At 41.2% G+C, this 65234-nt stretch overlaps 1 protein-coding gene across 1 annotated transcript; it reads right to left on the bottom strand.

Moving 5' to 3' along the window:
• Nucleotides 1-10166: 10166 nt before the first annotated feature.
• Nucleotides 10167-55025, bottom strand: CSE1L (chromosome segregation 1 like). The gene is made up of 25 exons (XM_003411758.4): nucleotides 54894-55025; nucleotides 39917-40012; nucleotides 37897-38039; nucleotides 36301-36402; nucleotides 36080-36225; nucleotides 35546-35636; nucleotides 33805-33912; nucleotides 32292-32384; nucleotides 30881-31048; nucleotides 30637-30766; nucleotides 29500-29565; nucleotides 28872-29074; nucleotides 28327-28411; nucleotides 26940-27001; nucleotides 21383-21519; nucleotides 19942-20045; nucleotides 17892-17989; nucleotides 16367-16517; nucleotides 16019-16227; nucleotides 15501-15598; nucleotides 15313-15398; nucleotides 13932-14013; nucleotides 12565-12711; nucleotides 11395-11626; nucleotides 10167-10610 (listed from the first exon to the last, which is right to left on the bottom strand). Exons 2-25 carry the CDS (start codon nucleotides 39999-40001, stop codon nucleotides 10521-10523), a joined length of 2916 nt encoding a protein of 971 aa, XP_003411806.2. The 5' UTR covers nucleotides 40002-40012; nucleotides 54894-55025; the 3' UTR covers nucleotides 10167-10520.
• Nucleotides 55026-65234: the final 10209 nt, after the last annotated feature.

Below are 65234 nucleotides of genomic sequence, written 5' to 3'. Positions count from 1 at the left end.
AATTCGGACTTCTAGCCTCCTGCAGTGTGAGAATTCAATTTTTGTTCTTTAAGGCCACCCACTTGTGGTATCTTTTTTAACGGTAGCATTAGGTCATTAGGACAGAATTTGGCACCACAGTGGGCGTGCTGCTCTAAAACTGGGAACTGGTTTTGGAACTGGCTAACAGGTAGTGGCTGGAGGAATTCTGGTGCACTTGATAGTAAGAGCCTAGATTGCCTTGAAGAGGCTTGCTAGGAATGTGGACGTTAAATGAGGCTTTAAACGGAAATGAACATGTTCTTGGACACTGGAGGAAAGGTGATCTTGTTACGATAAGTGGCAAAGACATTGTATGAATTATGTTTAAAGGTTTTGTGGAAGGTACAGCTTGTAAGTGATGAACTTGGATATTTGGCTGAGGAAATTTCTAAGCAAAATCTCGAAGATGCAGTGGGGCTTCTCCTTGCTCCTTATCGTAAAATGCAGGAGGAAGCAAGTGGATTGAGAAATGAGCTGTGGAAAACCACCAAAAACCGTGAACTTAGACTTGGCAACTTCTATTGCCCCTGGAAAGGGCAACCATTTGCTAAACAGATTAGGCCTGTGAGCTATGAATCGAATCAACCCATCTCAGCAGAAACCCTGTCAGCTTAGACTGAAAAGGACAGAGATAGGATAAAATGAAGGGAAGCTGTTTGCCTTCTGGAATTCTAGAGGCAGGAAATGGGCCAGTGGAGCTACTTGGTTGCAAACATTTGTTGTCGTCCAAAAAAATGAAAGGACCATCTGTGAACAGTTCAGAGATGAGCAGAATTGTTGGAAGAAACAGGGGGCAGGGCTGTAGCTTCCTTGGCTTCAAAGGGTAGAAACGCCACCTAGATCTCAAAGGGTGGGGCTACCACCTGGGTTTCAAAGAGTGAGGTCGCTGCTACCTTGGTTCTGGAGGATGGGGCTGCTGTTCCGGTGGGCCAGGAGAATGGGGCTGCTGCCCAAAGTTGAGAGGACAGGAAAACAAGGTAGCACAGGGCAGAGGGGCTGGGGTCACTGCTCTGGTGAACCAGGAGAATTGGACCACCCAAAACCGAGGGGGTGGGGCCACCATACCAGTAGGTAGGCCTGGAAGGTGGGGCTGACATCCAGCATCCAGACTGTAGCCAATGCCCAGAGCCTCAAGGGTGGGGCCGCTGCCCGGATGTTCCTAAAAAACGGGACTATTTTCAAAGCTTGAGGGCTAATGAGTTGCCCTGCTGGGTTTTCAGCTTGCTTGGTAACTGTGACCCCCTTTCCCTCCAATTCCTTCCATTTGGGATTGGAATGTTCACTTTATGCCTAGTTCACTGTTGTACTTTGGAAGCAGATAACTAGTATTCTGGGCTTCACGATCCACAGATGGGGGGAAAAAAATTGCCCTGGATGGAACACATCTGAAGTATTGAGATTTTAGACTTGACACTGGAATGGGTTAGGTCTCTTGGGGATGATACAATAGGGTGATTATATTTTACACATGGGAAAAATGAATTTTGGGGGGCCAAAGGGTGGCACATTATGGATCGAATTGTGTCTTTCCAAAGTATGTACTGAAGTCCTGGCCCCTTTTACCCCCAGGTCTTCACATGATCCCGTCTGTAGTGCACAGGCAACTGTGACACTGGCTGTAAAGCCACTTGTGAGGTTGGTGGGACAGAATCAGGTTGTGACTCACCTCTTCCTGCTCTGGTTGTGCGAGTTAGCCAGCAGCTTTGACTGGATGTCCCTACGTCCTTACACTGCAGTGTCCGCAGCACTGGGTGGGGGGTGACTCTGACCTCTTTGGCATTGCTGAACTTGGTGTGCAGTTGGTGCCATTTTGGAATGGGGTCTGTAAGAATCCCGAGTTTCATGTCTGCAAGCTGTTTTTCTGTATTATCTTTTAAATTGTGTATTAGCTATATAAAAAAAAAAAAACCCGCTGCTGTTGATTCCAACTCATAGCAACCCCATAGGACAGAGTACAACTGCCCTATAAGGCTTCCAAAGCTGTGATCTTTATGGAAGCAGAGTGCTACAACTTTCACGGAGCACCTGGTGGGTTTGAACCACAGACCTACTGGTTAGCTGCCAAGTACTTAACCATTGCACCACCAGGGCTCCTTGTGTATCAGCTACAGCTGCTAAAAGGCCTCCCAAGGTAATGGCCTGCAATTCTCGGGTTTAGAAGTTGCTTGGGCCTTGATTTTTTCATGCAGCTGCTCCCTAGGGGTCTGTGTGGTGTCTCTGGGAGATGGTGAGAAATGTGTTGCCGGTTAGCAAACAGCATGCCCGAAAGGCCCCTCTGGGCCCTACTAAGTTATTTTCCTGAGTGGCTCCTTGGATTTATGGTCAAGAACCTGTGAAAATGTGGTTGAAGGCTGAATCAGACTTAAGCTAAAAAAAAAAAACAAACACTGGGCATGCTCAGACCTTCACTAGCCCAGGGACCACACTGCCTTTTCAGTTAGCCAAATGGCTGAGACTGGGGAGTTGGGGCCTTGAGCGTGTGTGGCAACTAGCTTATCCCCTGAAAGCTCCAGAGTCTGCGTGGTCCTAGACCTGGCACACTCTGAGGTGCCTGGACAACTGTGTGGACAAGGGAGCGTGATGGCAGATGGTGGATTCTATGTAATGAGGCTTCTGGGCTTTGAACAGCACTTTGCACCGTGTCACTCATGGCCCTGATACTGTGGTGTAGCGCGCAAATATTCGCCTTTGGCAGAGGCCTCGAGCAGCAGCATGAGCTGAGCTGCCGTCCCTGAGTGGCAGGCAAGACCCTGGACAAGCTATGTCACCTCTCTGTGCCTCAGTTTCCTCATCTATAAACTCGGGAGAATAAACTAGCTCATAAGGTTGTTACGATAGTGCACGTAAATAGCTTACCCAGTGTCTGGAAGGCTCTGTTCTTATTACTGTTGTCCTTTTGCTCACAGCTGGAAGCTGGCTGCCCCTCATTTTCCTAGCCCCACACTTGGGCCGATTCCCTGCAGGAGTCATTACGCCTTCCTCCCCCCAAGGCATGTCTTTCATTCCTGCTGAAACTAACTGCTGCCAGGGCCCTCCTCACAGGTGTGCAGACCAAGTTCCAAACCCCGCCCCCCCCCCCCCCCGGCCAAAAAAGCGTGGAGACAGGTTCCCAGAGAGCCAAGATCTGCACCCATCTCGGGTGCCGCTGGAAGGAGTGGATGAGTTTTGGAAGAGGTTGGCTCCCAGGCTGAATGATGAGGGCCCCAGCCCCGTTTTCCTCGAGGTGTCACTGTAGCAGAGGTGGCAAGAGGAACTGCACTTCTGGGGTGTGAGGCCTGGGTGGGGAACCTGGAGGGGAGCAGCCAGAGCTGGTCTTCTTCACAGGGCAGACTGTTTTCCCCTGGAGTAAGTGGACTTGGAGGGGCAGCTAGTCCCAGCTGCATTTCTGCCGAGCCTGGGCTGAGGGGTTTGAGCCGGTTATCACCTGTCTACATGCCTGTTTCTCTTCAAAATACACCCTGAGCCTGTCATCTTTCCATCTTCACTGCTGTACCCCGAACTATGTCTTACCTGGACAACTGCAACCGCCTCCCTAACGCTCTCTCTCCGCATCCTCCCGCTCCATTCTTCAGCAGAGGAAACTCAGCACATGCAAACCAGACTGGCGGCACCCAGCCTAAAGCCTGCCCCTGGTCTCCCTGGGCTCCAAAAGTAAGACGCACGCTGGCCCAGCTTACCAGGCCCCGAGTGAGCTGCTGCTTCCTGCCCACCCCGTAATCACTGTGCTCACTGTGCTCTGGCCACACTAGCTTTCTGTGTGTCCTTGAACTGCCAAATCCCATCTCGCCTCAGGCTTATGCACTGTTCTTTCAAGGTTCTCACATGGTTGGCACTCCATGCTTCACATCTCAAATGTCACCTCTTCAGTGAGGTCTTCCTGTGACTGTCCCATCTAATGTGGCAGTCCTACATGGCCGCCCCTATTACCTAACTTACGTCCTAGTCACATTTATCTCCAACTTGTAGTGATCATAGCCATCTCTTCCCCAGTAGGATGTAAGCTTTGAAGGCTGTTTTCTCGGGGCTTAAAGCATTGTCTGACACATGGGACATACCCAGAAAAGATTTGTGCAAAGGACAAATGAGGGTCGACCAGATGATCTGTGGCCCCTCCCAGGGCAGAACTGGTGAAGGGTTCCAAGGTAGTCAGGCAGGCTTTTCTCCAGCCCCATGGGCCCTACCTGCCACAGGTGATCTTTTGTCCTACATCCCTTGTGATGAAGCTAATTTCATGTCTTTAAAATGTGACCTCATTTTTATGGCCACAAAACTTTAGACTGCTGTTCCCCAAACTCCATTGTCACAAGTTTTGCCACTTCATTCCTAAGTGGTTCCCCAAGTTGAGCACCAAAATCACCTGGAGGCTGGTTAAAACAGAGCACTGGAGTGGGATGCAGACCACAAATTCTCATAAAAAGACCAGACTTAATGGTCTGACTGAGACTAGAGGAATCCCGGCGGTCATGGCCCCCAAACCTTCTGTTGGCCCAGGACAGGAACCATTCCCGAAGACAACTCGTCAGACATGGAAGGGACTGGACAGTGGGTAGGAGAGAGATGCTGATGAAGAGTGAGCTATTTGTATCAGGTGGACACTTGAGACTATGTTGGCATCTCCTGCCTGGAGGGGAGATGGGAGGGTAGAGAGGCTTAGAAACTGGCAAAATTGTCACGAAAGGAGAGACTGAAAGGGCTGACTCATTAGGGGGAGAGTAAGTGGGAGTATGGAGTAAGGTGTATACAAGCTTATATGTGACAGACTGACTTGATTTGTAAACTTTCACTTAAAGCTCAATAAAAATTATTATAAAAAAAAAAAAAAACCAGAGCGCTGGATCCCAACCCCAGAGTGTCTGAAGCAGGTGTCTGGTGCGGACCCCCAGAACATGGATTTCTAGGTGATACTAATGGTACTTGGAGAACCACTGTCCTAAGCAGTTAACAGCTACGAAATTGCTGGGCTCGTTTTCTATTACAAAATACATATGATCAATCTTCCTTTGGGTGGTACTACAAATCCCGTCCATCATGTTTTGAGGAATCCACCTTTGACTAAATGAAGGGCAGCTTTGGTGGGATGTTTCGGACATCTCACCTTGTCTGCACTCACGACAAGCCTGGTTTCTTTCCTAAGCAGCCTGCGGGGACACTAAGGAGTACTACTAACTTGGGACAGGAGAGTCAGAGCAAAGGGTAGGATGTTCACATGGCTAGGTGCTTGGAATTTGGGTGCCTTGGGGAGGGTTCTGCAGTCTCCCTGCTAACTGGCTAGGGTGCTCAGCAGGCTCAGGGACCTTTTCCCCCTCCGAAGCTGAGCTCTATAAAGTCACGGCAGAGGAGGCTCTCAGGGTGGGGCTGGCTCTCGCTTGGCTTTTGATTTAAGGAGCGGCCGGCTGGGCTAAGCTCCTCCTCTGCCTAGTCCTGCTGGCATCAGGTCCAGACTCACAAAGACTCAGGATCTGTCTTCTCAGCTGGTGTTTGAGCAGAAACCCAAATTCCTTGAGCAGCGACCGTTACCTCCTGAGACACGGATGCGTTGACACTGCTTGAGAGGAGACAGCTTGTTTTCCAGCACAAGGTAAATAAGCCTCTTCTCTCATTTTGTCTCCTATTTCTCACGAGCCCTCCCTTTGCATCAGATCTGAGAACATGTTTCCTTGACCTGTTGTGGCGCTTTTTCACATGGACAGTGCATTCCCATTGCCAAATTCTTCTCTTACACCCACCAAATTATAAGGGAGGAAACCCAAAAACGGGTAAATAACTCCACATCCGTTGTGGCTGGACCCCTCCCCCAACAGTGAGCTTTGTTAAGTACTGCCTTCACTACTAGGACCACAGCTACCCCAGAGAAGGGGGGCTGGGTGAGCTGACCATTCAGCTCAGGGCAGTGTTCTATCAGGGGGCCCTGGCGCATCAGAGAATTCACTGGAAAATGCCTTCTGGCGGAAGAGTTGTCTTCAAAGGACCCATGGCGCTCCTTTGCCATGCCTGAAGGCTGTGTCATCCCTTGCAGTCACAAACATAAGTCACCTAGTTTCTGAAACAAATACCTTGCCAGCAAGTACAGGGTTGTAAGCATATACTTGGCTTTTATGAAATGGAACAAAAGGTCACGTCCACAGTCTGCATAAAGGACTGTGCCCAGGGGCAGGTGTGCAGCTGACCCATTTTTACCAGCGCCCTGTGAAAAGGGATAAGGTAATGCCACAAAGGCAAAAACTCTACACAGTATTTATATTAAAAAAAAACTTGTTAGCAAGATGCCTCATTCCCTTATTAACTGATGATCTGTTTCTAATTTTTGCCAGACCGTCAAGCACAGTGGTTAGACTAATGTGCCACGGAGCCAGGTTACCCGGTATGAGTCCTGCCTCCATCCAGCTGTGCAACCTGTTATGTTCCTGCACATCCCAGGAACACAGGACAGCAGACCTGTTAAGATCCTCAAGCCCAAAGATACACATGTATTTCTCAATGACGAGAAACAGCGCCGAGACTGGGTCTGTGATATTTAGGCAGTTTTGGGTTCTGGGTCACTGGGTAGAAGTATGCGGGAAAAACTAACTGGATATTACAACAACTTAAAAAGTGGGTGGGCGTGTCTCGATGGGTGAGGTAACAAAGAGGAACACTGGTTGGGACAAGTCACAATGGGGATGGGAGCCCATACGGGAGGAACCACTGTGGCCCACAAAAGCCAGTGAGCTGTGAAAAGAATGTTCTGGAGAAGAGACAGGTACCATGCAACACCCAGGATGAAAAAGAAACTAGTAGGCCTCACTGACATGGTAAAGACAAAGATGGCTTCTATTCACGAGAAAAAGAAAGGTAATTAAACTTCAGGAAAAAAAAAAAATCCCCAAGAAAGTCAGTATCCAAATATAATTCAAGCTAAAATGGGACATGACTTTAAGGAACTCATATAGCATGAGGAAAAAAACCAATCCACAGACCTTGACTCTAAGAACACTCTCCTTTGAAGGCTACAGAAGTCAAGACACTGGACCTGGGGAGAAAGAAAAGTAATATTTGCCCGCTGCCTGGCCCACACCAAGCATTGTTCATGCCATCCTAACAACTCAAGCAGGTAGTGTCCATTGCTTTCTAACTTTTAAAAAGGTTCAGAAAAGAGCTGATTATTGCCCAGACTGAAATGTTACCTACTCTGACAGTGAAGACAGAGCTAACGTGGAGAGTGGAGCCAGAGTGAGCCCCTCATCTTCAATACTGAGATTCAGGAGATCTGGACCAAAGCTAATGGGACAAGGAAGAGGTAGATGATTATTTAAAGATAAAAAGAACCATAAAGTCATATAATTGAAAAAACTTAGGGTAGAAGCTGAGTGAGCTAAATCCTTATTTTTCATAGCAGGGAGTTAACACATATTTTAAGGTTGACATATCAAGAAGTAGTGGTAAAGAATTAAGGAAGTACCTCTAAAAATACGAAAGGCAGTGCTGCTTCAAAGGTTTTGTTTCCAAGAGTCGAAGTAGGGACAGGGTATTGTAGCGTACGCATATAATAGTTTGATTAAATGCCAAACTGATTATGCCCCACAAGTTAAGAAATGAAATACCATTTTCACCCATCACTATGGTGGCAAAAATAAAAAGAAATAACGGCCAGCATGGGTATGGTGGAAACCCTGGTGGCGTAGTAGTTAAGTACTACGGCTGCTAACCAAAGGGTCAGCAGTTCAAATCTACCAGGCGCTCCTTGGAAACTCTGGGGCAGTTCTACTCTGTCCTATAGGGTCGCTAGGAGTTGGAATCAACTCGACAGCACGGGCTGGGTTTTGGGTTTTTTTTGTGGGTATGATATATAAATTGGCACAACCTTTCTACAGGGTAATTCTAACTTAAGGAGCCCTGGTAGCACAGATAGTTAAGCACTCTACTGCTAACCAAAAGGCTAGAGATTTGAACCCACCCAGTGGTTCCTTGGGAGAAAGACCTGACGATCTGTTTCTGTAAAGATGGCGGCCAAGAAAACCGTATGGGACAGTTCTACTGTCACATGGGTTGCTACGAGTCAAAATCAAAGCACCTGACAGCAGTTCCACATTCAGGAAACAATCCAAAGTGTAAACAAAGATTAATGTATACAATGTTCATCTCAAAAGTTATTTATAAAAGATTAATATTTATAAAAATCAGAAAATGCTAAGATGTCCAACAATGGTTATAATTACATATAATTTGATAATGATATATCCAAATGATAAACCCTTATATAGCCACTAAAAATCATGTTTACCAAGTATGTTAAGTTATATTATATATATATATATATAAAACTATATATACAGAATGTTCTCAACTTTGTTTAGCAGGAAAGAAGGAAAAGAACCAAAATGTTTGAAGTAAGCAGGATTATGAATGATTTTTCATTTTTTTTCCAAGTTTCCTACAGATAAGATATACTTACAATCAGAAATAGGTTATAAAAGCAGGGTGAATCAGTGGACCCAGCAAGAAGCTCTCATGATGAACTTTGCAAAGACGGTTCCCAGTATCTAAAAATGCCCTGGGGGCAGGGGACACATGTAGGCCAGGACTATACTCCACAAAGAGCCTTCCACCTACCAGGACTGCTGCATGCTGAGTAAGATAGGGTGGTGGTCTCCACTGCTCAGTAACAAACCACTCCTCCCACTCAAGGCCCCAATTACCTGCTACTTAAAACAATTAAACCAATAGCAGCTTTAATTTCTTAGTATTTACTCTGTACCAGGCACTCTGCTTAGGTACTTTACCTTCAGGGTAGTTGTAAGAATAAACTGAGGTAGTACATGTAAGTATTATTATTCTCATTTTTCAGAAGAGAAAAAGAGAAGTGTAGAGGTTAAGGCATTTCCTCAAGGGCACAGTCAGTGGCAGAGCTGTACCTCAAGCCCAGGTCTACCTGACCCCAAAGTTGGCAAACCCAGCTCTTTGGGCTTCGCCGCTGAGCTGCAGCCACTAAAACGTGTCAAATCCCTACAGCAACGTCAGCCTGCCACCTCGTAACAACGCCCTTAAAAGTCAGACGTAAAAACTGTCCTAGAGAATGGAATGAGAAACCTCAGTTTAAAGCTTTTTAAAAAACAATTAACTGAGAATACTGATTAATGAATTATGCCAGAGTAAAGGAAAGTAGAAGGTTCCGTCTTCCTCTTCAGAAACAATTTTAAAGGGCCCACTTGCTGGCACTATACAAAGGTGAACCATCCACCATCTACTACTTCCTCGTAATTCCGGAAGGAAAAGATTCAGGACTTACGCAATCCTCTGAGGTTAAGATGCTGAAACAGAAGTTCTCCAGAGCTTTAGCCAGAGCGAGCCACGTAGATATGCTAGGGGCGAATCTGAGTGCCAAGCGCAGAGCAACCGTCCCCACCAATTCTGTGCTTCCCGCCCTAGGCTTTTATTTGCGTTAGAATAAATTGTTTGTAGTTTAAAAATGTATTCCAAGGATATCTCAGAATCCTTCCACCAATGACTGATTAAGCCAAAGTAGTAATATATGATTTAATGCTTCCATTACTGTGTCAAACAACAACAAAATATCAGATGGGTTCAAATAGACTTAAAATTGCTTCTCCTAGACCTCAGGCTTCCAAGATGCTATGGTTTGAAAAGTTCCAAGCAACCTCTGATGTGCAGAAAAAGACACTGTGAAAACGATCAAACATCCACAGGCCGGAAGTCCTCCCAAGAGCACGTGAGGCCAAGCAGCGCCTCTCTCCCCTGTTCCACAGAGGAACTGCCTGTCCACAGCTCACGCTGCCACCAAGGAACTCCTATATGAAGTTCCAGTAGATAAACTCTAAGCCTGAATTAATGTTCCCTTCCTCTTTGTAAAAAGCACTAAATGTGAGTTAGGATTATTTAGAAATTACAATTTTATGGACTCCAGGAGGGAAAAAGCGAGAGATTTAAAGATATTCTTCATTACCAAAGCATCAGAGAGCTCTGAAAACCTGGCCTTAAGATGGTCTTAAATACGTATTTTAGGGCTTTCTTTATTGCTGATTATAGATTTAAAACTATGAAATGTGCACTGCTTGGCAAATCATACAAGCGATTCTTTACTTATTCACATTTCTGATAAAAGCTTAGGAAACAGACAAAAATACAAAGACAAGAGAAGTACAAATGACAATGGTCTCAAAACAAAAGGCTTTAGTAAAAGAAAGTCTGCACAGCCAGTGCTCGTCGACAACTTCAATGGCCCAAACAGTGCCAGTGCTCAGCTCAGTCCAGGTCAGTTAATAGTAGGTCCACTGATGATGCAAAGGGAAAAGTCACCCACTTATATTTATGACCACACAAATCACCTAATTTGCTCCAGGTTAAGCTTAAAGCAACATTTAATATCCTTTACAAGACGGATTTTGTGACAACTTCAAAAGGAAAACTTGCTTTGTTTTAGCACAGCTCTGCTCAAAGTTCTACATGATCATCTCCTCACAAAGCATCCGGGGCTTATTATCAGCCTCTTAGAGAAATGCAGTTCAAAGCAGTGTCACGCTGGCCGCCTGCAGGTAGCCTTGGAGATACTGGAGAGCTTCTGCGTTGAGGCTGGTGCTCACCATTGACGGGACCTGCAAGAGATTGGAAACACTCGGCCCGGCTGTTGGGAGATCCTGCTGAGCTAACACAAACCCCGTGTTCTACCAAACAGCAGTCAGTCATAAATCGCTGTCAAAGGGATTCCAAAGTGACTCAACTACTTTTATGCCTTAAAAAATGGATGGGTCTAAAAAAAGCAGATTCATAAGGGATTACCATTATTAGGTATGATAGCAGCATTATGGTTATGTAAAAAAAAAAAAGTAAATGAATATTGGAAAACTGTTGATAATTATTGAAACTGGGTACACGAGGATTCATCATACTCGTTTCTGTATATGTGTGAACTTTTTCATAAGGAAATACTGAAAATATAAATATCAGATAACATAAGATTCTGTAAAAAGTGCTGACTAAACGCAACTCTACAGCCACTAGTAGGTTTAGTCCAGGTTCCATTATTTCATATCTGAGTATACTGCAGTACAAAAAAAAAAAAAAAGCCCACATTTTAAGAATAGATTCATGCTTTCTATACTAGACTGATTATTTACAGGTGGAAAATAAATACATTTCTATTCAAAGATCCTACCCCCCCATAACTCTTAAAATCATTTGCTTAACTTATATCTGCAGTATGTCATAAAGAGAAAAAAAGGACACATCCTTATAATTAGAGAAAAGTCAGCTTTGCCTATAACTCAGTCTGAGACGTAATTTAATGATGCTGACCCATGAAGAGAGGCACAAGCACTGCCCTCTCACCTCCCCATAAAATCTCCACAGTTGTAGTTCTTTGACAACACAGATACTCACCCTTCCTGGACAGGCAGTAGACAATTTGTGAAGTGACTGTGCCAGGTGGATCTTGGGGTTGTTCACCATTTGACCTACAGGGTCATGCTCCTTTTTCCCAGCAAACGCCAACTGTGAGAAGGCAGTCTGGTACCCTGGTGTGTCTTCAATGTCAATAAAATGCTCCTCATCAGGAATGGTGTCATCTTCAGGTAACTCAAAAAGGCCAATCAGAGATTGTAATAAAGGAGTCCTGGATTAGAAAAATGTGAAGACAAAAGAAAATACTTTGAAAACTTAAACAATAAGTAGCAGTTCTTCAGATAAACAAAATTACATACAGTTTCAAGAGTAGGAAGGGACTTTTGAAATGAAGATGGACATTAGTGCCTTACGCTTATCCAGACATCATTCTTCAATTCTTTCAGCCACAGCACCCCAGTTTGTCTTTGGGAAACTACCTGACCCCCAAAACTCTCAAGCTCTGCCTGTGTGACCCCCCCACCCCCACAACCCCTCAAAAAAACCCAAACCAAACTCTTCGCCATCAAGTCCATCCTGACTCATGGTGACCTATAGGACAGAGGAGAACTGAACCATAGGGTTTCCAAGGCTGTAATCTTTACAAAAGCAGATTGCCACATCTTTTTCTCACAGAGCAGTTGGTGGGTTTGAACTGCCAGCCTTTAGTTTAGCAGCCAAGACTCCTTTGTGTGACCCAGGCCTGGCCAATTAGAAGGGCATGTGACCCAAGCCAAGCCAAGACGACTCAATGCTAGGCCTTTGGTTAGAAAATACAAACCTCAGGTTGCCACATCATTTCATGGCAACGGGCTGCCTGAGTGAAACCAAAATAAGGAGAAGCAAGACGTAGAGAAAAGCCACCCCATTCAGTTCCCCCCTCATAAAGACTTAGCCAGTTTGGTTGGGCTTCTGTCATTAAACTGTCTTAGAGACCATCTAGACCACTTGCATCAGATTCTCAAAGTCCATGATGCCCCCAGCAAAGCTAAGAACCAGTTAGGAGGCCCAGAAGGGTCCCCAAGTCATACGTAGCACAAGGTTGTTGCTAGTGGAGAAGTCAAGATCAGAACCCAATTCTCTTAGTCTCAAAGGACTATACTTGGTTAATTTTGCAGTCATAAGGAAAAGAATCTATAATTTCCAAAAAAATTAGAATGGTGTACTTACCATAGCTTAGTATACTCAGTGTCCATCATTGGGGGACATTCTGTTAGTAATTTGGTTATGCCAACTGCACAGATCTTCTTCTCTACATTTCCAGACACCTTCTGAATTTCAGGAATAATGATTTTCTCCAAAACCATTCCAAACATTCTATTAATTAAAGCAAAATAAATCCACTCAACGTTAGAGTATCACTGTAAAGTGAAATGCTGAGATGTTATTTATACTCAGTGACTTCTTATGAATAAAATATTAAATTAAAAAGCTGCCTATTTTGTCAACTGAAATGAATTAAGAAATCTCGAGCTGACAAAACCAACTTCTCCCTGTGGACACGTGCCATCAACTCTGTAAATGAACATTTATATCACTGTAAGTCCGTGCTCAGGGAAGATCCTTACAGCTTTATTTTTCTCCCTGATTTTTTTCATTATTCAAGAAATCCTTGAAAAATTGGAAACTAGAAAACAGAGTAAGAGCAAGAGTTAAAAAAAAAAAAAAAAAACCACTCATCCCAGCATCATCTAGTGGTAAGTAGCTTTAATAATTCTGGATTATAACCTACCTTTCTTTGCTTACTTTGCTTACATACCTTCAACTACGCAAATGTTAATGGCTGTATTAAGAAAAGGATTTGGCCAATCAATCACTCTATGTTATTGCAAACATCCTAGAAGCAAAGTTTTTCAAGATTCGAAATTATGCAAAATCTTGTTTATGCTTTAATAAATTCTTTGAAATGGAAACACCAGGTAAGGCTCTGGATACAGAGTGCATATTTTTTGCTCTCTAGAAAGACTGTCAACTTAGGCTCCCACTAGCGGTACACGAGACTGTTGATTTCCTCACCATTCCCTATTGCTCAAATTCATGTTCTCTGGTACTCCTTTTGGGTTATTTTTCAAAAAATCCAGTACAGACACTGATTTGAGTTTCCTCCCCCAGAAGCTGAGCTCTATCACTTCTTTATAACTCTTCCTTTTGCCATGAATGCAAAATAACACCTAATTACATTTCTTATGTATACACTAAATAACAAAGGCAAAGTTTTGTTGGTCTAAGCTTTTCCCGTTTAAAAAGTCATGCCGTTGGTCTTTACAGAGCAGGCTCCTGAAAACACTACCAACCTCCCGACAGAACACTGGCTGTGGAGATGAGCACGTGAGAGTGCAATAACCTGGTGGGGAATTAGGGCCATGTTTTGCAGGTATTTTCCTCTTTACAACTCAACACCCCAAGAATATTTTGAAAAGCTCAGAAATATCACTGCATCAAGAAACCTGAAATCCTGTATAAAACATATATTGGTCTGAGCTGAAAGGAGAGGTCAAATAATTTTTCCCTTTTATAAATAATGAAAACAAACTTACTTTGGTTGTATGCCATCAAATATCTCTTGCAGTGCTAATGCCCCATATTTTATGCAATACAAGTTAATAAAGACTAAGAAACCTGTTGAAAGAAGATACTGAATGTCAATATAAATGATTTATTGCACTAAGGTTTAGGTCTTGACACACAAAAGGGCTTTCTGCCAAATGAAACATTTGTAATCATTAAAAACTCAATTACACCCACTCCTCACTTATCAACATGGTTAGGTTCCAAAGACCAGGTCATTATGCAAAAATGGAGGATGACTACATCATTACATAACTTCCAAACCACTGAGATTCATGGCCCAGCCAAGTTGACCCATAACCTTTAACCATCACAGCCAGCATTACTCTCACTTCATACCCTGGCATTTGCTGCCAGACAAACACGCAAAATAGTCAGGTAATAGTTTACTAGTGTCATAAATGCAAACTGTCGGTAACAAGATCAGAGGTAGGTAAGGAATAGGTACACTGGAACTTATGCAATGACCTGCTCTCTGATATGAAATTATTTCTATTGGAAAAATGTTCTGACATCTAAACTTCCTAACCAACCTTTGGAACGCAATACATTTGAAGGTGATTCAGTGTTTGGAGAACACAAACATTTAAAAATATTTTATATGTAACATTTATAACTGATAAAAGGATTGTAACCATAAAGTCTGTTATTGAATTGAATTGTGTCCCTCCAAGAGAAGAAGTCCTAACCCCTATAACCTGTGAATGTGACTGCGTCTGAACATAGGACTTTTTGTTTGTTATTGGTTACATCATACTGGAGGATAAGTTGGGCCCTTCCTGTGCTGTCTTATAAAAGGGCAGAACAGACATGGAAACAGTCACATATACGGGAGCAAGACAGTATATAAGGGTCCTGCTACAAGCTGAGGAACACAGAGAAAACAGCAGGGTTACCAGAAACTGAAAAGAGACAAGGAAACATCTTCTCCTGCAGCCACAGAGAGAGGGCACAGGCCTGCTGACACCCTGAATTCTGACTTCTAATCTCCAGAATTGTGAGAAAATGTATTTCTTTAAAGTCACCGACTCTGTGGTATTTTCCTACAGCCAAACCACACTCACTGCCATGGAGTCGATTCCAATTCATAGTGGCCCTATGGGACAGAGTAGAACGGCCCCATAGGATTTCCGAGGCTATAAATCTTCACGGAAGCAGACTGCCACAGCTTTCTTCCTTGGAGCAGCTGGTGGATTTGAACTGCCGACCTCAGTCAACAGTCGAGCGCTTTAACCACTGTGTCGCCAGGGCTCCTTTTCCCATGGCAGCCCTAGGAAACTAAGACAAAGTTCCAATGGTTTTAGCCACTTTCCTTCACTTCTATAGGAACACCTAAATGACTTTACTTACTCTTGATAAACTTTGTTGTTTTGGAATTCTGAAGTCTTTGGAATAGTAGAATGAATATTTGCTTCCTGTACTGGTCAACTGACTCCCTAAAAAATTGAACAAAAAAGCAACAATATGAATACAGCATTTTTCTGAGTACTAAAGAAAATCTTTGATTAAATTCACAATGAAGTTACATTTGCACTCACGGAGGCATGTGCTCTATTATACTGTTGAGAAGATAAAAACCTTGGTGGTCATTTGCTTTAGATGCAATCAGCTTCTGGAAGACACCTAGTAACCCAGGCTATAACGAATTAGACCAAATAAAAAAAAAAAAAAAAAACAGTAAAACAGATGACACACAGGTTTAAAAAGAATTAGTCTTTTCTCTGTAGTTCCTACCTTTGAAATGTAGGAAAAAAAAAAACACACACCACGACATGCCCTTCAAGTTCTTGAAATTAATCCATTTGACTCTTATTTTTAAAGTTTTTCTACCCGAGATAACTACTGAAAGATACCTAATCCTAATAAAAAACACATTAACATTTTTTACCAATTACCTCGCTCTTTATTAAATTTAAAAACCCACTGAACTGGCAAATGTTGTGTTCTATGTATTTTTACAATAAAAAAAAAAGAAAAACAATTTAAAACCTGATATCCTTAGTTCCTCAAAGCTACTTTAGAAAATTGGAACTATATCGAGACAAATCTGACTCACAATTTTGTCAGCTGCAGCGTTGGCTATAGTGTTTGAGCCACGTTCTAAGAATGCTTGGAGAAGCCTCACTAGCGCAGGGATGTTCCCCGTTCTTTCCCAAAGCACTGGCTGAAGGAGGTGAGGAAATAAGGCCATGTAGGAAGAAGGGATATCACTTTTATGTGTTTCCAGAAGCAATGACATCACTTGAAAGACATAGGGAATAAATTCTGTTGATAAAAGTAAACACAGCTGTTAGTTTCAGAATTAATGGCGCTGATAAACATGACACAGATCTTAGGCAGGCTGCATTTTATAGCTACTGTCATCATTTTATTCTTTTAGAAAAGGTAACTTCCTTTTACTTACCTTGCACATCATTTTGTAAAATTTCAGTGAATACCAGAAACAAAGCCTCCTCAAAGTTTACCACAGCAGCAGGGTTAGCTTTGCAAGTGATCCTTATGGACAAACATATTGCCTCGAACATGTAGTGATTAAAGTGAGGTTTACTTGGGTTCTGAAATTTAATAATAATGAAAAGCTAATTATTCTAATAATTCAAGTGACTTTTTAATAACTAAATTAAAACACATCTAACCTTTGTAAAACACATTTAAAAGAGAGCCACTTATTTCTTCGTCATCAACATTAAGAAAAAAATACCAGTTACACTAAAAAGACTGTATATATGCTGAAATTTTAAATTGACTTTAAAATTAAAAAAGCAGCAGTACTTAGTAGTACTAGTTTGTTTTTAGTGGACAGAAGTCCACTATGGAAAAAATACTCCGAGTCATACGTAGGTAATACACAAGCCTTAGCTCTCAGAGCAGTAAGGACCCTTCTCATACCTGCACACGCTCCTAAAGCCATCACTGTATAGAAATGACGTGGTGGTGAAGAAACAAGCAGGAGTAAAAACAGGTCCTAAAGCCATCACTGTATAGAAATGACGTGGTGGTGAAGAAACAAGCAGGAGTAGGACCACGTAAATTCTGGCTCTGCCACTAGCCTGGTGTGGGACTGTGGCAAACCTTAACTCCTATGGGCCCTGATGCCGGTATCTACAGTGATGATTGTCCGTATCAGTGGTTTTCTTTTTTTAAAACAACAAAACCTTATTTCCTTGAACAAAATCTTTCTTGGAAGGCTACCACATAAAGTTGATGAAGTCGGAAAATGAGAATGTGTACTGTACTTGCAGGGTGTGTGTGGGGGTGGGTGGATAACTGCTTTCCTTCTCCCTTGCTCCTCCAGGACCCAAAGTAGTCCAAGATCCTTACCAAGAACTAGTGAAAAATAATCACCTTGTTCTTCAAGGTCCCTCTAGTACTTTCTGTGAATGTATCTCCCTTCATAGAGTAGTCAGGAATAAGCATCTAAAAGTGGAATTTTGTCAGCCTTAAACAGATCTTTTATTTTCTAAAACTCAGTATTAATATCTAAATATAAACAAAATTATACATAACATTTTAGACCAGAGTGTACTTTACTGCTGGGAAGTATAAGGACGCAAGGACGACAGAGGACGAGCTACCTGTGTTCTACAGAGGCCCGACGGCCTCTTACGTCCTTCAGCACACAGCCTGTCACCCTCCACCTGACACGATTTCAGACCACCCCAACTTTCTCAAATTTCTACAAATCAACATGTTACTTTTGTAATCAGAATAAAAATGTATTAAAATATCTGAGCCTGCAGGTAAAGGTGACTGTCACATGAATCCAATCGAATACCATCCCTACATTTTTAGAAAAGTTTATTAACTGCTGGTTAGGAAGAATTCACAGACTTTCTCCCAAGTCTGACCTACTATCAGGGAGTTCTGAGGGCCCAGCAGATTGGAAGGTAAGTTAAAAAATGGGTGCACTTTCGGAATTGCTCTGTTACCTTACTAACAGCTAATAGCTTCTGTGTGAGCTGAGTGATGAGAGTAGGGATGTAGGGGATTATGGCTTCCTGGAGGAGAGAAAAACTCCTCATGATGGCTGTAAATACAAAAACAGAGGTCAGTTACAATTCAGAATAAAACAATAAGGAACTGTTTAAGAAATTATTTATTGTAATTGCATTTGGATTCAGTATCATCAGAAATCAAAATTGTAGGTTCTCAACTTCCAAACACCTGCTATAAACAAGGCCTTCAAATTAAAGACATTTTGTCACTTAAAAAATAAAAAAATAAGGGGAGGGGAAAGCCCACACTAATTAATTCATCAGCTAAAACTGTAATAAGCTTAACCAATCCTCAGGTAGCTATCTCAATTTAAAAATTACATTTCCCATCCTTTTAAAATTGGGACATGGGTTGGCTACAAAATTTAGCTGGGAAATATTCAAGTATTTCCAGAAGGCCCAAGGCTTGAAGAATCAAAAATGGACAAGAAAAATTAATTAAGTGACTAAAGAGATAGACAAATAGGAGAACTAGTGGGTTGAGATGGGGCGTGGGAGTGCGGCGTGGTGCTGGAGGGCAAAGCAACCTAAAGTGCCTTGGAGAACTGCCTCGGTCGTCTCTGTCACTTAGGTAGCAGTGGCAGGAAATGTTTATCTCAAGCCTACAGGAAACATGACCTCAGTGTTTAAAAAACTGTACAGGAAACTGAAAATGAAGGCCACGAATCCATCTTCTCCCGAAAGAGAAATTAAGAGCCTAAGGAAAATCTAAAAATACACATAAAGCCACCAAAACCCAAACCTGCGGCCGTTGAGTCGATTTTGACTCGTAGCGACCCTGCAGGACAGAACAGAACTGCTCCATAGGGCTTCCAAGGCTGTAAATCTTTACGGAAGTAGACTGCCACATCCTTCTCCCGTGGAATGGCTGGTGGGTTCGAACCACCAACCTTTTCGTTAACAGCCGAGTGCTTTATATAAAGCCACAGAAGGACCCAAGCTGCAAAACTACTGCTCATTAATAGATGCCTGAGAATATTTGCCATGAGAGATAAATACATTGTTAAGGTAAAAACGTATGCTATCTCCTCCCACAAACAGAACACACGTTTACAAGTAGAACGCCTACTACACGCCTGGCACAGGGATAGAAATTGATCTTCTCTTGCCTCTAAAACTTTGGATTTGATTTCCTCTACCTGAGTCAAAGGCCCACTCACCCTTCACACCTCAGCTTAAACATCATTTCCTAGAGAAAGCCATTCCCTTAGCTGGGAGAGGATGAATCAGGTGCCCTTCCTCTGGGCTGCCAATGAATTCCTTCATTATTCACTCACATAAGGATATTTATTAAGAAGGTATTACAACCTTAATGCTTTTGCATACCCTAGGAATACAGCACTGAAGACCACAGACCAGTTACCTGCCCTCATAGAAATGGACACAAAACAAAAATAACTACACATTACTGTTGGGAGATGCGTAGCGCTAAGCGCACGCACGCACACGCGCACACACACACACACACACAGCAGGCGTCCTGAGCCAGGCTGAAGGCGTCTGAAATCATTTCTTTGAAAAGTGTTTCCCATGGGTTTTGGATGCAACAATTAAGACTGAGATTGTCCTTGAAATCAGTAGCCAGGGGACTCTCCTACTGTGCTTGGCAGGTGGTTACAGCTGCCTGTGTCCTTGGTAGTACATCTGTCTATAAAGGCAGGATCTGCGGGGGGTCTGCTGTGTGCACACTGCACCAAGATCTAGGATAGCAGGCCTTTAATGAACGTTTCTTGCATAACCTGATTCTTGCCCTCAAGAAATTCAATATAGAAAAAAAAAAATTTGCTGCTTTTTCTGTAAGAGGGGAGCTATATCAAGTTAAGGTAAAAAAACTTCTGAAAACACTTAGTATAAACAAAACCGTATTTTTCATTTTAAAATATCTAAACCTACTGAATTCTTGGCAAACAGTATCTGGTTCACAAACTATGTAACCTGAGATTAGATACTTAATTACTATCTGTATACCAGGAAAAAGGCCTACCTTTCATAATATATTCATTTTCTGAAGAGCCAGGAAGTGTGAGAGCTTTGAAAAGGTTTGTTAGCAGAATCTCAACAAACGGTGCAATTTCTGCAGCTGTAAAGCTATAGATGAAAAAACAGCTTTCAGTCACTACCAACTCTTGAGCTTGTCACTGTGGAATACCCTTAGCAACTAACCACTAAATCACGATTCTTAGCATAAGACTGAGCCATCTCCTACCACTGACAACTGGCAGACAGCTTAGGGAAATAACATTTCTTATATGCTACTGTGAAGCTCATAAAGAAGGCAAATCTGGGACTAAACACAACTGAACAAACCAAAAACCAAGAAAACTCAACATAATCTAAGGCTGCAAAGGTAGTCCTTGATTCCTATCTATCGTACCTCTAACAGGACCTGGACTCTCAGGGGCTTCAGTATCTCTTTTTTTCCACGTAGAGCAAATTTAAAACTGTTTTCTGCATCAACTCTGGTCTGAAGATAGGTACTGTCTCGACTCACCTCAAGGAATGTCCTCCAAACCCTTAACTGGACACTGAAAGTATCTGTACTACAGGTTCTTGATGGAGCAAAGAACCAAACTATTACCCACCTCTGACCAAAGCTAAATTTCTGCTACAGAATGGCCTGAAAGATAAGCAAACTATCCATTCTTCTATGTTTTATCCTTGGAACAGGTCAGAAGAGCTACTTCTTGGCTTCCAGAGAGTTACTTTCACTCAGCTGTGTTGTATCTCAGCACTGAGAGAGGCTACAAAAACAGCCATGTGAAAATAACTGCTGCATGATGTTGCTGAAAACACTGCTAACTTCACAGCGTCCCTTACCGAAGACCCACTTCTGAGATGCTAAGTGATTTTAAATCTCATGGACATTGTGACTATTTTAATTCACCAAGTTTTTCTTTTTTGCCTTGGCTGCTAGGAAACTCCATATAAAATTTCAGGAGCTTTTATACCTACTGTACAGAATCCTTTGACATAATAAACCAAACTAATCCAAACCTGTTGCTGTCGAGTTGACCCCCACTCACAGCAACCCTACAGGACAGAGTGGAACTGCCCCATAGGGTTTCCAAGGAGCGGGTGGTAGAGTCAAACCGCCAGCCTTTTTGGTTAGCAGCCGAACTCTATACCACTGCATCACCAGGGCCCCCTTTGATGTAATACTTTTGTTGATTAACCTTTCCTCACTTATTGTGCTCCCCAATTTCCTCATGTATTTAATTTTACTCTGTCATAGCTTATTTATTTTGGTAAGCTGCCTCAAATTCATTTTGGAAGGAGACAGAATGTAACTGAGTAAAAAGTACACATTTCTTTTCCTAACTACTAATGAAATTATCAATCTATTCAGACACATCTCTGACGAAGTATACAACAGCCCTCCATCCTGAGCTAAAAACTGTATCAACTGCCTAGAACCATGTACTTACAGAGTGGCGCTGTTGGGCCCTCTCATAGTAAACAGCCTCTCGAGAGCATGTGCGGCGTAAGTATGAACAACAATACTTTCAGCTTGAAGATGGTTAATCAGAAGAGGAATAGAGACTAAAAGGTGCTCTTTCGGTACCTGAAAAAATACAGTAACACACACACACTCTTAAAAACATGATGCTATCCTAGAGTAAAAGAGAATTAAGGAGAAGCACTTGCTGATTTAAAAAGCTGATTTTTTAAAACACTCTTACAATGGAAGATTATACTGTTGAGAAATTAAATACGCCTCTATATAACAATTCAATTCATGTTCATTTTTCCAATTCTTTTTCTGAGAAACTTAAGAAAACTAAGATGAGGGTAAATCTTATCTAAATAGGCAATAACATCAAGGAGAAGCAGACCAAGACTGCACCAAATTTTAAGAACTATACTTTTTACTCTTAGATATTTCTTGGAAAAGTCATCGAACCTCTTTGTGCCTCGTTTTCTTTTTTAAAAAAACGGGGCAAAAATAAGAGTTATAAATTGAATTAAAAGCCTCTAAAAATCTAGAACATACATCACTGAATCTTGAAAATACAGTAGCTTGGCAAGGTTGTGTAGCATAGCAACCCTGGCAAATACTGACAGACACACCAAAACTATTATTTTGAAAACGAAGAAATTAAAGAATCACCCACAGGAAATAAACTGTGGCATGGCCTCATGATGGAATACTATGCAACTGTTAAAAAATGAATTATGGCTACATCTACTAAAATCAAAGCTCCAAAATAAAAATTTAAAACCTACGAAAATCCCCAAACCATGTTGCCTTTGAGTCAATTCTGACTTATGGCGACACCCAGGTGTTGCAGAACCTATAGAATACTATATGATTTTTATGGATATATAAACACATAATAAAAGTATAAACCCGTACAGTGTTCAACCTAGCTCAAATAAGGAAAATCAAATTAAAACTACAATGGGACACCATGTCTCGTCTATCAGATTGGCACAGCTCCAACATACTCTACTGGGAAAACAGGCGTTCTCATTTATTTTTCAAAGAGATGCAACATGGTACAACCTTATGAATGGAAATTGGGCAACATCCAGGAAAATTACATATGCAATTACCTTCTAATCTACCAATCCTACTTCTAGGATCAACCCCAAAGTTACAAGGGCAAAAGTACAGAGCGACACATGAACAAGGCTAGTCAAGGTATGAGTATTTAAAAGAACAAGGGGCAGAACACAACCAAAATGTCTATCCACAGGGGCGGCTGAGTCAGCCGTGGTAGTACTATGCAGCTATAAAAAAAGAATGAGGATAATGTGTACATACTGTGGCATGATATGCGGGATTTTTAAGTGACAAAAAAGCAAAGTACAAAAATATTCACAGTGCACTGTCTTCTGTGTAGGACAAGGGAAATATAAATGTACACAGGATAGGTATTTAGTTCTATTTTCAAAAATAAGTACTGGAAAAATAAACCAAAACCCAACCAAAAAATGGTTACCTTTAGGGAGGGGGAAAATAAGGAGAAAGGTACAGGGATGAAAGCTAGACCTTTCTGAAAATAACTTGTTTTTCTATCGTTTTGATTTTTTGGAATCATGTAGAACAGCCCCTTCTATGCTCCCCCCAAAGCAAAAACAAAGAAAAACTCACAAACAAATGAAACTAATTGTTTACTAAGCTGGTAGCTAAAAAGATAATGTCCTAAGGACATAAAAGAATCACAAAGAAATTAAAGTGCAAATAGTAGTCTTACATTAGTATTATACTGTTCTTTTCAAACCGTTAACAAACATATTAGGACAAGGTAAGTAACCAGAAATATAAATATAAAATTAAAAGTTAACTAAAGACTTTATAACCTTAAATGTGAATTGCTTACTATCAATAGGATTTTTCCTATTTCCTTCTACATCTATTTCCTAGCTCTGTCCTGGGAAAAAGCCTAGAACCAATGACAACTCATAAGCAGTATTCCTAGCACCCAGACTGTGGTCTTTCAACAACATTTCCCACCTTTAAGAGGTGCTAATTCAGATCTGGGGTGGGGGATGTACAAGATAAGCCTCGGACATCTTGTCAGGCGTGAAAGGAGGGAAGCTATCAAAGGCTACTGAGTTTACATCAAGAAGTTTATATCAAGAAAACATAAGGAGACCATGTGAAGAGCCTCTCCCCGGCCAACGACTGTGGAGCAACTAGAGTACAAAACAATCAATAAAAATCCTAATTTGTCATCTCTGAAAGTTGCTAGGGCACTAACTCATTACTCTGAAACTGATAAAGGGAAAAAACCACAAGCATCTGTCTTGCTGTTTCCTGTGTACACTAGTAATAAAACTGTCAATGAGACGAGGGTCATGGTTACACAACATAATGAATATACTAAAAACCACTGAAGTTGACACTTTATTTTTTTTTTAATAATTTTTATTGTGCTTTAAGTGAAAGTTTACAAATCAAGTCAGTCTGTCACACATAAGCCTATATACACCTTACTACCTACTCCCATTTACTCTCCCCGAGTCAGCCCGCTCCCTCCCTCTAGTCTCTTTTCGTGACCGTATTGCCAGTTTCTAACCCTCTCTACCCTCCCCATTTCCCCTCCAGACAGGAGACGCCAACACAGTGTCAAGTGTCCACCTGATACAAGTAGCTCTCTCTTCATGAGCATCTCTCTCCAACCCATTGTCCCGTCCCTTCCATGTCTGATGAGTTGTCTTCGGGAATGGTTCCTGTCCTGGGCCAACAGAAGGTTTGGGGACCGTGACTGCCGAGATTCTTCTAGTCTCGGTCAGACCATTACGTCTGATCTTTTTATGAGAATTTAGGGTCTGCATCCCACTGTTCTCCTGCTCCCTCAGGGGTTCTCTGTTGTGCTCCCTGTCAGGGCAGTCATCGGTTGTGGCTGGGCACCATCTAGTTCTTCTGGTTTCAGGATGATGTAAGACTCTAGTTCATGTGGCCCTTTCTATCTCTTGGGCTCATAGTTATCGTGTGACCTTGGTGTTCTTCATTCTCCTTTGATCCAGGTGGGTTGAGACCAATTGATGCATCTTAGATGGCCACTTGTTAGCATTTAAGACCCCAGATGCCACACTTCAAAGTGGGATGCAGAATGTTTTCATAATAGAATTTATTTTGCCAATTGACTTAGAAGTCCCCTTAAGCCATAGTCCCCAAACGCCCGCCCTTCCTCCACTGACCTTCGAAGCATTCAGTTTATCCCGGAAACTTCTTTGCTCTTGGTCCAGTCCAGTTGAGCTGACCTTCCCTGTATTAAGTATTGTCCTTCCCTTCACCTAAAGTAGTTCTTATCTACTAACTAATCAGTAAATAACCCTCTCCCACCCTCTCTCCCTCCCCCCTCTCGTAACCACAAAAGAATGTATTCTTCTCAGTTCATACTATTTCTGAAGATCTTATAATAGTGGTCTTATACAATATTTGTCCTTTTGCATCTGACTAATTTCGCTCAGCATAATGCCTTCCAGGTTCCTCCATGTTATGAAATGTTTCACAGATTCGTCACTGTTCTTTATCGATGTGTAGTATTCCATTGTGTGAATATACCATAATTTATTTATCCATTCATCCCTTGATGGACACCTTGGTTGCTTCCAGCTTTTTGCTATTGTAAACAGTGCTGCGATAAAAACATGGGTGTGCATATATCTGTTCGTGCAAAGGCTCTTATTTCTCTAGGGTATATTCCGAGGAGTGGGATTTCTGGGTTGTGTGGTAGTTCTAACTTTTTAAGAATATGCCAGATAGATTTCCAATGTGGTTGTACCATTTGACATTCCCACCAGCAGTGTAAAAGAGCTCCAATCTCTCCACAGCCTCTCCAACATTTATTATTTTGTGTTTTTTGGATTAATGCCAGCCTTGCTGGAGTGAGATGGAATCTCATCGGTTTTAATTTGCATTTCTCTAATGGCTAATGATCGAGAACATTGTCTCATGTATCTGTTAGCTGCCTGAATATCTTCTTTAGTGAAGTGTGTGTTCATATCCTTTGCCCACTTTTTGATTGGGTTGTCTTTTTGTGGTTGAGTTTTAACAGAATCATATAGATTTTAGAGATCGGGCGCTGGTCGGAGATGTCACAGCTGAAAATTCTTTCCCAATCTGTAAGTGGTCTTTTTACTCTTTTGGTGAAGTCTTTAGATGAGCATAGGTGTTTGATTTTTAGGAGCTTCCAGGTATCTGGTTTCTCTTCGTCATTTTTAGTAATGTTTTGTATTCTGTTTATGCCTTGTATTAGGGCCCCTAACTTTGTCCCTATTTTTTCTTCCATGATCTTTATCCTTTTAGTCTTTATGTTTAGGTCTTTGATCCATTTGGAGTTAGTTTTTGTGCATGGTGTGAGGTATGGGTCCTGTTTCATTTTTTTGCGGACGGATATCCAGTTATGCCAGCACCATTTGTTAAAAAGACTATCTTTTCCCCAATTAACTGACACTGGGCCTTTGTCAAATATTAGCTGCTCATATGTGGATGGATTTGTATCTGGGTTCTCAACTCTGTTCCACTGGTCTATGTGTCTGTTGTTGTACCAGTACCAGGCTGTTTTGACTACTGTGGCTGTATAATATGTTCTAAAATCAGGTAGAGTGAGGCCTCCCACTTTCTTCTTTTTCAGTAATGCTTTACTTATCCGGGGCTTCTTTCCCTTCCATATGAAGTTGGTGATTCGTTTCTCCTCACATTAAAAAATGTCACTGGAATTTGGATCAGAAGTGCATTGTATATGCAGATGGCTTTTGGTAGAACAGAAATTTTTACTATGTTAACTCTTCCTATCCATGAGCAAGGTATGTTTTTCCACTTATGTAGGTCCCTTTTAGCTTCTTGCACTAGTACTTTGTAGTTTTCTTTGTATAGGTCTTTTGCATCTTTGGTAAGATTTTGAAGTTGACACTTTAAAATGGTGAACTGTATGTTATGTGATGCATACATCAACTTAAGAGAACGCTCTTTAAAAACTGCTGATGAGGGAAAATTTCTTCTTCACCTGAACCCACTGATCACTCTTAATAGCAATAAAAATAGACAACCAGACACGATGTGTGTCTTGATTAAATGAAATAGAAAGTGTACTTATGACGTATTCATGTCCCTCTCCAAAGAATCTCAATCTAAATGAAACCTCCAGATCTAACAGCTCATTTAGAAATGCAGGGACCAGAGGAACAAGAGAACTGTGCCATGAAGATGCAATTAGCCACAGCATAATGTGAGAAAGCCTACAAAATAAATTACTGGTTTCTCCAATAAATAACATGCATAAAAGGGGGAAGGAGGACCTCCCCGTTGTAGATCAAAAGACTTGAGACAAAAATCAAGCATAAGCAATGTGTGGACTTTGTTTGGATTCTAATAACAAACCCTATAAAGTGACATTTTTGAAACAGTTAAGGAAAATAAAGCCTGGGCTAGAATCAGAAGAACTGTGAATTTTGTTACATGTGGATGTCAAATGATTCCACAGCACCATGGAAGGGAAGCTGGGATATAATAAATGAAAAGCTACTTACTTGATTCCTAAAAATCATAATATATTTGATACCATCAGCTTTAAGAACTGGAAATTCATTCACTATTAAAAGAATAAAAAGTCATAGTTACTTAAGTGCTAATTATTCAGACTGTTACTATCAAAGTAGTGACAATATTATCAAATTTTTAAAAATGGTTTTGGTAACCCAAATGTCAAATAACTAAGCTTACTTAATTATACAATGTTCTACTATGTAGCCATTAATTCTGCCCTTACCTTTGAGTTACATTACAAATGACTGTGTATTACTTATATAATTGAGTAAAAATAATTTGGACCATGTTCTAATTCCCACAACGTAGCTATCTGGAGTTAAGAACACATCACTCTGGCTGGGATTTGCTTTATTCTAATCCCCTTGCTGTCAAGCCGACTCATAGGACAGAGCAGATATGCCCCATAGGGTTTCCAAGGCTGTAATCTTCATAGAAGCAAACTGCTACATCTTTCTTCCATGGAGCAGCTGGTGGGTTCAAATGAGTGACCTTTTGGTTAGCAGCCAAGCACTTAAAACTGTGCCACCGGGGCTCCTTTTAAATCATTCTAGTGGTGGCAATATAAATGAGTGCGAGAGATAGATAAAGAACACTGGCCAAATGCTAGTAATTTTTGAAGCTGGAAGATGGTAACATGGAAGTTAGTTATAACATTCTCTTCTCTCTGCCTTTGAGTGTATTTAAAAATTTTCATGCAAAATGTTAAAAAAAAGAAATATATATATATACACACACACACACATATATTAGCTTGATTAACATATTCTCTATAGGAAACTATCCTCAATATTTATCAGTTTCAAGTATTTTGAAATTTACCTCTATTTTTGAGTTAATTTTTCAAACGAAAAGGAAAATGCAACAAGTACAATTACTATGCACACACCAAACTAAAACTCAGTTATGGCTCAGACCTACTTCTTTTTTCTTTCTACACAAGTGACATTTTCTTTATAGAAAGTTCATTTGACCGGGGCAGGATCTGAGGAAGCCATTTAAGATTTTATTCAATGAAAGAAATAACTGCAATAAGTACAGGAACCAGTTTTATGATCGTCATTGTTATGTAGAGGCCTTATTACAACTTTTGCCAGAATGTGACTTACTCTGTAGCATAAAAAAAAAGATGCAAATAAAAATTAGTAGGTATAATGCTGTAGGAAACCCTGGTGGCGTAGTGGTTAAGTGCTATGGCTGCTAACCAAAGGGTCGGCAGTTCAAATCCGCCAGGAACTCCTTGGAAACTCTATGGGGCAGTTCTACTCTGTCCTACAGGGTCGCTATGAGTCGGAATCGACTGAACAGCACTGGGTTTGGTTTTTTTATAATGCTGTAAGCTGTACTAAAGAGAAGTGTCACACAACTTACCATTAGCTGATTTTAAATCAGGGAGAATGTGATTCACAAAGAACTCAGTCAGGTTTACGAGTTCATTTGCTTGTGTAATCCCGTGCTGAAAAGCAAATTTGTAACAGCATAAAATAATATGAAGTACTTACATAGATCTACCTACCACATTAGAAATCTAGGCAACTTTAGAAAACCACATTAAAAATGGAGATGAACACAAAATGTTTACATATAAAACAAGACTATCTTAATAGACAATAAAGAAATGTCCCTAAATTAAAGAACAGCAAAATTTAAGTTTAGCATACTTTATACATCAGTCTCAGCTAAGGTAACAAGTGCGGCATCTCGTCCATTTTTGGTCCATTACAAATTTAAGTATTTAATACATCAACATAAAGCCACTGTTGAAGATGACATAAATTCTAATGAGAACTAACAGGTGATTACATTGTATCTGGTTATTAGGCAGAGTAGGCTCTATCATCAGATAAGTAGGTTACTTCTTGACTTCTGTGGTCACTGACAAGTCTGAGAAACAAAACCATATTGAAAAGAATCACCTTCTGTGTTTGGGCTTTGGACGCTAAAGACGTCACTAGGTAAATGGCTGCATCTTTGTGTTTCCAGTTGACAGATGGGTTTTTTGCATATTCCTGCAGCATGGAATTAACATAACCAGAGAAGATCCCTGTCACGGGTCCCTCAAAAAACTTGCATAATCCTCGTACAAGATCACACGCAGCCCTGCGTCTAGTGTCAATATCTATAAAACCAAATGGAAATACAATCACGGGAGAAAGAAATAACCATCAACCATTGAGCAAGTTCATAAGGAAACAAACTGCCCTCTGACAGCTATAAGCAACATAAATTAGTGAAAAGAGCACTCCCCTCAACAACAAAAAAAAAAAACACAAAATGACAACAAGGCTAACAAGGTCACAGCAGTGGGAGGAACACTAACAAGTACATAAGGAAGGAAAGACAAATGACTCAACCTTTGATACTGCGTGTAGCTCACAGAAGAGCTGCTTTTTAAGGTTTACAAGTTAAAGAAAAACATTTCTCCAGCGAAGGCCCGTTGAGATGATGCCCATATACAACTCCCACTCTTCCTCACATTTACCAGAAGAATGATTTTAAAACTGGATTGCTAAGAGACTAACAGTTAAAAACCAAAATACACACCAGATCCTTCCAAATCTCTTCTTATATACTCCTCAGAATTATCTTCAAATGCTTCCTCATCAGCAGCTACAAAGAGAGTTGATATTTCAGATAACCCCCGAAAAGCCATGACAAGTCTTTGTACTTTACGACTCCGTAAGCAGGTGAGTATGCAAAATTGTCTTTTTCACAGCAATACATACTTTTCCATCAAATGACTACTTCATATACTCTTAATCATCACGGTAAGCAACAATTACCACCCTGAGAAGCTTTAGGTAATTCAACCGCTGTGATACAGGCTCACTTGTTCTAACGTGGCAGGGTCCAGAGTAAGATCTCACCAACCAAATATTAAAAGTAAATGGTGGGAACCAATCTAGGGATGCCAGCATTTTATTTTGCTACATAAGGACATTAAAAAAAGAAAAAAAAAACCCTAACAACTATACCACCATTATTTCTTAACAACCACTTCAACACCAAAAAAGATGGACGGTATCAGAATAAAATCAGTCCTTTGAACAAATCAGTGTTTTATGAAAATACAATACACTACATAATGCCCTTATTGTCCTCATTTTGGTGCAGGCTGGCATTCTGGGAACCACTGATCTTAATGACTGCTTTGATATAAAACGCAACCCAGTCCACCTTTACTACTTGCTCTTCCTGACTATTAGAAAGGGGAAGGGCATTCTGTATACAAATACAGGCACTCAGGACTATTTAATCTTAGATACAAACTAAGTGGGGTTTCATCAATGCTATTCTCAAGTCAACTGAACTACTAAATCTAACAAAACCAGGTTCTTTCTCTACATCGAGACCCTAGATAGTTTACTTTCCCTCAGTATAACAGGATTTTTCAAGTCTTGTTCAATATTTCTATGAAAAAATCTCCACAGTACGCAAAAGAGCTCTTCATAGCAGTGCTCGCTTCACAAATACCTTTGATACCACATTTTACCACATTTTCTCTCTAGGTTTAGAAAACAAGCAATAAATGATCCACACGAGGTTTTATTTACTAATAAATAATAAATATGTTACAAAAAGAAATGAGGCGAAAATATTAAAAGACATTGATTTTTACACTTTTTTTTTTAACCAAGAGCTTTTAACCCCTGAAAATGCTTCATACTCTGCCATAATTACCTCTAAATTCCATGTTAGGGACAATAACCTTTTCACAGATACTTGTCAGTGTGTTCTGGTCCTCAAATAGATTCTTATAATGTGGTCTCTCACAAACTGAAGCCAGGAATTGAATTGCATTACTTACCAACTGGAATAAAACACAAAAAGTTCACATTATTAAAGGCAAAGCTGACCAGTTTCTTTCCTAGGGGAGGTGGTGAAGAGAGTATCTTTCAATGATTTGTCTCCATTCTCATCTTACCAAATCATATTTAACCTCTTGACCTGTTGTAACTAACAAATTCCAGATGGCGGTGACAAAACGAGGCAGGTACCGCTGAAATTCTTCATCATACTTTTGTGCATAGAGTGCAGCATTATCGCAAATCTGGGATTTTAAGAGCTCCAATAAGCCTGCTTCCTCTTCATCCTCATATAAGAAAAAACAGAACACTCAAACATACAACTTTAACGCTACCATGAATACGGAGCTGTCATTTCTGAACTAGACGCTTTAAAATTTAAATCCAAAGCCAAGTGTTCCTAACTATATTCACGCCACCTTCAATCTATTCAGCTCATCTTTCAAACAGGTAAAAGATGGAACACTTTTCATTTTTTACTCACTAAGAACTGTTCTCAAAAATTTTCAAGTTAAACAAAGCCTTTTCTTCTGGTTGTTGAATTATAAAAAACATTTTACAAATTAAACTGAAAATAGTATATTCCTATGGAAACCTGGATAACCCTGCAAACATAAAAAAATCACATCACATTTTCCTTTGTAACAGGGTTGTCTTGCTGTCTCCCATAAAGGTTCTCATCTCCAATACATTCAGATGTGTAATCTCCCCCACCCTCCTCCCCAAAATTCGGTAATCCTATGAAATTCTCACAATAATATTTGGTTATAAAATATTAAACAACAATCTAAATCAGGGATCAGCAAACTACAGTCTACGAGTCAAACCCAGCCTGCTGCTATTTTGTAAGTCAAGTTTTACTAGAACACAGTCATGCTCATTTGTTTATTCATTTATATAATTCATAGTACTGTCCATGGCTGCTTTCACACTACACTGCAGAACTGTGTAGCTGCAACAGAGGCCGTATGGTCCTCAAAGCCGAAAATATTTACTACCTGGCCCTTTACAGAAAAAGTTTGCGAACCCCACTGTATATACCATGACAATGATTCACATAATAGCCTCTGCTATAATAATCTCTACCCTTTGAGCTGTATTATGTGCCAATAAACTGAAACTTAGAAGAGATAAAAAGAATTCCCTCAAGGCACGTGCACGTTTGTTTTCTTATTATCTTCAATGACAAGCAATTTTCTATTTCATAAAATGTTCACGATGTGCATACTAAGCCCTTACATTTCACAGATGTAACAAAATACAATAAAACCAATTCTGTATACTATATATAACTAAATATGGAACATCCAATAGAATTGCCTATTACTTCCATTCTTGGAATTTTATCTATGAACAATGCAAGAGTAAATAATTTTTAAGGAAGCAAATGCTAAATATTCTCAAATAACTTTTTATTTAATTTTTTACAGTTTAATAACTATCCCCCAAGGGTTTCAAAGGGTACTAAATAATTCTTAAGAAAAAAAAAAAAAAAAAAGCTAGTCAGGCAACATTTGAAATAACACTTACATCAGTTTGGAGCAGCTTATTATCTAATGTCAAGAGGGTATGGAAGTTGTCCATCCAAGTTTCCATATTATCCTCAAAAAATTCAGGAAGATCCTAAAAAATAAACACTGACTTAGGACTTCTCTTTTAATAAGTCTTCACCACCAGATACCCACATGCCAAACTTCCTAAACTGATCCACTCATATCCATTCTGACAAGAATTCTCTGCTCTAGCCAGGTCTGACAGCTGAGGAAACCATTCTGACTTCTGGCTCTGTTCATACTCTTGAACACAAACATTGCCCACCTCTACTTCTTAGTCTCCAATCTAAATCTACTTATTCCTTCAAGGTCCAGCTATGGCTGTACAAAGCCTTTCCTTTCAAAACTCAGTGCTTATTTCTTTTCCTTTCTGTGTTACTTATTTCCTGGGGCCTAGTACTGCTTTCTTAACAAGGGATAAGCCCTGAGGGCAAGGACAATGCCTCCTTCTTCTGGTCTACCTTACTATGCCTAAGAAGTTAAGTACCTCATTTTACCTGGCTTCTCAGGAGCAGAATTGAAAAGAAGATGTAAGCAAAAGCAGTAACATTCATTGTTAGAATTCTCAAACTGCTGTCTCGGCTGACCTGATGTGGGCACATCCATCTCCATTTCTGCTACCTAAGAGAGCCCAACTTCCCTTTGGGGAATGCTCTTCCTGTTGATGAGTGCAGTTGTGTTGTGAGGGTGAGTCCAGGTACTTGGCTCTTGCTATGAACTATGAAAAGGCCAGATTCTTCCTCTTACAACTCGGTATGGTAAACTGCACCAGTGAAGTGACTCCTCTCCGAATCTTAATGTTTCAACAACATAAAGAATGACTGGAGGTCACTAAGTAGCAGTACGGTGACCAGGCATTTTCTGTGAAAGACTGGCTGTTTTCTTGGAAATAACATTGATTCTTACTCTTCCAAAGCCTTGTTTTCCAGCCTTCTGTTGTTTCTGCCAATCTCTCCTAAATGCTTCCAATAAAAGTATAATCTAGCCAGGAATGGAACAGGTCCTTCGTTGCAAGGAACAGAACTTATCTATTCCTTGCAACGAAGAACTCTAATCAAAAATGGTTTCCCCAATGATAATATCTATGTAAATGAATAAAAGAGGAGGGCCAGAGGAATGAGATTTCTCAGTGCTTTCAAAAGAATACTGTATAGAGTGACTCTTCAAAAAGGTGACTGAGGATGCAGGGTTTCCTCAACTTATTAGGCTACAAGAGATTGCTACTTTTTCCCACGAAACATCCACTTGCAACTCTAGGAACCACTATAAAGTAGAACACTTGTTTGGGAAATGCTGTTTAATATATTTTAAGTATCTGGTGATCTATAATTCTTCGTGACTCTAGAGTGACAATTAAAATCTTAAAGTGGATAAAAATTGGAGAATCAGAAAAAACAAATTTCCTTAATTTCAGAAAAATCAATTCAGGCAAAAAGATCTTTATCGAATAGAGAATAAGAATCAAAAGGAAAAAATAAAGTGAAACGTACCTGGAAGTTTAAACTATAGAACAGCTTTGAGATCAGAATCAGTGAAGAGAAAAGGATCCTCAGGGCAGAGGCATCATTTGCGTGCGTGCTACAGAGCTCGATAGTGGCCTTGACAAGGAAAGGGATTGAGGGACACAGCTTTAGTGTGTTGCAAACCTAGCACACTTATCTTGGTGACACAGCCTTGCACTAGGCTTTTAAACGGTAGTATGTAGTCATTTAAGATATTTGGGAAAAACATATTTTACAGTATACATTTTTAAAAGTCTATAATGGCACTACTGAAAAGTCCAACGTTAGTGTGAGTATATATACATACGTGTGTGTATGTATGTGTGTGTATATATATACATACACATATAAAAACCAAAAACCAAACCCAGTGTTGTCGAATAGATTCTGACTCATAGTGACCCTACAGGACAGAGTAGAACCGCCCCACAGAGCTTCCAAAGAGCGCCTGGCGGATTCAAACTGCTGACCCTTTGGTTAGCACCCATAGCACTTAATCACTATGCCACCAGGGTTTACTTACTTACTTACATACACACTTACATACATACTTACATACATACATACACACACATTTTTCACAAATCTGTCTTTATAGGCTCTCATTAAATAATTCCCCTGCCAGTTGGCATTTAAGTAGTTTTCAATTGTTCATTACATGCTGCAAAACCAGGCTTATACAGAAAACTTCGTACATAGCTCTCATTTTCAGCCAGAGATTTCTAGAAGTGTCTTACAAGGCAGCATACATAGTATGCCACGAACACAGGTTTTGGAAACCAGACAGATCTAGGTACAACCCAGACTCTGTTACTCACAATGAGTACTACTCTGAACAAGTTTTTTTTTTTTTTTAACTTTGCGCTCCAATCTCCTCTGTAATGTAGGAATAATGCCTATCTCATAGACAGAGTGTGAGAATTAAATGCGAAAATACACATAAAAGGCCCTTGTACTTGGTGCAAACCTGGTATGTATTCTGGAGTCCAAAATATGAATATTAAGGTTTTTCTTAATGAAATGCCAAATGGGCCTCCAGAAAGGTAGTACCAGTTACAAACCAATGGCCAGGACACCAGAGAGTTCGTTTCACTGCTCTCTGACTAAGGTTTGTAACATCATTTTGTCCCTATTTTATTTTTTAAAATAAAAATGTACCATCAGTAAGACATGCTCACTCTGAATTGTAGAAAATAAGAAATGAACAGCTTTTCTAGAGCCAGCACGACTAAGTTTGAGGCCTCGCTTCCTTATTTATTAAATGTGTGACAGTGGACCCCCTTCTTTAATGGAAGAAACAGTTAACAATACATCTCCTGTGATCCCAAAGGATTTTCATAAGGATCAAACAAGAAAACGTTTAGGGAAATAGCCTGTACACTATAATATGATGTACCAATTACTTTAATTCCATAAACGGTGAAATCAAAATGTGGATCTACCCTGCATACTCAAACACCTATGGGTAAAACGGCACACCGTCTGGGGTTTGCTTTTTAATGTTTCCATAAAAGGGGTGGGTGGGGCGGTAACTGTTAAACTTGTCTAAGCGCACATGGGGATTCATTATACCATTTTCTATTTCTATGTAAGTTTGAAATTTTCCAAAAGAAATAATGCTCTAAATATTACCAAATAAACTTTCAAAGCATTCTTTTAAACGTAAAACTTACAGAAATATTTAAGAGATCAGTAATTTAAAATTATCACCAAAATTGTTAATCCATACCTTAAAGAGATTAGTTAAAGGCAAAGCGAAGGCATCCAGAACAAGTTTGATTTCAGTCCATAACTCGTTTGACTTAAATTCATGGCGATATCTAGATAATTAAGGTAAAATAGATAAATTAAAATTTTCTGTTTACTCACTTCAGTCTTCAGGGATAAAGGATGATTACAGAAAATAAAATATAACTAGACAGCTTTCTGAAATTCAAAGGGAATTTTTTTTTTTTAAATAAAGGAATCACTTTATTAAGACCAGGTATCTTACAGGTAACCCTATGGATTTCAGCTCTGCTGTGACACACATGGAGTTGCCAGGAGTTGGACCTGACTCGGCAGCAACTGGTTAATCTTACAGGTAATAGGGCAGTATGAAATAAACTTGAGAAGAAACAAACCCAATAACGAGCTGAGAGTCTTACGCTCTTATTCTAGGATGATCATATTCCAAGGAGTGACAACAGTCACAAAAATAAAAGTTTATAAAACCAAATATATTTGAAAAGTACTTTAAAAGTATGAATTTGTAGAACAATACCTTTTAAATAATGAATGTGCGGTACGAAGGACTCCATTAATAACATGAAAATCTCCACTCTGAAAGCGATTCACCATTTCTGTCAACAGGTCGGGCCATTTCTGAGGGAAGTCTTCTCTGCCAATAATGCTAATGGCATCACTTAGCTGGGCGGGAGGAAAGGATTAATTAGATGAAAGCGTTAGAAACAAGCCTACCTAAAAAGCAGAATTGTGTGTTACCTGCTTCTGCATCTGCTCTGGGCTGCTAAGCATCAAGTGCACTATGTTGGCTTTAATAGCAACTCGATCGGCTTCGCAAATTTTGTTTGGTTCATCTTCAACCTACAAGCAAAACATCGATGAGCAAGTAACATAGAATCTATATGCATATCTATGAACTAGTAGACAAAACAGGATCTTTTTTTTTCTTTTATGTCCTGGTTATCTGAGAAAAACGTATCACTGTTTATAATACAAAAAATTAAAACGGAGGTGGGGCCTTCCCTTAGTTTTCCTCTACATGAATGGGTCAGATTCCTTTAATAATCTGTTGAAAGCGCAAAACCTTTTCCTAGCAAAATTACATTTTCCCACCCCCAAATGCAAACATTTAACATACAAATTAATGGGCTTCTGACTCCCATGAAGAATCTCAGTTCTGTACGTTAACAAATCAGGACATGTGGTTAAAATCTTTATAAACATACGCCACTTAATCCACATTCATCTTCAAAAGCTTCTGTCTGACGTTCACCCTAAGTCAAAGGTCTTTTCTATGAAAACTTCTTGACCATTACGGGTTAGAATGCATCTTGGACTACATTACCCAAAAAGGTTCTTGAAGTCTCACAAGTGTTACAAATTACAATAGAAATAGAGGGCCAGCACGCCTACAAGTAGAGGGAAGGACTTTCTAAGACTCATCAATTCGTTTCTTCACCAAATGTGGTAACATGACTAATTATTTAAGCTTGAAAACAGTATTTGCTATATATTTTTTTATCCTTTATGGAATAAAATACATACTGCTACCACTACAAAACAATTACCATATTTTCTTTATCGTAGGCCAGGGTTTCTCAACCTCAGCACTGCTGACATTTTGGGCCAAAGAATTCTGTGTTGTAAGGCTGTCTTGTGCATTGTAGGAAGGTTAGCCACACCCTTGGCCTCTTCCCTCTATGTGCCAATAGTACCCCTTCCCCAGCTGTGACAACAAAAATGTCCCTAAATATTGTCAAATATTCCCAGGGGAGCAAAATCACCCCTTACCGAGAACCACTATCCCAAACTAAGGTAGGGAAAATGCCTGTTTCTCAATTTCTAATTTTATACTGGTCATTAAATTTGTAGCTAAATAGGAATCGTCTTGAAATTAGAATCTATTTCCACAGCCCATCAGACAGGGTAAAGCCCATCATTAAAAACTTCAAATCTAAAATTATTTCCATGCTACAAAAATTTTTATACATAATGTGGATTTTTCATCTTTAATTTTTCCCAGTGCACAAAAGAAACTACTCCACTTATTCCTTTAGGCTGTGCCTTCCCACACAGTATCTCCTCACTAAACAGTGAGCTAGAGTTGAATTTCAACCATAAAGGAGGTTAAAACCAAGTCGCACACCCTCCAGCAACCTGTGTCTTGAAGCCGAAGTAATCTATGTGAATTCAAGTGAAATAAAAAAATAAAAAAGAATTTTTTTTTTTTTTGGAACACAGCCCTGTTTAATTTTACCTTTAATGCACCTCTGACTCTTTCAGGAACACTGCTTATCGAAATCTTATAACCATATAGGGTATTAAATTAAAATTAGGTAATAACAAAATACCTACAATTCTCCAGTTCCTTTTAATATAGTTCTTGAATGTTACTGAGGCACACACTTTGATGACATTATCTTGAGATTTTTCCAATAATGTTAAAAGCAACAGTGGGTAATTCTGGTTTCCTTCTACAGATTCAAGAAATTTCTCAGCTGTAAAAGAATTTTCATGTTAGAAATCTGTTTTTGTAATCAGAATCTTTCTCTACTTTATGTATATGTGAACTACGAATATCTCTTCTTGAAGCATCAAAAAGCTGAAAGATTAGGATATTTTCCTTTTGGAAGCCTACAATGGGTATACTCGGCCTTAATCTTATCTATTAAATGGGTTATATACATAATGTTACATTAAATTTACATAACATTTCATTTTCCAACCTATCAGATCACCTGATTGTCATAAACCTGTAAAGTGGCCTAACTGGACAATCACTCCTACTCAGTGGTCGGCATTTTGTACGGGGCAACATACCGTGTCCATGGCTTATGGAGACATCCATAAAGACAGGTGTCTTTCCTAAGTTACAATCCACATCCTGGAAGCAGTATTCCCATGAATGTAAGTCTCGTTACTCCTTTCTGTGTTCTTTACCTTCAACTTGCCACAGAATATCCACACTGACATGTTTCTGCACACTCAAAGAGCCTCAAGAGGTCTTGCAATTCATCCATACCACTGTCACATCTTAATAACCGAGGAAACTGAGTGGTATACGTAAGCTGTGATCTACTGCACATTTCCACCTCCAGATTATTTCATAAAGATGTTTGGTAAGTCTAGTACCAATCCCTAAGAAATGCCATGTTCCTAACTCTTCCCAGAAGTATCAGTTTATTTTTACACTGTCCTGGATTCATAAAGCAACTGCACCCTCACCTTACAAAGACACAGTTACCAAAAATAATTTTTAATAGGTAACACCAGGAGAAGCTTTCTGGGAAAGTCTAAGAAGATTAGAACCACGACCTTCCCTTTATCAAGGAAATAATTACTTCTTAAGAACTAATGAGAAAATCACAATGTTCTCCCTCAGAAATTACCTAGACTTGTCTACAACAGGGTGGATTTACTGACAAGTTTATGCTCCTCCTTATTACACAGAACACAGAAATACACCACATGCATCCATGCGCTCATATGTAGCTTCAGGGGACCCCTCCAAAAGCACCTCTACGCGCGGGCACATTAGTAAGCTCCGAAGAATCAGGTTATGAGTATTTCTGGTCAATATGGCTCAAATTGAGGACTACAAATGACCACTCACAGGCCACACCTGGCCCCCTGAAGTTGTTTTGTTTGCACTGTGATTTAAAATTTAAGTTAATTGCTACCATTTAAAACGGAAAACACTTCTTATAAATCACCTTATTTTTAAAGCAAAGCTGGAAATCTGATCTTACAAAACTTTCTAACTGGACCTGACAATCTGCCCTTTGACCAGGGCAGATACTCATACAATGTCCACACTTGGCCTGCCTCCCTCATCTACCTCCATCCCTGACTCCTGTGGGCATCTGAGTTCGCAAGTCAAAGCTTATAGTAAGTTTCTAACGGAAAGTGATCAAATTCAGGAGGAAAAAAACCCCTGGATCATAAAACATTAATTAAATCAAACCCAAAATGGATATTAAGAGACAGTGTCTGATTACCTGGTCTCATTCACTCAATTACTTTTTAGGCGATTAACTCACATCTCTATGCCCTAATTATTATATCTCTATAAAGCAAGCAGGTTTTAAATGGGGATGTTCAGACAGGCCAAGGGACAAAGCACTTCTAAACATATCACTACTTCTTATCCCAGAAGATGCCAAATAAAAGCTCTTTTACTCAAAAGGCACCATATGTTATCACAGCTACAAGCAGCCAACCACACATGTTATGGCTAGAGAATGAAAAACAATGTCTGAGAATCGAAATGCAAATCTTTTTTTTTTTAATATATGAACAGGCAGATTCCATGAAGGTTTCGGTCTCCCGTCCTTGAAGACTAAAACAACTACAGTACAGTATTTATTCTCTTTACCTGGACGTCTGATGGTAGGATCAGGATCAAGGGTTTTCTTTAAATATTCTGTTAGTGTTTGCAAATTTGCATCACTGAGCTCCATTGCTGTAGAACCTAAAATAAAAAACAAGGTTTGTACAATTGGTCACAAGGGGACAGTGTGATTTACATAAAAGAATCCTTTTTATATTATGGGCCTTCCCCCTCTCTGAAAGTCATCCACCTGTTATTTCAGTATGTGCTACAAGCCTGACTCTTAGCTGAGACAGAGTCCCAGAAGATGGGCTTTTTTTGAAATCATGGTGAGATAATTTTGAGGTTAAGAGAGAAGAAAAACCATACCTTGATTTAAAAAAGACAAGTATAGAATATGGAAATTGCTCAAAGTGACCAAAAAGATTATCTGATTTAATGCTATAAAAAAGGGCTAACAAAGGATTTTAAAAGGACCCACTAAAGAAGTTTTTTTTTTTTTTTAATAAAGCCCCACGACTAGAAATTAAAAATTTCAACAGAGGAGTCCCTGGGTGATGCAAACAGTTAACATGCTCAGCTGCTACCACAAAGTTGGCAGTTTGAGTCTACCCATAGAGAATGGCGTGGTAATCTACGTCCAAAAAATCAGCCACCGAAAACCCTATGAAGCACAGTTCTACTCTGATACACACGGGGTGGCCGTGGTCAGTCTGTTCTGTGGGGTTCGTATAAGTCGGAACTGACTTAAAAGCAATGGGTTTGGTTTCTGTATGTGTTAGCACTGGCCAGGTACAAGCTGCCTTGATTTCTGACCAAGTCCCACATGGGTGAGACGGCATAAAATCATTTTAAACTGTAAATAAAAACCAAATCTGCTGCTGTCAATTTTGATTCACAGTGACCCTAAAGAACAGAGTAGAACTACCTGTAGGGTTTCCAAGGCTGTAATCTTTAGGGAAGCAGACTATCACATCTTTCTCCCACAGGGTGGCTGGTGGTTTTGAACTACTGACCTTTTGGTTAGCAGCTGAGGCACAGTGGTTAAACAGTAAATAAGGACCCCACAAAGAGCTCTGAGATTAAATAAACTAGAAAAAAATTCCTATATGCAATCGTAAGTTGGTGTTAGCTGCCGTCTAGTCTGTTCAATGTATAGCAATCGTTATGTACCAAAGAACAAAACATTGCCCAGTCCTGCGCTATCCTCATAATTGTTGCTACGTGTGAACCCACTGTTGCAGCCACTGTGTCAATCCATCTCGTTGAGGGTCTTCCTCTTTTTTGGTGACCCTCTACCTTACCAAGCACAATGTCCTTCTCCAGGGACCGGTCCCTCATGACTACACGTCTGAAGCACACGAGATGAATTCTTGCCATCTTCGATTACAACGAGCATTCTGGCTGTACATCTTCCAAGACAGACTTGTTCGTTCTGCTGGCAGGCTGTGGTATATTCAATAAGCTTGGCCAACACCATGATTCAAAGGCATCAATTCTTCTTCAGTCTCCTTATTCACCATCCAGCTTTTGCATCCATATGAGACGATTAAAAATAGCATGGCTTGGGTCAGGCGCACCTTAGTCCTCAAAGCAACGTCTTTGCTTTTCAATACTTTCAAGAAGTCTTTTGCAGCAGGTTTGCCCAATGCAATACGTCGTTTGATTTCTTGACTGCTGCTTCCATGGACTTTGATTAAGGATCCAAGTAAAACGAAGTCCCTGACAACTTCAATCTTTTCTCCATTTATCATGATGTCGCTTACTGGTTCAGTTGTGACAATATTTGTTTTCTCTATGTTGAGGTGTAATCCATACTGAATGCTGTAGTCTTTGATCTTCATCAGTAAGTGCTTCAAGTCCTCTTCATTTTCAGCAATTAAAGTTGCATCATCTGCATAACTCATCTGTTAATGAGTCTTCCTCCAATCCTGATGCCACGTTCTTCTTCATGTAGTCCAGTTTCTCAGACTGCTTGCTCAGCATACAGATATACACTGACGTACACCTTTCATGTTTTTAAACCACGCATCATCCCCTTGTTCTGTTGGAATGAATGCCTCTTGGTCTGTGTACAAGTTCCACATGAGCACATTAAGTGTTCTCGAATTCCCATTCTTCGTAATGTTATCCATAATTCGTTTATGATCCACACAGTCGAATGCCTCTGCATAGTCGAAAAAAAAAGGGGGGGGGACATCTTTCTGGTATTCTCTGCTTTCAGCCAAGATCCATCTAACATCAGCAATGATATCCCTCGTTCCATGTCCTCTTCTGAATCCAGCTTCGATTTCTGGCAGTTCCCTGTCCATGTACTGCTGCAACCATTTTAAAATTATTTTCAGCAAAAATGTTACTTGCGTGTGATATTAATGATATCGTTCGATAATTTCCACATTCTGTTGGATTACCTTTCTTTGGAATAGGCACAAATATACATCTCTTCCAGTCAGTTGGCCAAGTAGCTGTCTTCCGAATTTCTTAGGATAGACGAGTGAGTACCTCCAGTGCTGCATCTATTGAAATATCTCACTTGGTATTCCATCAATTCCTGAAGCCTTGTTTTTCGCCAATGCCTTCAGTGCAGCTTGGACTTCTTCCTTCAGTACCATTGGTTCTTGATTATATGCTACCTCCTGAAATGGCTGAACGTCAGTCAATCAGGTCTTTTTGGTACAGTGCCTGTATATTCCTTCCATCTTCTTTTGATGCTTCCTGTGTCATTCAATATTTTGCTCATAGAATCCTTCAATATTGTTGCTTGATTTGAGGCCTGAATTTTTATTCCATTCTTTCAGCTTGAGAAATGCCAAGCATGTTCTTCCCTTTCGGTCTTCTAATTCCAGGTTTTTGCACATTTCATTATAATATTTTACTCTGTCTTCCTGAGCCACCCTTTAAAATCTTCTGTTCCACTCTTTTACTTCATTATTTCTTCCATTCACTTTAGCTGTTCTACATTCAAGAGCAAGTTTCAGAGTCTCTCCCAACATCCATTTTGGTCTTTCCTTTCTTTCCCATCTTTTTAATGACCTTTTGCTTTTTTCTTGTATGATGTCCTTGATGTCATCCCACAACCCATCTGGTGTTTGGTCATTAGTGTTCAATGGGTCAAATCTATTCTCGAGATGGTCTCCAAATTCAAGTGGGATATACTCAAGGATACACTTTGGCACTTGTGGACTTGTTTTAATTTTCTTCAGCTTCAACTTGAATTTGCATACGAGCAATTGACGGTCTATTCTGCAGTCAGCTCCTGGCCTTGTTCTGACTGACGATATTGTGATTTTCCATTGTCTCTTTCCACAGATGTATTTGATTTGATTCCTACACTTTCCATCTGGTGACGTCCAGGGGTATAGTTGCCATTTATGTTGTTGAAAAAAGGTATTTGTGATGAATAAGTCATCTGTCTTGCAAAATTCTATCACGCGATCTTCAATGTCATTTCTATCACCAAGGCCTTTTTCCCAACTACCGATCCTTCTTCTCTGTTCCCAACTTTTGCATTCCAATCATCAGTAATTATCAATGCACCCTGATTGCATGACTGGTTGATTTCAGACTGCAGAACTTGTAAAAATCTTCCATTTCCTCATCTTTGGCATTAGTGGTTGGTGCATAAATTTGAATAAAAATCACATTAACTAGTCTTCTTGTAGGTGTATGGATATTATCCTATCACTGATAGCTTTGCACTTCAGGATAGATCTTTTTGATGATGAAATGTTCTGACGATGAATGAGACACCATTCCTCTTCAATTTGTCATTCTTGGAATAATACGGCCATATGCTTGTTGTGATTCAAAATGGCCAATACCAGTCCATTTTACCTCACTAATGCCTAAGATATTGATCTTTATGTATCTCATTTTTGATGACTTCCAATTTTCCTAGATTCATACACCGTACATTCCACATTCCAATTATGAATGCATGTCTGCAGCTGTTTCTTCTCATTTTGAGTCATGCCACCTCAGCAAATGAAGGTCCTGAAGGCTTGACTCCATCCCTTGTTATTAAGGTCGACTCTACTTTGAGGAGGTGGCTCTTTCCATTCATATTCTGAGCGCCTTCCAACCTGAAGGACTCATCTTTTGGCACTATATCAGACAGTGTTCCACTGCTACTCGTGAGGTTTTTACTGGCTAATTTTTTCAGAAATAGACCACCTGGTCCTTCCTAGCCTCTCTTAGTCTGGAATTTCTGCTGAAACCTATCCACTATAGGTGACCCTGCTGGTATTTAAAATACTGGTGCCATAGCTTCCAGCATCACAGCAACACACGGGCCACCTCAGTAGGACAAACTGACAGCCTTGTGGTAGACTAATTATAATCCTAAGTACTCACTACAAACCACATGCGGAGAATTTGCATAGGAGATGATTTGGGAGTTCAGAAGATGCCAGCTGTGACTATGATTAAAAAACTATTTTCTTAAGAATATAAAAAAAATTATGTACAGGAAGGAGCCCTGGTAGTGTAATGGTTAAGTGCTTGGCTGCTAACCGAAAGGCTGGCTGTCTGAACTCACCCAATGAATCCATGGGAGAAGATTTGGCAATCTGCTCCGGTAAAGATTACAGCCTAGAAACCCTATGGGGCAGTTCTACTCTGTCACATGGGATCGCTATGAGTGGGAATCAACTAGACAGCAACTAACAACAACATAACATATGTGTATGTACGCAGACAAATATATGTATAGGTACGTATATGTGTGTGTATATAGGTATGCATGTGTAACTGTAGTGCACACATATTTATATATATAGTAAAGCACTGAGAGGGCACAGTATATGAGACCAACTGGTCAGCAACTACCTTAAAACAAAGACGAGACTGCAAGGGGGCAAGGAAACTAGAATAGTGGAAAGAGAACAACCAGAATGGAAATACTGAGAATGTTCACGCATTGTGAAGAATGTAACCAATGTCACTAAACAATTTATGCAGAAACTGTAGGATGGGAACCGAAACTGCTATATAAACCTTATTGTGAAAACACAGTATTTAAAAAAAAAAAACAACTTTTCTTATCAAACATTTAAAGCTTAAACTAAATAAAAATCACAGAATACACTTATGAGTGACCACAAAATTCACATCTAACATGTAAGCTAAACAGATGGCCTACAGTAGAGATAACTGGTAACACAAGGCTAACACATGTACAAAAGAAGTAACACATAAACACAGATTACAACTGTGTGTGTGTGTATATGTATATTGCCAACGATCAAAAATCTTGGGAGTGTTATAAACTGGGCTTTACGGTCTCTGAGTTGTTGGTGAGTACATAAAACCAAGTGCAAAATGATGGAACTTTTTGGAATGACAGAAGTATTCTAAACTCGGATGTGGTGATGGAATCACAACTATATAAATTATTTTAAACTCATCAAATGGTATATTTAAAACGGGTGAATTTGATAGTGTGTAAATTACACCCCAATGAAGGTATTAAAAAAATCCACTCTGCTTAGATTCCACTAGGCAGTTTTTAGATACATAGCTACTTGTAGCTGCAAAGGAACCTGGGAAATACAGCCTTTTCAGGGCAGCCATGCACCAAATTACACCTGGGGATTCTATAAACAAAGAAAAAATAAAAATTAAGTCCACAGTAATTTTTGTAAAATGTCATAAAACTAGGTTAAAAAAAAAAAAGTCAAGTATATGATAACTCAAGATATGTTAAAAAAATTTGTTTTTGTTAAATTTACATACACCCAAATGTTTAGAAAAAACTAAAAAATACATTCCAAAATGTAAACAATGGTAACATTTAGGTGATGAATATGGGAAATTTTTATTCTCTTCATATTTTTCTAATATCCTAACATTGTGTCCTACTTTTATGTATTACATTTATAATCAGAAAGTTATTAAACTTTTATTTTTAAAATGTCTACTATACAGGCAATTTAGGAGGCACCACGAAGTTTGTATACTGAGTGAAAGCACATTTCTGCCCTCGAAGGATCTCACATACCAGTATGGACGATAAGACACAACTGAAATGCCAGGTACAGACCTACAACCCCTTTTCTGCAGTCTGAAACCCAATATTATATAAACCGAATCTTGGTTTTTTTTTTTTAACAAGTTGTGGCAAACTCCTTTGACAGTAAAACTCAGCCTAAACTGACTGACGCTGTGTGTGTGTACACACACACACATAACGAAAGGGTCAGTAGTTCAAATCCACCAGGCACTCCTCGGAAACTCTATGGGGCAGTTCCACTCTGTCTTGTAGGGTTGCTGTGAGTCGGAAGCAACTAGACAGCACTGGGTTGTTTTGGGTTATATACCAAACCCACTGTCATCAAGTTGATTCCAACTCATAGCAACCCTACAGGACAGAGTAGGACTGCCCTGTAGGGTTTCCAAAGAGTGGCTGGTGGATTGAAACTGCCGACCTTTTGGTTAGCAGCCAAATGTTTAACCCCTACGCCACCAGGGGTCCAATATAAACTAAAAGTTGGTATTCTTTTTAGCTGTATATACAGACTTTATTTACTCTATTTAGTATGCATATTTTTTCACTAAAGAAATATTGTGTTTGATTGCAGGGTGCTACTCCACACCTCACTGGGATGTTGCACAGTTCACAGTATATGCATTCAAAAAATTCTAAAAACAAAAATTTGTCCCCCAGCATCAATTGGCATAGCAAAGTTTATTAATAAAATGTTCTGCATCCCACTTTGGCGAGTGGGGTCTGGGGTCTTAAAAGCTAGCAAGCGGCCAGCTGAGATGCATCAATTGGTCCCAAGCTACCTGGAGCAAAGGAGAATGAAGAACACCAAAGATACAAGGAAAATATTAGTCCAAGAGACAAAAAGGGCCACATAAACCAGAGATTCCATTAGCCTGAGACCAGAAGAACTAGGTGGTGCCTGGCTACCACCAATGACCACCCTGACAGGAAACACAAGAGAGTCCCTGATGGAGCAGGAGAAAAGTGGGGTGAAGAACTCAAATTCACATAAAAAGACCAGACTTAATGGTCTGACTGAGACTAGAAGAACCCCAGACAACATGGTCCCCAGACTCTCTGTTAACCCAGAACTAAAACCATTCCTGAAGCCAACTCTTCAAAGATTAGACTGGATTATAAGACATAAAATGATACTCATGAAGACTGTGCTTCTTAGTTCAAGTAGATATATATATATTATATATAATAAAACATAAATGGTCAACTCCTATCCAGAGGTGAGATGAGAAGGCAGAAAGGGGTATAAACTGGTTGAATGGACCTGGGAAATCCAGGATGGAAAGGGGGAGTGTGCCGCCACATTACAGGGATAGCAACTAGGGTCATATAACAATGTGTGTATGAATTTTTGTATGAGAAACTAACTTGGGCTGCAACCTTTCACCTAAAGCACAATAAAAATAAATAAATAACAAATAAATGTGGACGCTGGAATTGATGTTAGCTGCTGATGAGCTGCTATCCGACTCACGCTGACTCCCTGCACAATGAACAAAGCCCTGCCGGGTCCTGCCCCACACCTCCAGGACTGGCCGCAGGTCTGACCACTGTGATCCACAGGGCTTTCTTCGTGGTCCACCTTAGTCTGAAGGCTCCACTGACACCTGTTCAGCAACACGCAAGCCTCCAGTGACAGACGGGTGGTGGCTGTGCATGAGGTGCACTGGCCAGGAATTGCACCCAGGTCTCCCACATGAAAGGTGGGAATTCTACCAGTGAGCCACCTTTGTGTCCTCTGAATCACCAATGTGCCCTTATCCTTCTGAATAGAAGCCTCAGTGAGTCACACAGACAGCAACTTAACTGTTAGACGATTAAGAGAGTCACTGAAGGACGTGGCAGTCATTTCCAGGGGCTGAGCCCTGAATCTCAAAGATATATCGATTTGGATAGACGAGTAGAATGAAGACCCATCTCACAAAATAAACAGTGTGAGCAACGTCAGAGAAGCAGGGAGAACAGCAGAGTGCAGAGCTCCTTTAGGGAACAGTGACTAGGAGACTGAAATCTTGTCATCCAAGTTCCTCAATGCGTGGCTGAAGAGCTGCATGATTTAATGTACAACACGGAGCCACTGAAGGGTTTTTGAAGTGGATTTCATTTTACTTGGATCCACTATCAACATCCCATGGAAGCAGGAGTCAAGAAATAAAACAACATATTGCACTGGGCAAATCTACTGCAAAAGACCTCTTTTAAAGTATTAAAAAGCAAAGATATCACTTTAAGGACTAAGGTGCGCCTGACCTAAGTCATGGTGTTTTAAACTGCCTCACGTGCATGCAAAAGCTGGACAACGAATAAGGAAGATCGAAGAATTGATGCATTTGAATTATGGTTTTGGCGAAGAATGCTGAATGTACCATGGAGTGCCGGAAGAACGAACAAGTCTGTCTTGGAAAAAGTACAGCCAGAATGTTCCTTAGAATGAGGATGGTAAGACTTATCTCACGTACTCTGGACATGTTATCAGGAGAGACCAGTCCCTGTGGAAGGACATCATGTTTGGTAGAGAGTCAGCAAAAAAAAAAAAAAGACCTTGATGAGACAGACTGACACAGTGGCTGCAACAATGGGCTCAAACAAAGCAATGATTGTGAGGATGGTGCAGGACCAAACAGTGTTTCGTTCTGCTGTGCACAGAGTCACTATGAGTCAGAACCAACCTGACGGCACCTAACGAAGACTTAATGAAAACGGAATACAGAAACTTTGGGCTGGTAATGGTTTGCAGAATGGAGCTGAAGTATAAGAGAACAGATCTGTTAGGAAACTTTTTTTAACATAGGAGAGGGGATCACATCTATGAACTAGGCATTGCTAGATGTCGTATACGTTTCTTGTCATTTATTGCGCATAATAATTTTACACTCAAAGAGAGAAACTGAGAGGTTAATTAACTTGCTCCAAGTCACACACAGTTAAAAAAAAAAAAATCAGATTTCAAATCAATCGCACCATCCTCTGGCTATCCAAGACTGCCTCAAGTGGAAGTGATAATGACAGGGGAACTGAACTAGGGTGAAAGTACTGGGAAGAAAAATAGGATAATGTGAAGAAGGGCAGCCAGATGAGAACGAGGAAGAGGAAGAAGAAAAAGATGACTCTGAGATTCTAAACAGGGCTGATCCAAAAACCATAATCCTTTATCTTGAAATTAGGCAAAAAAAAAAAAAAAGCTAGAAAGATAAAGAAAATGGCTCTCTGCTGTGCTTGTGCCTGGTACTCCTCAGCAGCCAGAAACCTCGACCTTCTGAGAAGTGTTTGAAAGGTTATTCTTCTTACTACAGTCTTTCCCCCTCATTAGAAAAGGTTTTTAATCACAAGAGGAACTAGTATCCTACCACCTCCCTATCTCCACTCCCTCTGACCCAGGGCATACCACTCTATGTGCACGAACAGCAAGTTCCATTCAACCACAGGATTTATTTAAAGGCTACCCTTTCTGGCCTTTAATATTCCAAGTCTGGTAAATGCTACACATTATATTTTGTTCTCTTTAGAGATTCACAATATATATTAATATTTAAATGCTTCAGGAACTCTGATCGATAACTTCCCAGTTTAATCCAGTTTTCCTCCATTACTTGGCCAAAGAAACCCTTTTCTGTGGAACATAAACACTTTGGAAAGCAGTGATTTAGTCAATTCGTTTTCTCAGTCTTTTTTTTTTTTTGTGTTGAAATACTGAATCTGTTATGAAATCATATAAGTTTGCTGTTGCCAAGTAAAATTATTTGCATCGGTGTATTTGAGCTTTAAAAAAAAAAAGCAACTGCCCTATTCCTTTAACTCACGCAAATTTATTCTTCGGGATTTATGCAAGGCAGCATGTTAGAAACTGTGGGGGGGGGGTGCCTAGAGAGATTAATTGGATCTATTTAGTTGGTTTTTAAAAAACCCTCCTCAATAATTAAATTTCACTGTCTTCATGATGTTGCTATAGCACTTGCCCAAATCCCTACCAAAATTTATCAGCCCACTATCAACTCCTGAAAGAGGGCCTTCCGTGATCACTATCTACCTCATTTACCCCCGAATACGGTTTAAAGCAATTAATCCCATCTGAAATTATCCTTTTTAGAAATTACTTGTTTTCTCTTGCACTTGCTAGATTGTAAGCTCCTTAGGGCAGAGGTTTTGTGTGTCTTGTCTGTGTGTCCAGGACCTTCAACATTGCCTGGCACATAGGAGACATTTGGTAAGCATTCGCTGGATGAACTAAGGGATGAGTCGGTATGTCAATCACTCAGCTAAAACATGAGTTCCTGGTCAGGACTGGAGAATATTCTTTGAGGGTCAGTTATTAGCGGTCCCAACATATTGTAGGAACTCAGAACAAGCGATCAATGTACCTGCCACAATTAACTTGTATACATCCAAAAGTACTTAAGGAAAGATTTTGAGACTTATTCTGTATTACTGTTCATACATGGCAGTGATTATACTTTCATTTCGGGGCTTTGCACTTAACTGTTCCCTCTGCCTGGACAGCTCTGTCCCCAGAGAGCTGCACAGCTCACCACCCCACTTCATTCAGGACTCTCCAGAGATGCTTTCCTGCACCATTCTATCTAAATGAGCACCCAACGCAGTCACACTCCATCTCTTTTATTTTTTTCAAGTAAATTTTACCAGACATATTAATTTTAATTTACTTTCTTGTTTACTGTGTTCCCCCCTCCATTAGGCTGGAAGCTCCATGAGAGTAGGGACTTTGCTTTGTTAAGCTATATCCCTAGAGCCTTACAACAGTGGTGAGCACCTAATACATATTAGTTGTACTATTTTAAAAAGCTGGGTACTCTTGCTTGATTTTCCATCAAAAGCATTACCATTCTTCACATTTATTCTGGTCAATTCGACTGTGACACAAAGAGGTGGAGAAAATTGACTCTAAGACCACAAGATAGAGTGTCCCTAAAATGATAAAGTAGACACACTGGGGTAGGGAAATTTGTAGGAGTTAAAAAAAAAAAAAGTGGAAAGTTAAATAAATATGCATGTTACAACTCCTGAAAATTAAAATACTATGTAGATCCTAGAATTTTACTGTTAGTTAAGGCACTAAATCTTTGTCAACAGCCTCTTTTCCTATCTCCTTAATGACAATGTCTATAAAACTCAATTGCAAGCTTAGCCCAGATTTGGGAAAGTATGACAAACTGGGGAATTCCACAGAACACTCCACAGGTAGTCACAATATATCAGCAAGACAAAGGTTTAATTAAGTGATCTTATTTGACCATAGGTGAAGGTTCTTTGACACTTGAAAATATTTATCAAGCTATAAATGTAAAAAGTGTTAAGATTTTATAATAAAAATCCAAACTGGAAATAAAAAATCCAATAAAGATTTTATTTATTGAAAAACAAAAAAATATATACCATAATAAATCAATTATGACACACTTATCTAAATTCCAAGTTCTTCTTGTTGACTGAATGGCTGGAACCTAAGTCTAGCCCCTTCACATAGGTCCTCAGTTATAGATGAAGTTTTGGAACAAAAACTTGGCTTTCCAAGGTCATCTCACAGACATCTGTGACACAAGCCGACACAAGCTGTGTGCCTTTTTCTTAAATATTTCCTCCACGTTAGAGAACTATTTCTGAGGCTTTACATCTGTGGGGAGGGAAAAGAGACCCAATGAATAAGAACTACTGGCCACCCACACATTAAGAACACACTCCACTGGTGAAGGGTAAGACAGTACACAATACTGGAGAAGCCAGCACAACTTGTACAAGGCAGGGTCACAGAAGCTCCACAGAGACATCCAAACTCTCCTGAGGACTGAATTGCTGGGCTGAGGGCTATGGGGACCATGCTCTCGAGGAACATCTAGCTCAACTGACGTAACATAGTTTATAAAGAAAACGTTCCACATTCTACCTTGGTGAGTAGCGTCTGGGATCTTAAAAGCCTGTGAGCGGCCATCTAAGATACTCCACTGGCCTTACCCCTTCAGGAGCAAGATAGAATGAGGAAAACTAAAGACACAAGAGAAATATTAGTCCAAAGGGCTAATGGACCACAACTACTACAGCCTCCACCAGACCGAGTCCAGTACATATAGATGGTGCCCGGCTACCATCACTGACTCCTCTGATAGGGATCAAAATAGAGGGTCCTGGACAGAGCTGGAGAAAAACGTAGAACAAAATTCTAACTCACAAAAATAGATCAGACTTACTAACTAGCCTGACAGAGACTGAACAAACCCTTAGAGTGTGGCCCCTTGGACACAGTTTTAGCTCAGTAATGAAGTCACTCCTAAGGCTTACCCTTCATCCAAAGATTAAACAGGCCCATAAAACAAAACGAGACTCAAGGGGCGCACCTGCCCAGAGGCAAGGACGAAAAGGCCTAAGAGGACAGGAAAGCTGGTAATAGGGAACCCAAAGTCAAGAAGGGAGAGTGTTCACATGTTGTGGGGTTGTTAACCAATGTCATAAAACAATATGTGTACCAACTGTTTAATGAAAAGCTAGTTTGTTCCGTAAACCTTCACCTAAAGTATAATTTAAAAAAGGAACACACTCCAATACCTCAGCCTAATCATAGGACTAAACCACTTAGAATCAAATCAAAACTCCTTATATTGCCTACAAGGCCCTGTATGATCTGGCCCCTGGATACCTCTCCTTCTTCACACACTATACTCAGCAACTTGGCTGTTCCTCAAATATTCCAATTATTCCAAAGTTGTCCCTGTTCCCTCTGCCTAGAATGTTCTGCCCCCTCACCTATGCATGCTAGTCTCAGTTTAAATGTCACCTCCTCAGGGAAGCCTTCTTTGCTTGTCACATCACTGTCACTTACCATTGTTTGAAATTATCTAATTCATGTATTTGTGTTGTTGTTTGCTTTACCCACTAGAATACAAGCTCCCCAAGAGAAGAGACCTTGTCTATTTTTGTTTCGCTACTGTATTCCCAGAATTTTAGTGGATGGTCAATATAGTTAGTAAAAGAAGAAATTAATTCCAAAGCTAGAGCATTGCTCCCACACCCAACCAATTCTGTAAAGAAATGGTTTCCCTCTGCCCAACCTCCAACTAGCAGAAATCAAATTAACTAGAAGGGGTGAAAGAATTCCCCTGTATTGTTGAGAAGAAGTGAAAGACAAAAGGTCTTAAGAGAGGAGTGGCTAGGCAGACCAAGAGCCCCAGACAGTCTACAAAAAAATGAAGAACCACAAGGACAGGCCAAAGATCTGACTATGGGGACCCAACGTGAAGACAAAGAGCACTGGTGGACTCCAAAAATAATGAGAACCCACCTGTGCCTCCAAAGAAGAATAATACTTTTTACATTGTGCAACTATCGTGTGACAAGCACGGGTCACTGGAAACACAAGACAGTCAAAGTTCTTGCTCTCAAAGAGCTTACACCTAGTAGTTGAAAAAGACAATGAAAAAGTAATGCTATGAAGCAAATAAGACTAGGATGATGTGATGATGAGTTGAGGGAAGAAGGTCCCTAGAGAGGTTGCTCAGGGAAGGTGTGAAGTGAGGGAAACTTGAAGAATAAAAAGCCAGTTTTGCAAAGATCTGGTACCGGCAATTTCCAAGGGAGAAAAAAAAAAAAAATACAAAACCCAACCCCAGTGCCATCCAGTCAATTCTGACTCATAGCGACCCTATAGGACAGAGTAGAGCTGCCCCATAGTTTCCAAGGAGCTCCTGGAAGATTCGAACTGCCGACCCTTTGGTTAGCAGCCATAGCACTTAACCACTATACCACCATTAAACCAAAGACATGTGCAAACGCTTTAAGACAGGAACGAGCTTGGAATGTTAAGGAAGGAGAAAGATCAGGTCAGTGCAGCTACGGTGGTTAAGGAGAAGAGACAGGGACAGGGGCACCAATGGTCAACTCAGGTTGGGCTTTGCAAACCATATAACAACTCAGTGGAGCCTCACTAGGTTATTTTAGGAGCCACTTTAGGAAGAGACAGATTGTATTACTACCCCGTTTTGCATATAAGGAAATGGAGCTGAAATGACTGGCCTAAGTTACACTCCTAGGAATGAAATTTTCTCTCCCCCCCACCCTCCATCGCCGTCAAGTTGATTCCGACTCACAGCGACTGTACAGGACAGAGTAGAACTGCCCTCCAGGATTTCCAAGGCTCTGATCTTAATGGAAGCAGACTGCCACATCTTCCTCCCACGGAGTGGCTGCTGGGGTAGCAGCTGATCTTCTGATGAGCAGCCAAGGGCTTAACCACTGCACCACCAGGGCTCTTTAGGAACGAACTCAGGCGGCCTAATTCCAAAGCCCAAGCTCCGAAGCACCACACCACAGCGTTCTCCCCAGGAAGGAAGGTCCCATATTATTGGATATGTATTATGTCCCAGCTGCATCAGCTAGAATTTAATCCTCACAAACAACTCAGCAAAGTGAAATCACGATGCCCAGTTAGTCGAGGAGGCTGAGGCACACAGAGTAAGCTCCCCTCATTCTTAAAAAGAACGGTGAGTCCAGGGGCCTGACTGGAGTCGAGAGGTCAGAGCGATCGGACCTGGCCGCACGCCCACGCACCCTACAGCCCGGGCGGCCAGGCCTCGCCGCGCGCCGCACACACAGCTCACGTTGCAGGTGGCCGGGACCACCCCAAGCCTCGGAGAACAGACGCGCAGGCGTGACCAATCAGAGGCGACCTTCCCGGGCGGCCAGGCGGCGGCGCAGCCAATCAGCGCAGCGCCGGAGGGGAAAGGGCGGGCGCTCGGGCGGTTCGCGTTAGGCCGCGCCGCGGCTACCCTCGCCCCTCATAGGCCCCGCGGGTCTGGGCCTGAGAGCTGGGACTCCGCGAGGTGAGGCGAGACCAGTCCCAGAAATCAAAGCTCCGGCTCGAGAACGCCGCCTGAAGCACCGGCTCACACTCCGCTCTCGCCCAGAGGTGCGGTCCGGCTTCCTAGCGCTCGGAAGTGCCAGGAGCGCCTCACCATTCCCTCGGCGGGGTCCCAGGAGGCCACCCTTTTAGACCGCGCACGCCCCGCGCCTTACCTCGTGGGGATACGGGAACGGAGAAGGGAATCCCAGCCGCGGACTGTAGCCGCTACTACCTGCTTCGGCTACTGCTCCGCCTCACATTCAAACCCCGGCAAAATGGCGCGGCGGGGAGACTGCGGCAGGAGCGCATGCGTGAGAAGAGGAGCGGCAGGGGGCGGGGCCAGGATTGCTCCGGCCCCACCCAAGCGCGAATAGCCAATCGGAACCCCGCTCTGGTTTTACGTGACGTCACGAGTGACAATGCCCTTTGACTTTGACCACTTTTAACCAGCATTACAATTCCAAATTTTTCTGAGATTAACCCAGATCCCGCGAGTGGCTGCTGGATTTTGATCTGTTTTGATGGCAGGACGTGGTATGTAGTAGGTCTATAGCAGCAGTTGAATGAAGCTTCCAAAGTCATACATATTGTCTCAGACAGAACAGAACTGCCTGCCCCTCATGGAGCTTATATTTTAGAGGAAGAAAGAAAATAAACAAGCAAATAAGATGATTTCAGATATTGATAAATGCTATGAGAAGAAAAAGGAGCCCTGGTGGCACAACAGTTAAGTGCTGGGCTGCTGACTGAAAGGTCAGCGGTTCAAATCCACCCAGTGGCTCTGCAGGAGAAAGATCTAGTGATCTGCTTCTGTAAAGGTCACAGTCAAGAAGACCCTATGGAGGCAGTTACACTCTGTCACATGGGGTCGCTAGGAGTAAAAATTGACTCGATGGCACCTAACAACAACAACATGATAAGAAAATAAACAGGAAAACAGGATGATATGACAGACATTGACTTGGAAAGTAAGTGGGATGGTCATGGAAGGCATCTGGACAAGAGACAATTGATCTTGATTTCAGGAAGGAGACAGCTGTGTGAAGATCAGCCGGGAGACCATTCCAGGAGGAGCAGATAGCAGTAGCAAAGGCTCTTAGGCAGGAATGAGCTAGGCTGGAGCTTAGTGACGTAGAGAGTGGCAGGAGATGTAGTTAGAGGCCACAGGGGCAACGTCAGGTAGACCTCCTAAGCCAGTGTCTGGTCTCTGTCTTCAGTGCATCTATCACAGGATGACCACCAGGTTTCCACTTTAAAAGTCTCACTGGTGGCTGTGTAGAGAATGGACTGTATGGACAGGGAGACCAGTGAAGAGGCTGTTGGAGGCACCCAGGTGAGAGATGTGATGGCTTGTACTGAGGTGAGTAGCAGTACATATGAAGAGAAGTAGACAGCTTCGAGATATATTTTAGAGATATGGCCCATAGGCTTGAGTGTGGGAAAGAGAAATCACAAACCTCAGTTTGATCACTGCCTCCTCTTCTCTCATCAGGCCTGCCTAGCTTTCTCCACTCAGAGCCATCCCTTGGAATTGCTAGCATGCTACTCCTGGGATTGAACTATGTGGTCATTTTTAATGAACATTATAAGAACACAGAATTATGTAGGCACCCTAGCTATAAACATGTAAAAGCAATTCCTATGGATAAAATGTAAAACGTTCTGTTTTGAGTGGCGGGGTTATAGATAAAAGTTTTTTGTAAAGTTATTTGCCATCTCCAAATTCTTTGTCATGGCCAGTAAGCTCTGTAAGATCTGGCCCCTGCCAACCTGTCTGACTTTATCTCCTTCTTCTTTCCCTCCTTCTGCCAGCTTAGCCAGCACACCTTCTTTCTAGTCTTCCAAGCTCATTCCCATTTACAGAGCTTTTACACTTGCTGTTCCCTCTGCCTGGAATGCTCTTCTTTCAGATCCCGCATGACAGGCTCCCAGCTCAATTGTCACCTCCTCAAAGAGGCCTTCCTGGACCACCCTACCTAAATCTGCCCACCCTCCACCACCCAGTGATGCTGTATTTAGGGTCACCAGATTTAGCAAATAAAATACAGGACGCCCAGTTAAATGTGAGTTTCAGATAAACATGTTGTTAGGTGCTATCAAGTCATCACCGACTCAAGTGATCCTGTGCACAACAGAATGCAATATTGCCCGGTTCTGTGCCATCCTCACAACAGTAGGTATGTTTGAGCCCATCGTTGCAGCCACCGTGTCAGTCCATCTCACTGAGGGTCTTCCTCTTTTTCGCCGATCCTCTACCAAGCATGATGTCCTTCTCCAGGGATTGCACCTCTCTCATAACATGTCCAAAATATATGAGACAAAGTCTCACCATCCTTGCTTCTGGCTGCACTCCCTCCAAGATAGATTTGTTTGTTCTTTTGACAGTCCATGGTATATTCAATATCCTTCACCAACACCAGTCTTCCTTTTTCATTGTCCAACTTTCCCATGCATATGAGGTGATTGAAAATACCAAGATGAATATAAGCATTGTTTATCTGAAATTCACATTCTACTGGCCATCTTATCAGACAACCTTAGCGCCAATATATCAATGTTTTCTTCATGGCACTTATCACTCCTTGCAATTCATTATCTGTTTGTTGTCTCTCCCCACCAGCCTGAGGGCTTTATTATAGTAAAGGCCTTATTGATCTTATTGACAGCCATACTCCCGAGCACTTAGCACATAGTAGCTGCTCAATAAATATTTGTTGACTGTTGAATGAAATACCATTTATAAATAGGAGAAGTTCGTTGAGAAAGATGGATGGTGGTCAAGGGTGGGCAATTTCAGGTAGGATGATCCAGGAAGGTCTCTTTGAGGAGGTGACATTTGAGCTGGGATCTGAACATGATGAAGGAACCAGTCACTCGGGATCTGGAAGAAGAGCATTCCAGGCAGAGGGAAGAGCAAGTGTAAAAGCTCTGAAGTGGGAATCAGCTTGGAGCTTGGAAAGAAAGTGGTGCGGTGGCTGAGCTGGGAAAGGGAATTATTAGAACATTAGTGAAAAAGACTATGTTTTTACCATTGCATCGTATGCATTCCTGGAACAAGCGTTTTCTTCAGTCCTGGTATGAGAATGACCTTGATGACCATTTTCCATCTCTGAGAGCCAGTCATGAAAGAGGCTGGCTGGCATCCTGCATCTGTCTAGCATCTCTCCTAGTTTCTTCAGGAAGCCCTCAAGCTATGCCAGGATGACCATGTCTGTGGACACAGTTCAAGGGGCACCCCACCCCTTCTTAGCCACCAAAAGAACATGTCGGTGAGGACTGTGGAAGGGCTGAGGGTCCTTCCTCTCCATTCTCCAAGGGGGATGCGTGATACCCGAAGACTCCCTGAGGAGCCCTCTCCTAACCCCTCCTCCCCCATGTACACACACTCTTGGGGTTTGCTACAGCTGGTAACAGACTGTATTGGAAACCAAAGAAAATAATTCAGCCACTTGGGGGAGCAGAGAACTGAGGACTCATTCATGTAATTTTCTTTCCTTCCAAACCTTGATAAGAAAATCTGCTTAAAGTATGCACAGACATTCTGAAAAGACACGTTACCTAGGGCATGCTCTGTGAAAGATCATTTTACATTGTAATTGGGTTCAGAAGGGCGTGGACACAGGCAAACATCGGGCTGTGCTTGGAAAACACCAAGTCTTCTTTTGACCCAATCTCAACTAAGATACGAAAGAGTTGTTGTTAGGTGTCATTGAGTCGTTTCCCACTCATAGCAGCCCTGTGTACAAGAGAACAAAACACTGCCTGGTCCTGTGCCATCCTCACAATTGTTGCTATGCTTGTGCCAACTGTTGCAGCCACTGTGCCAGCCCGTCTTGTTGAAGGTCTTCCTCTTTTTCGCTGACCCTCTACTTCACCAAGCATGATGTCCTTCTTCAGGGACTGGTCCCTCCTGATAACATGTCCAAAGTATGTAAGACAATGTTTTGCCATCCTTGCTTCTAAGGATCATTCTGGTTGTACTTCTTCCAAGACAGATTTGTTCATTGGTAGCCCAACACCATAAGTCAAAGGTGTCAATTCTTCTTCAATCTTCCTTATTCATCGTCCAGCTTTTGCATGCATATGAGGCAACTGAAAACACCATGGCTTGGGTCAGGCGCATCTTAGTCTTCAAGGTGACATCTTTGCTTTTTAACACTTTGAAGAGGTCTTTTGCAGCAGACTTGCACAATGCAATGCATCCTTTTATTCCTTGACTGCGGCTTCCATGGGTGTTGATTATGGATTCAAGTAAAATGAAATCTTTGACAACTTCAATGGAGAAGTATTAATAGCTAAAACCGAGAAGTATCAGTTTGCTGTTTCTTACCTTTTTTAAAATGGAGGTACCTTTCTTTTTAAACATGCACGCATGTGGTGAAAAAATTTACAGTACAAACAGGAAAGCTTTTGGTCTTTCACTACTAATTAGAATGTTAGCTGTAGGTAAAATATATTATTTATACCCCTCCATCCCCTTATTTTGGAGACCTGGTGGCACAGTAGTTAAGAGTTTGGCTGCTAACCAAAAAGTTGGCAGTTCAAATCCACTAGTCGCTCCTTGGAAACCCTGTGGGGCAGTTCTACTTTCTCCTATAGGGTCACTGTGAGTCGGAATTGACTCGATGGCAACAGGTATGCTCTTATTTTAAAATTGCCTTTGCCTTATGTCTTCTGAGTGGCATGTTAGTCTGTCATCATGATTCTGGCCTTGTCATTTTTCCTGTGTCCTTCAGTTTGCCTTTGGTTTACATTTTGAAGCTATGCTATTAGGTAGATAAAGCTTTGGGGGATTGCTTCTTGATGAAGTCTACCACTTGACCATGTGAAATATTCTTCTTTGGCCCTTTCAAAGCTTTCCTCCTCGACTTCTGTCTTGTCTGATATTGTTAACAATTTCTCGGCATATCTCCTTTTGTAGCATACTAGTTAAGCGTGTATTTGAGCCAGATTACCAGTACCAGAATCAGTTGTCGAGTTGATTCCAACTCATGACGATTCCGCATGTGTTAGAGTATGATAGGGTTTTCAGTGTCTGATTTTTTGGAAGTAGATCACCAGACCTTTCTTCTGTGATGCCTCTGGGTGGACTCAAACCACCAACCTTTCAGTGAGCAGCTGAGCGCATTAACTGTTTGCACTACGCAGGAATTCCAAAGACAAAGGTATATTTATCAAGGAAGGAGGATAGAATGCATTTTATTCAAGAGCTTATTCGCTTGACGTACATCTTTTAAATATTTAGACTTAACTGCAGGTGAGCCTACGTCTGTATTTCTGCCCCAGAGCCTGCAAATGTTGGTACTGTGCCACGTGTTCTCTGCCCACTGGGGCTGCCCAAAGGGGACAGTGCCCTATATTGTGATTGTCTTCTCTCTAGCACATCAAAATAGCCCTTCCCTTGTGTGAGATTCCTCCTTAGGGTGCGACTGAAGGGAAGAGAGGGATGGGGCAGGAGCTAATGGCACTCAAGCACCCAGCACTGAGGGGGGTGGGTATGGGGCAGTGGTTCAGAGGTGGGCTCTAGAGCCAGACTGCAGGGCTTCAAATTCAGCTCTATGGCCTTAGGCAAGTTAGCTGACCTCTCTGAGCCCCAGGTAACAAAAAAAAAAAAAAAAAAAAAAAACCCATTGCTGTGGAGTTGGTTCCAACTCATAGCAACCCTATAGGATAGAGGAGAACTGCTCCACAGGGTTTCCAGGGAGTGGCTGGTGGATTCTAACTGCCAACCTTTGGGTTAGTAGCCCTGTCTCTTAACCACTGCACCACCAGGGCTCCCCCAGGTGGCGCTCCACATAAAGAGGTAAAAAAAAGGGGATGGTCATAATAAGAGTACCTACCTCATGGGGCTGTTGAGAATTAAAGATGATGTGTGCAGAGCACCAACAAGGCCTGGCACAGAAGAATCCAATAAAAGTCATTACTACCATTATCATCACTTAGCTGCTAGGTACTTGCACAAGGAGTCCTGGTGGTGCAGTGGTTAAGTGCTCACTGCTAACCAAACAGTTGTCAGCTGGAACCCACCCAGAGGCTCTGTGGGAGAAATACCTGGAGGTCTGCTTTCATAAAGATTACAGCCAAGAAAACCCTATGGGGCAGTTCTGCTCTGACACATAGGCTCCCTATGAGTCAAAAACAACTTGGCACCTAACAACACAAAGGCGCTATCACAGGAATGGAAAAAAAAAAAAAAAAAGGCTCAACGATAGTTGAAATAGTAGGAGTATATAAAATGATCAGTCTGGGAAGCAATAAACTTTTCTTTCTTCTTTCCTTTGGTGGAGTGAGACTTCAGCTGGAGTCTGGGATATACAGAACTCCAAACTGTGCCCTTTGAGCACCCAGGGCCTTTGGAGGGTGAGGATCAAGGGCCTTCCAGATCTCAGGGAGGCAGGTGCTGAGGGCTGGTTTCCACCTATGACAATGTTGAAGGGAAGTGAGTCTTCAGGTGGCAGCTTCCTGTTCAAGCTGAGGAAGACAGGAGCTGCCAATGGCCCGAGAAGCAAAGTTAATTAACTAACTCTCCTGACGTAGTGAACTGTCCTGTGGTCATCCTAGAAGAATTTCCACTTAAAGAAAGGATCCCACTTTCACCTAAAGCACAATTAAAAAGAAAACAGGTAAATTTGGGGAGGAGGGTAAACATTTTCCATCATGGACAAATTAATGCATTTTCAGAGCCAAGCAAGATAATCCACCAGAGAGAAGCAATATAAAAGACCATGTGGTTCCAGAAAGACTGAGAAATGGAGACACAGTGTCTTATGAGTTATCAATTCCAGCATGTCATTTCCCCTGATCTTTTCAACAATGAAGTTGCTTTCTACCTGAAAACAAAGATCCCTGCACTCTTTCACCGAATATTTACTGAGTGCCTAGTATGTGCCAGGTACTGTGTTCCAGCTGGTGAGATTGTCCTAAATAAAACACATGGTCCCTGGCCTTGTGGAACTTCTGTGGGGAGGTGGGGGGAGATGGGGGAGGGACGAACAGGCAGATATTAAAGAGATGGTTGCAGATGGTGGGAAGCTCTGAGGACACAAGAAGGTAACTGTAGTCAACAAAGGCCTCCCTGAGGAGTTAACGTGTGAGCTGAGCCCAGGATGAGGAGGAAGGAGCCACAGAGGGATCTAGGGAAAGAACATTTCAGGCAGAGGGACAGCAAGGGAAAGGCCCCTGAGGCAGGAGCAAGTGTGGACTCAAAAGCCACCACAAGTTGAAGTTTGAGGTGTGTAATCAAGTAGAAGAGTGAAGGGGAAGATGAAAATTGGTGAGAATGAGGTGAGATTTTAGGATAAGGAGAAAACCACAAGGGCTTGCTGAGCCAGACCCCAGCATCTGCTCACTTCCCCTTATATTGTCTCTGCTTGTCAGTTTCTTTCCTTGACTTCTAAATCTCCATAAAAGAAATATTTATATAAATAGTCATGCGAAGTCCAAGTTATGGTCCTACAAAGGCTAAGGCCAGGGGTCTGGCCAAGATTGTTTCTAACTCAAATTTGCAAAACCCAAGCAGTTCAATTTATGAACAGGGCCTTGGAGACCAGGACTACATTCTGGGCACCCTCCCTGATGTCCCCGCCACTGCCCCCAGGTTAACTGTTGGCAGTGAGAGGTGTTGTGGTTGGGGTGATGGTGACAAGCATGTGCTCTGGAGATAGAACCTGGGTCTGGGTCCCAGCTGTTCCATTTCCTGTGTGATCAGGGTGCAAGCCTCAGTGTGCCTCTCCAGGCCTGTTTCCTCATCTAAAAAATGAGGATGTGGTGTCCGGCTACCAGCACCAACTGCTCTGGTGGATCACAATAGAGGGGGAGAAAAATGTAGCAACCCTATGGGGCAGTTCTATTCTGTCTTATAGGGTCGCTCTGAGTCAGATGGGTTTGGTTTTTATTTTTGGCATAAAATTATCTTCAATTGCTAAATCATCAGTTAAGCACCAGATAAAGTTGACTTCTATATGCAAATAGGAATTTTTAAAAATACGAAAATCACTTTTGCCAAAATATTTGGTGTCCTATCCTTTACTTTTTCCTTTGGATACGTAGTTGCAATCACTAAATTGGATACTCCTAAGATGTGACATAAATAACTGAAGGACAACTTAGCAGATTTCTTGAAGGAAAACAGTCATATTATACAGGTTTGCAAAAATTCCAGAGAACTACTCTGGTCCCCTGAAACAAGACTTACTTTTTCCTAAAATGTGCAGTCTGTTAGCAGGGTACAAATGCAGTGTATTTTTTTTTTTTTTTTACATTGATGATCTCTAATAAAATTTTACAGACATGAAATACATTTATTTTAAAAGGAAACTTGATGTCACTACTATATATGGAAAACCAGATTCACTTGCCATAAATAGAAAGTAACTATAAAAACAAAGATAATGACAGCAAGAGACAGGATTCCTGCTGGAGATGATTTTAAAAAAGACTCAAGTATGAATAACCTCACTATTCACTGTTATTTGATGAGTCAGGTGGGAGGGGTCTCTGTGTTAATTTCTGAGCCCGCCACAACAAATTACCACAAACTTTAGCCATTAGAGAAATGCAAATCAAAACTACGAGATTCCATCTCACTCCAATAAGGCTGGCATTAATCCAAAAAACACAATAAACGTTGGAGAGGTTGTTCAGAGACTGGAACACTTAAACGCTGCTGGTGGGAATGTAAAATAGTACCACCACTTTGGAAATCGATCTGGAGCTTCTTTAAAAAGCTAGATCCAGCAATCCCACTCCTTGGAATATATCATAGAGAAATAAGAGCTTTTACACAAACAGATGTATACATACCTATGTTCATTGCAACACTGTTTACAATAGCAAAAAGATGGAAGCAACCAAGGTGCCCATCAACAGATGAATGGATAAATTACGGGATATTCACACAATGTAATACGACACATCGATAAAGGCCAGTGATGAATCTGTGAAACATTTCATAACATGGAGGAATCTGGAAGGCATTGTGCTGAGTGAAATTAGTTGCAAAAGGACAAATATTGTATAAGGCCACTATTATAAGAACTTGAGAAATAGTTTAAACAGAGAAGAAAATATTCTTTGAGGGGGGAGGGAGGGAGGGTGGGAGAGGGGTACTCACTGATTAGATAGTAGATAAGAACTACTTTAGGTGAAGGGAAAGACAACACACAATACAGGTGAGGTCAGCACAACTGGACTAAACCAAAATCAAAGAAGTTTCCTGAATAAACTGAATGCTTTGAAGACCTGCATAGTAGGGGCGGGGGTTTGGGGACCATGGTTTCAGGGGACATCTAAGTCAATTGGCATAATAAAATCTATTAAGAAAACATTCTGCATCCCACTTTGGAGAGTGGCGTCTGGGGTCTTGAATGCTAGCAAGTGGCCATCTAAGGTGCATCAATTGGTCTCAACCCACCTGGAGCAAAGGAGAATGAAGAACACAAAGGACACAAGGTAACTACGAGCCCCAGAGACAGAAAGGGCCACTTAAACCAGAGACTACATCAGCCTGAGACCAGAAGAACTAGATGGTGCCCGGCTACAGCCGAGGACTGCCCTGACAGGGAACACAACAGAGAACCCCTGAGGGAGCTGGAGAGCAGTGGAATGCAGACCCCAAATTCTCATAAAAAGATCAGACTTAATGGTCTGACTGAGACTAAAAGGACCCTGGTGGTCATGGTGCCCAGACCTTCTGTTGGCCCAGTACAGGAACCATTCCCAAAGCCAACTCTTCAGACAGGGATTGGACTGGACAATGGAATGGAGATGGATGCTGGTGAGGACTGAGCTTCTTGGATCAGGTGGACACTTGAGACTATGTTGGCATCTCCTGCCTGGAGGGGAGATGAGAAGAGGGGATTAGAAGCTGGTGAAACAGACACGAAAAGAGAGAGGGGAGGGAGGGAGCGGGTTGTCTCAGGGGGAGAGCAATTGGGAGTATGTAGCAAGGTGTATATAAGTTTTCGTGTGAGAGACTGACTTGATTTGTAAACTTTCACTTAAAACACACACACAAATTTACCACAAACTGGGTAGCTAAAACAACAGAAATGTATTTGTATTCTGTTACAGTTCTGGAGGCCGAAAGTCTGAAAATCAAGGTGCTGGCAGGGCAGTGTTCTCTCTGAAGGCTCTAAGGAAGAATCCTGTTCCATGCCTCTACTCTAGCGTCTGATGGTCACTAGTAATAATGCAGCGTAATTTTGAAATTACCTTTCAAAATGCTTAGATACTTGGCATCTTAAACAAGGCTTCCTCAACCCCAGTATGCCTTCTTTCATAAAACGAGATCTTTCAAATGGGTAAGTGGAAGTGGGAGCCCTGGTGACGCAGTGGTTAAAAGTTCGGCTGCTAACCAAAAGGTCGGCAGTTTAGATCTACCAGCCGCTCCTCGGAAACTGTGTGGGGGCAGTTCTACTCTGTCCTATAGGGTCGCTAGGAGTCAGATTTGACTTGAAGGCAACAGGTTTGGTTTTTTGGTAAGTGGAAGTGAGTTTTTTCTTTTTTAAACAGAA

This window comes from Loxodonta africana, chromosome 24, assembly GCF_030014295.1.
Source record: "Loxodonta africana isolate mLoxAfr1 chromosome 24, mLoxAfr1.hap2, whole genome shotgun sequence".
NCBI lineage: Eukaryota > Metazoa > Chordata > Mammalia > Proboscidea > Elephantidae > Loxodonta > Loxodonta africana.
The sequence above is the reverse complement of the archived record's forward strand: the minus strand, read 5'-3'. Positions and strand labels throughout refer to the sequence as shown.

Bases quoted from the DNA above. Each gene is read 5' to 3' on its own strand.
- CSE1L (XM_003411758.4), bottom strand. From the start codon at position 40,001: ATGGAGCTCAGTGATGCAAATTTGCAAACACTAACAGAATATTTAAAG. The intron at 15,599-16,018 runs GTGAGTCAGATT...AATTCGTTATAG, and splicing joins ACGCTGCAGCTGACAAAATT to CCTGGGTTACTAGGTGTCTT. The intron at 11,627-12,564 runs GTAAGTACACCA...TTTCTAATCCAG, and splicing joins ACTGAGTATACTAAGCTATG to GACTCCTTTATTACAATCTC.